Here is a 72,089-nt window from a genome sequence, read left to right on the forward strand (position 1 = left end):
AATATATTTAATGTTGTCATGTAATGGCTAGACATTATACTGGTAAGAATACTGTATGCAGTCATCATAGCATTACGTCGTCAGGCCTTAGCACAACAGGACAAAGTGACAGCATTTTGATTAAATGTCCTGGTTCTTTATTACGTGCATCCTAATCTTCTATCTGTATCATATCACAATGTGCTCTTTTGAAAACAAACTTGGTTGAGTTTAGAAAAAAAGATCAACATAAGGGAAGTATAGTAAGATTATAGTAAGAAGTATTGTTCTACCTACAGCATAACATAACCTACTGTTATTATAACAATTTCATTCATGTTCAGTACTAACACAACTTCAGTTAGAAAACGGTTAGAAAAATTAACAGAGACACTTTAAGCTGAATTATATGTCATATCTTTGAAGTAATATAATTCAAAATAACACAGGCTTTCAGCACATTAACTGCACAAAACATTTAACATTCTTGTACTGTAAGATTTTCCTTTAAGCACCTAAACCAGTTCGAAATGTTTATTGAAAAACTTCAGTTGTAAGTTTTTTGTAGACAATTAACTGTCATAGCTGTACTAACATTTATCCTCATAACCTGGACTATTAAAAGTTAAAAATGTCCAACATGTCTATACTGAATATATGTCTATATGCAAGCCTTTCATTATAAAAAACCATTTGTCTTCAGGAGAGATTTCAAATCTACTAAAATTATTATATTTTTCTTGTCATTTACAATATGCAACTGGACAGTGCTGGATGATCACCAGAGGAATGATTAACATACGTAAATTTACTGAAATGTCTCTATATGTTCTTTACAGAGAAGAGCAAAAAAGTAGTCAATAAATTACTTGCATATGTATTTTTATTTAGAAACTCCATTGTCTATTTTGTTCTAATAATTACCATTACATTGTTAAATACTTGCATGCATTTTATATTTTTTTTTTTTCTAAAAGAGTAAATATTATATATTAAGGCACTGGGAAGTAGTAGATTTCATTTCGTAGCTATTGTGACAGGCAGTCTTAAAAGTGAAGAATTATCAACACAAACTGCAAAGATATTTCTCACTTTTTAATATATCACTATACTGACTCAGAAACATTCCGAAACAGGTTTCTCTTTTTTTCTTTTCCGCTTGTTTGTCTCCCTCTCACACATGCTCTCAGTTTTGTTTTTGTTTTTGTTTGATTCCTCCTTGCTGACCACTATTAGCTCTAGACAGGAACAGCCTCTTCCAAAGTCAATTCTCATTTCTCTTTATGGATCTGACAGCAGGAGGTGCTGTATAAACAGTGTGACTGACACCCTGCTTGCACCTCTCCTCCCCCTTCCCGCATAGCCTGGTAGCTTGGTCTATCTGACGCAGCCATTCTTAACTCTGGGGCCTGAGATCACTTTTAAATCCGAGGTTCCTAGCTGCCTGTTTAATTTCTATAATACTTTCCCTGGAAAAACTCTATGTCTACTATGTTTATAAAGTACTCACCTAATCCTTACAAATATGTACATTCTTACACGTATAAATAAACTTAAGTAACTGTGCTGAACAAGATCAGTGGGTTTTTATTTATATTTCCTAAAGCAAAACACCTGATTAATCAAAATTAAATAATCTTATTTCCCCCAAACTATCAAACAGTATATTCAGGATCTGGTTTCTACTATTTTTTCACATTAAAATGTGTGTTTGGTCTATTTATTTAACGGCACTCATATAGTAATTAAAATATCGAGGTTTTCAAATATTATACATTTACTTAATTTTTCATAATGCACCGACAGTTATACTTAAAAGTGTTTTATTTATTTATTCAAAAAATGTTTCAACTAAATAATTATTTAAATTAGTTTTATGGGAAGATCTATGAGACCATTAAAAACTGCATGTGCAGAACAAGCAATGAAAAACGTTTGCTTTAGAGAATTTCCACATAAGGAACACCACGGCTAGGCACAGTATGCAGCAGGAAAAGATGAGACATATGACATCCCACACCAAAAGAGAGACACTATTAACTCCTTTATTGTTGGCTTTGCGATTATAGGAGAAGCATTTCATTCTCCTAACAGGCACTGCAGCTTATGCAGTATGTCACACTTCTTTATGACGCAGTGCCAATCAGTGGTTTTATACAACCAGTACATTTGAAAATGAAAACAAAAAAGCAGACTTTTAAAGAGTGGGACAACTCACCTGTTTGCAACAGTTTGCAGACTTTACTCGGTGGTGCAGGGCCAATAGCACTCCTTGGATAGAAATCTCTGCTCCTGAGAGGCTGAAACCTTCTCTCTTAAAGACCCAAACAGGTCCACACAAAGGTGTGATGGAATTTTGCAGGCATCTGTCAAGCAGAGGAGCTATGCAAAGAAAAGAAGAAAAAGGGAAAAAAAAGAAAATGCATTCTTTTGACCCAACTGAAATATACAGCCTCTAACACAGCCTCAGCATCAGAACTAACTCTTAATATCTATTATTTATATCTGACCTGGGTTAAGTCTTGGAAAAGCAACTCCTGCATTTCTAGTGGCCACCATGAAGGACGTATTTATATTAAGACACCCCCCATGAAAGACTCATAAGCTTTGTGAGCACACCTGAATAGTTCTGAAGTGTGCCTAACTAGCTGCACGGAGTGTCATGGTGTGCACTGATTGCCTTATCTTCTCATTTATCACAGATGAGTTGGAACCAACCTTGCTGAAATCTACTTGCATTGTCCTGATAAAATTGCAAGATCCATGTTGTTTCTGTATACAGTTTCTTGTTGAGGAGCTTACATATACCTACCGTATTATAAATGGTAACATTCATAAAATAGAATCAACACTCTCATAAGCCATTTCATTATAACCTTCTCATTGCCGCTACTCAAAAAAACAACTTCTAACAAATAAAAATGCTCAGTGTAGCTGTTTAATAACAAGAAAAGGTCAAATGAAAAGATAGATAAAATTGATTCGTGGTGATGGTCTCAACAAGATCTTTTTCTTGCTGTCCTTAGATTTCAAAATACTGTCAAGGTTGAAAGCATTTTCTCGAAGGGACCTATGTGTGACAAATAAGGAATGATTATTTTGGCTTCAGGCATTACTGAGATGCATGTGCTTTGCAGATATTTTCGTGTAACGCATACATGGGCTTTTCTTATATGACAAAATAAAATAGCATTAAGTAGCATTTCAGGCTTTTACCTGATATTCTATAAGGCAAGGGAAAGGAAGGGAAGGGGAAGGGGAAGGGAAAAGGGAAAGGGGATAAGAAGAGGAACGGGAAGGGGAAGGGGAAGGGGAAGGGGAAGGGGAAGGGGAAGGGGAAGGGGAAGGGGAAGGGGAAGGGGAGTAAAAGCAAAAAACCACCAAAATCTGTTTTTTACTAGTAATATACAAGAAAATAAAATATAAAAAAATATATAAAGCACATTTGTGAACAATGCAAATAAAATCATATACATAATTTTCCCATCTAGCCAATCTATGGTCATAAAGGCTATTATTTGCCATATAGAGGTAAATGGTGGATTTCCTAGTACATAAATACTAACAAAGAACTACAGAATTTGTCAGAGAAAATACCAGGGATGACTTACACTTTCCATATTTTATTGAGAATAGGAGACAAACATTGCATTCAGACATGACAAATATTTAGCCTCGATAGCTGTTCACTCAGCTGTGAGAACAAACAGAGTCTGAACTAAAACCTTAGTTAGGAAACTTTCATATGTGAGTTATTTTATAACTGGAGACTTTCGGACAAATACAGAAGAACATATCATAAAGTTAAATCCATCTTCAGAGATAAAGAAATAGGTAAACATGCAACAGACAGTACTTTGCCTCTACTAAGGTCAGTGTATTTTATGAATTATTTAAGCACATGGTTAAGCAAAACCGTGTGTTTAATTTTGTGAAAGGCATTACTTTTTAAAAAAATCAAGTTAAAATCCAAGTCTTCTTACGTCCACAATTTCATTACCTAATCTTGTCATCTAGTCAGTAATTTTATTCATTCTCACATAAAAAATCCTGAGAGCTTCCATATAGTACCTTCTCCAGCAGATATTCTTGCACCTACTTCCATCCTGCATAATTAGCATAAAATGCCTTTTCTGAATTAGTTGGCAAAGTCATTAAGATTTAGTTACTTAAATCCCATTGAAGATCCAACATTGCTATGATATTTACAAGACTTTACAATCTCAGTTCAGCAAAATACTCAAATAGAAGAATAAATAAAAGCACTACAAAAGTTCTTTTTAGATCTAAAGGACTATCTACATGGATAATAAAACCCCTTTAAGTAATCTCTTAAATAAAAACCTATCACATAATTCTTCCAAAGTAATTTAGAATTGTGTGTAAGTCACCCATGTACTTTCTCTCCGTTACAGAAGTGGAAAACCGTATCCAGAAGCTTGTATCAATGACAAATGGGAAGAGAGAGAAGCAATGCAAGAAGACATGTGGAAAGATACATACACCAGTTCAACGCTCTGCAGGGACTTAAGAAAAGGAGTCGAAACCCTGTCCATACTTAAATTCATAATAAAAATCCCTTTTATCTAAAGGAGGAGCAGACTTCACAAAAAAAAGGCTGACAAGGAGTCACTGAACAAGGTTAATTAATATGCATATTAATCTACTCTTATGGATTATCCTAAAAAGTAATACTGGAAAACTTTTTCAAAATACGCCAGTCTTTGGAGTAAAGACTCCAAACCAGAATGCATACTATATAGCATTAAATATTTGCTTTTAAACCCCAGTTTTTCAGGATATGGCCATGAACATTGATCATGAGCAAAAATTATTTCAAGCTGACAATCAGTGAATTAATACTTTTCCAGACTATTCTAATAATGCACTTAATCCCTAACACTGGAGATACATATAAAATCAAGAAGATTTGATCAGGTAACAAATGAGGTCTGACCAGGAACACCGACAGAAGTGAATTTACTTCGTGACTAAGCTAGCAGTATCAGAATTAAATCTATGTTTCATGTTATGTGATGAGGACTGGTTATAGTCATACTTCAAATACAATAAAAGGATGAAAATCTGATCCTAGTGAAGTCTCTGGAAGTTTTACAAATAAGCAAAATAAGTTTTTTTACTCAGTCCTTTTAACTTAGTTACCATTAGAAAATGACTGCAAACAGAAATAAAAATAAACACAAGTAGTGTTGCTTTTCTGAGTGTGCAAGCAGACTGAAACACAGCTATGAGAAAATGTGCTTATACTAGAATTGGATTTTACATTTGAACACGAATTATAATTCTATAAATTATTCTACCACAAATAATTTTAACAGCAGTGTAATGTGGCCGTGCTGATTCACCTTCTTTGAAGGCAGTGACCTTCAGGACCAGAGAGGGGGCAGTTCCAGGACCTGCTGGGACAGCTCGGAAGTGAAAAGATCCAAAGTGTCACCTCTTTCAGACATGCCCAACACCCAAGTTAGTCTGTCACACTGCGCATCAGACCCAAATAATTATCTATAAGCAATAATCATTTCCATAAATTTCACTTGCTTCTATCCATAATGGTATTTGCTTCATTCCACACTTAACCTTTTTGTTTCCAGACTTACAGTCTCAAACAGCTTGTATTCTTTCATTTTTTTCACATTCTTTTGAATTCCTTTTTAAAATTACAGAAATCAATAGCATTTGTTTATTAATCATTCACTGAAGTATGAAACCATGTGTCAGTGGAAAGGGAAAGGAATAAAGGTAGAAGAGCAAGGCAGTCATTTCAGAAGATTATACTTTTACTCAAATGTTCTGTAAGTTTATTGCTCTAAGTATCTGCTTGGTGATTCCAGAAGATATCCCTAGCACTCTAGATAAAAAAATTCACTGTTGCTCAAAAATTATTCCTAGCTTAGGAACATTTATGACCTTAGCAATGTTTATGTTGTTCTCATTTGGAACTAATGTAGGTATGCAAAAATAGTAATTTTCAATGAACAGCTAGCTACTTCCAGACTTACAGCTATTTTGGCAACTTATCTACAAAAAAAAAAAAGATGCTATTAGTCTGAAATGATACCCTTTTGAAAATGAAAAGGGTATCAATAATGAAGCAAAAATGTCTCCCAACTCCACCAGAGTGCTTTGATATTATGGCTTTGTACAGACCAGAGTCTACAAAGCAAGGTGAAAAGAATCTATAGGCAAAATTTCCCAAAGATTTGCAAGTCTATTGTCAAGGGCTGCATAGTCCATTCAACATTGCAGCTGATGAAACAGCACAAACATTGAGCTATGAAGCAGGACTAGGAAGGTCAGTAATAGTGTGTTAACCGTAGAAAAAGAAGGCAAAGATTAACCCTTGGAAGAAAGCGCATGAGCTAACTAGTAAGGTTTAGAAACAACTTATCATGATGCAAGTCTCTTAGGAGGTTAGACATTTTCTTGTGAGGTACTCGTCAAATTCCTGAGAGGGAGCGATGACAAATGAGCCCTTGATCAGAAAGTGAAATAAATTTTAAAGGAAGGAAAATTCCCTTCAAGGAATGCTGAGCAAAGGAAGTTAGTCAGAAGTTCTGGAAAATATTTTAAATTATAGACATTTCTTTATAATTTTCTTTAATAATTTTTATGCAGAATTTAAAATACTGCATTAGAACCCACCTGCATCTTTTCTTTGTTAATGAAATAAATTTTCCCATTGCAGCAGTCTTAGCTGCTAGATAGTCAGCCATGGATAAAAGGAGAGTACCCGAGGATCTTTGCTCCTCAGCTAAGATGAACAGTGTAAATATACCTTTATTGCTTTTATTCTCTCCCTCATTGATTTTTTGACTTTATATCACATGACGAACATCGAATTTCCTTGAAGAAAATAATTGTTTTACAGTGTAATTTTACACTCCTCTGAAGAACAGAGATGAGAAATTTTCCCCAAAACAAAACCCAGAGATTTTAAATTGATGGATATATAATGGCATGAAGCCACTGTGGCAAACAGGAGAGAAAAATCTGCTTTTTTCTTTATCCTGTCTTTAAACTTGCTGAAAATGATAAGAGTGCAGTGTTGATCAAATGGAGTGCCAGAAAGCATGAAATCCAAAGCCCGGTAGGATATCCACAAAAAGTAAGCAGAATATTTCTAAAGGAATGGGGGAATCACCCTCTGGCAAGTTGCAATCATCACAAGAGGACTGCCAAAGAAATAAAAACAAATACCCCAAAATTCAGTTTGTTAACTTTCTTCTTTCTTAAACTCATGACATTATGGAGGCATAAACATTAGTATTATGCCAAGTTCTCTTCTACATCAGTTTCTCTTAGCAAATAACCTACAAAACAGTAAAAGTATTTTTTTAATAAATAACAGTAGCAGAATAACAGGAAAGAAATCATTAACATTTTTTCTACTCTGGGAAAAAAAACCACCTTGCAATATGACAAAATACTAGAAATTCTTTTTACGCTTCCTCAGGACAAGGCTTTTCCTGAAGGTACTTTCAATATGTACTGTACAGTGCATATATATTACACAGAGGGCATGAGATTGTGCTGGCGTACGCTGTACTTCACTGTTTCTTATTTTTAACAAACACCATGCAACTCTTTGTCCAGGGCAACTGGCATGTACTATCCAAAATTGTGGTTTGTGTAGAGAAACTGAATGATGGAGAACATGCTGTTTCCTATGTTGTTTAAATTATGTCAGTGTGTTTTTACTCAAACAAAAACTAATCTAACAGCTGCTGTGTACTTTTGTTTACATGCTATATGTCAAATCGTATTGTCCCCAAGGTACTTATGAGAGATGCTTTAGCAGTCATTTTCTTAAATACTGATGCCTATCCGAATTTGGATTTTTCCACCATTGAACAGAATGACAAGCACACGATTGCTGTACTTAAAGCAATCTTTCACAGCTGCTTTGCTTTTTCAGTGATCCCATTAAATTGACGGCATATGCCTGTGGGGTCCACAATGTTACAATACTGCAGAACAAGATGTTGATAGTACAATACAAATTTGTACAACAGAACTTGGCTTTATTGTGGGAACTATTTCCTAGGTCATCCTTCCTTTTCTTTTTAACCTGAGCAAAATTTAATTTAAAAACTTATCTATCCCCGTGACCTTTACTGAACACCTGGTTATATTAATTGTTTAAAGGTGCAAACTCTAACACTCAGTGGTTAGTAGACACGAAAACCTATGAAGTCTCCTCAGTTCCTAAAATGAGCATGAGTCATGTCTTTTCTTGAACTGAACGAAGTAGCTGTGCATTAAATATGCTGGCACATCTTCTGCTTGAGCAAGTGGACCGAAATGGTGTGAATTGTTAATGCCTTGCTGCTTTGGTTCACGGCTTGTGATTGATCATTTGTAACTATATCTACTCCTTGTTCCATGAAATCAAGTATGGAGTAATGGGTTCATCAGATTTTTGGGTTAAATTGAGAGTGAAGAGGTACTGTGTGTGGAAATAAGAGTTGCCATGTTCGGGGCTGGCCTTGTAACAGCATGGAATCTAAAGGCGATATTCAAAACCACTTCACTCATCATACGCTTACTGATTCTGAATAGGGTCCATTTGCAGGGGACATTTGGTAGTTTTCCAATACACTTTATGCCTCTTTCTCCACTTCTACCACCCTGGACATCTTTCTTTTTTTTTTTTTTTTTTAATCTTTTAAATGAGAATAGCTTATAACAGGTCAGCACTGAAAATTAATAGATATAAATAACTTGCTATGTGAAAGTAAAAACAAACTTGGACTGAAATGACTGTCCTTCTATTAATTAATGATACCACCCAAGTCATTTGCATGACTCAGGCTATAAAGAACAAAGTTTTACTCAATATTCGGAATTATAATCTCATATTTTGTAGAAAATTCGTTTTCCAGGCAGAAAGAAAGAGTTACAATGGCCTTAATTTTACTCCTCAGTCCATTCATGTGCCGGAATGACACATATTTCCAGACACTACAACACGGCTTGTGACTTTGCAAACAGCAGTGTGTGGGACCACAGCAAATAGAAGCCAACAGCAACCAGAAGTGACAACTTGCGATGGCCTGCAGGAGAGTAATCACATTACAGTATAGAAAGGTAATGTGTGTCAGTATCAAACTTGCTGCAAAGCTCACAATGTTCTGTTTGCGCAACAGAAGCCTCACTATACTTACTGGGGTAATTTATTGTTATTGGTGAAATTTCACCAATTCAGAATAAAACACACCGACTTGTTTCCATTGTTTTAAAACAATTTAGAGAAGCTATTTAATTACACGCGAATTTTTAACTTGGAATGAATGAATCGCTCTAGTCACATGAAACTTACAACCAGGTTTTCCTTCAGCTCTTGTGCTGATCAGAGACAAAACTAAAATCTGGACAATTTAAGACCAAAAGAGAAATACAGAGTAATAATTGACTACTATTGTTCCTCATTTAGTAGTAAAGAGTGAAATGGATGGAAATTAAATGGAAAGGAAGTTGAAAGGAGTGTACTGCGTGTATACATCTCTGTATATGTGTGATGATTATAGCCACATTAAGACAAAATGAGAGACAGAGTATTTAGTTCAATTTAATCCAATCTAGGTCATATAAGATTTTAAATCTTTATTCTTTGTTTAATATTTATCCTGATGAATGTAAATATAGTGCAAGTCTACAGCAATCTAGTCAATGGACAAGTTTTTCATTAAAAGTTTTGGAGACTTCTATCCATGCCACATTGGAAGAATATAGGAAGCAATCATCACTGAAGAAGTTGCTTTTTTCAGAACTCATTTGGAAAGTTCTTTATTTTTTCTTTCTTTTCTCCTCCTGTCTTTATGTTAGCACTAGTGAAACCTTGCTGAGGTGAAGTTTCTACATTTCAGTATTTAATCAGGCTCTTTTTTAACTAGCCAGATTCACGATGGCTTTGTTGGCTTATAATTGTTGTTGGGAAGATTTCCCACACTTACGCAAGATGCTGTGCCACCATTTGGAAGAGGTCTATCAAACCTACGGAAATCTTTTATGAAAACCAATAATTTTCCTGGATATTTCTTTTTTTTAATAGTGACTAACTTGCAGATGCTCATCTCTATTTTTAAAATATTCAATGCTGAAGCAGTTACAGAAACATGTCCAGATGAAATTGCAGCAACCAGCCAATGAACGGCCAAGACTTTCTCAGCCACAGTATGCTCAGAATTCTTCAAAACGGTTGGCTCTGATGCATTACTGCAGTCCACCTGGTAAGTTCACAGGATCACAGAATGGTTGAGGTTGGAAGGGAGCTCTTGAGTTTATCTAGTCCAGCTCCCTCCTCAAAGAAGAGTCAAGCCAGAGCAGATTGTTCAGGGGTTCTCCAGTGGCAGTTTGAATGTCTCCAAGCATGAGACTCCATAACACCTCTGGGCAAACTGTTCAGTGTTTTACCATCTTCACAGTAAATTTTTTTGTCTTATGTTTAAGTGGAATTTCCTATACTTCAATTTGTGCCCACTGCTTCTTGACCACTAATTGAATATTACTGAGAAGAATCAGGATCCATCTTCTTTACTACCTCCACCCTCCAGCTGCAGGACTTAGCGTTTCCCCTTGCTGAACTTTATGGGATTCCTGTCTGCCTGTTTATACATTCTTTCTCCAGCAGTTCTTCTAATGTGCAAAAGTTCTTTAAGACTTATAAGAAGAAGAAAAGGAATTGCCTCTTTCAATAACCATATAATTTATGCAGAAGGTAGAGAAAGGTCCTGGAGAAAATAAGGGTTAACCTTCATAACTATGAAATTAATTTCATTCAGGCAAACGGCTCACTCCTAATGGACTACAGATTAAAAATATATGACCTATGAAAGGATATATTCAGATTTCGTAGCAAGCAACTCAAGATATTACTCTAAGAAAATATTATTTAAAAACCAAAGATGCTGTTCTCCATTCAGTCAGATATACATCCTGCCAGAGTGAAGGAAGAAAAATTCATCTCATCATTTTTTCCACTCTAATTTACCGAGTCAAGTAAAAATAATTTATATAATAAATTGATTATAATTTATAATGGAACTTAATGCTGTTTCAGTGCTCTGTGGTTACAACCCATGGTGTCAGCAGGTACATATTTGCCAGACCAATTCAAACATCTTTTTTATTTTCCCTGCTCATACTGTGCCTTCTCCACTAAACAGAATAAGGGATGTACAAGGGGCTACATTCTGTATGTCAAATAAATTCAGTAGGCTCAGTTGTGCTTTCCAGTGGAGTTTTAGAACTTCACACAGGCGAGTGGAACTGAGGACCGAGCATTTAGTTTTATTTAAGTACCAAATTTTGATGTAAAATTTATAATCCTTCTATTATTCTATATAGTATATAGAATAATACATTGTACACACAACATATTAGTAGACATTTACTGTAATAATAATATTCTGTACATACTAATATACAGTTTATACTATATTATATTGCATTACAATATATTATATTACATATATTATTATAAATTGGGCTGAATAGACCAATTAATTAGCTGTATCTGTTGATGCCAATTCTTACAGGTCTAACAAATCAATGAGCATACTCCCTTAAGAAGAGGCAATAGAGGTATAAAAGGAGAAAAACACTATGGAGCACACAGTACCTGATAGTAGGCGCAGAGCCAATTTTTATATCTCTATAGGAAAAGTAATGATACGTGCTCCACAGAGATGTGCTTCTAAATTTGGATTTGTGATCCTAGCTAGGTTAAGAATAAAAACACTTCTCTACCTATGGGATCAATGCCAGTTTCCTTTCCCTGGATCTGTCAAACAAGATATGTCCGCTAAATTCCATCTCTGAGGATACAAATATTAGTGCAGAAAATAAATATCTGGGTTGATTCTTAGACAGGTCATCTAAGTGACATCAAAGATACTTTTCTCGCAGTACAGGATTTCACAATGAAGGCAGGGCTGAGTGTTTCATCGTGACTGAGTTATATTTAAACACTCGTTTTGAAGGAAATATTTTAGGAACTAACTTATATACAAATGCTGCAAGTGCAGATTACATGAGGCATACAAAGGTTTAATCCATATCTTATTATCCAATGTGCCACTGATGTCATCGGTACCATAAATTGAAAGTGCCACCAAAGAGATAAATTTTTCCATCACACAGAGTAGGAAGGCTCTGAATATATCAGTGGGTTCTTTTTTCAGCAGTACTGACAGGGTATATGTCCAGTTTCTCCTCAGACAGTTTTGGGGAATATTTAGCTGAGGCTATTATGCTCTTCCTGTTACAACTCTTGTCATGAGCATTCTCTATATTCTGTTTAATAATAAAGAATTTTTATTTTTTTAATATCTTTGATTTGAAAGTAGCTGTAAACTTTGAAATAACAAGAAAATGCTCATAACGAAGAGAGCTTTCTCTCTTCCTAAAAGGTGGCCAGGAAATGCTGTCTGGCTTGTGAGGAAAGTCAAAAACCCCTGAATACTCTACTCCTACCTGGGATGAAATCTGATTTGCTTCTCTGAAAGTCATTGGGACAAGAAGAGAAGTGAGCGACTGCTTACATAGACTTTTGTTGAGGCACACAACCCAAATAATTTAAGACTCTTTTTAATGTTCTACAAATGCTACGTCTTCCTCAGACACCTCTCCCACCATAGAAGGATTATTTATAGATACAGGCACCTCTTAAACTTACTTATTTAAAACCTTGTGTGAAAAATATTTGGTCTGAATAACAAAGATACTCAGAAATAAGGAAAAAAAAGTTGTATTAATATATACTTAAATGCCTAATTAAATTTATAGTATTTATAGTACAAAGATATAGATTTTTTTTTAGAAAACAGACCTAAGAAAAGCTCAAAGAAATAATTCTGAGCCTTCTTAAACAAGAGTTGGAATGACGTCTTATTTATAGACCAAGTACAAGGATAGAAGAGATAAACTGTGTATGTGCTATCCCACTCAAACTGTAAGAAAAACCTCTCAGAATAAAGTACTCACAGAAAAAAGACACGCAATCACTGAAATACGGATGAAAAGTTATGTAAATATTAAAATGCTAGAATTACATAATAGTTTTATTCATGAGCTATTCATTTGCTGACTGTTTGCCATTTTTAGTTCAATTTAAGGCCACCATCCTACACATATTAAAAACATAAGTCTAGATTTGCTTTTCAGTTCTAAGTCCTCAATGTAGTAAACAGAAAGCCTGTCCTACAAATGCTACTTACCACTTATGAGATTGCCGATTTTTCCTCCACATACATTGCATTAGTATCTCACTGGAGAAGTAAGATTCATCCTCAGTGTGCAATCATCTGAAAACTTTAAAAAAAGAACGCTCTTACTGCAAATAATTAATAATAATTAATTATATATAAATATAATATAATATATATAAAAATAATTAATAATTAATAATAATTAATCTTCAACAAATACTTTAAGAAAAAAAAAAAGCCCCACCATAGTATATATATGCTCTAAACAGCTACAAATTAAATATTTACCACCTCGAGAACAAATGCCTTTGCAATGTAGTCTATATCCCACATAAAATGCAGAATGTAGAGCTGTTGATCCTTTGATTTCCGGTAATGACTATACACATTGGCAAGTACAGCATTCTACATATGCAAAATTATTAGAAATGCAAGAAATCAAATATTCCAAGTTATCCTTGGAAAAAAACAGTAATTGCGGGTGCAACAAAACGTTATGTTTTTTACCAACTGAAATAGTATGAAACGAAAAAGAAAAAAATTAGTTGCTGTGAAAAATGAATCTACTTCTATCAGATGCTGTACACATACATGTAACAGGAAGCTCTGCTTCAAAGAGCTTACAAAGTAAGATACAGAAGGAAAACTATTGTTAATTCTAATTAGTTTAGCTGCACAAAAAGATGAATATGCTGCGTAAAATTTTTTAATGTGTATTCATAGACCATATAGGGTCATGGTAGAAGAACAATATAATGTAACAATGTCTTAAAAGTTACTCAGTGACTTCAGGAAAAGACTCCTTAGCAGTGGAAAGTGTACAGCCTACTAGTGCACACTTGAGTTACACTGGGTGCTGCAGAAGAGAAAGAGGGTCTTGACTTTTACACTTACACTTTTATGCTAACTGCATATTTTGAGTATAGCATGCACGCTGTGAATGCTTTCAGTAAAAAGATATGGTAAACTCTAGAAATATCACAACTGCTTAATTTAACCTCTGATTCCCATTAAACATAAATGCTTTTCTATTACTTAAAATGTTTAATTCGAAATAACTTTTTATTCTGCTAGCAAAGATAGAAACTCTCCTTTAGAAATGTTTAGAACAACACACCCCAAACATAATAACATTTTGGCTTGTTGTATACAATCACAATAGGGGATATCACAAGCCATTTCTTGTGCCCACAGGCAAATTCTAAATTATACTTATTGTCCATGTCCACATTGTGCGGATTTTTGCTAGTCATGCATTACAGCTATTGTTTTAGAGAGAATCCTCCCACTATTAGGATTTTATGCTGAACCAGGTTTTCAGATTGAATAACATAAAGTCATAAACCTCAGTCAATTTAAAACACGTATTTCTTGATAGCATCCTTTTAAATACTACTTCCTTGCTACACATACTTCAAAATTATTGATTATTGAATATTTGGCCTACCTTTCTCCAGTTCATACTGAAATCATAATACTTGAGGATATATAAAATAGCTGGTTTTATATTGTGCAATACTATTCAGTGAATGCAAATTTTATGAAAGAGGTGAATCATCACTATAGGAGTTATGTGATTAAAGCAGAAACTGCCACTGAAATGATGCTACTGAAATTACCTGTCATTCTCTGGAAGAAAGTCTAAGATAGATAGCACACAAGTTACTTTTTGATGACAGAAATGGCAATACTTTGACCAGGAGAAATTCATTGTTCATGGAACTGTTGAAAAGAAAAGGCAGAGGAAAATATTAATGACATTATTCACTCGTCATGCCTATTTCAGGTCAGTCAGGTGAATATCCTAAGCTGTCTTTTTCAAGCTGCTCATAGAGAAAACAGAGCCAAAGTACAAAGAAAAATGTTATCAGTCTTGCAAATTTTAAAAGGAACGTGTCCTGTTTTAAAAATCCCGCATTCAACTGCAATAACACATGTTAAAGTGTGAAAAACACATCTCCTGCCTCAACAGAATCCATATTCCACAACTGACATTGCACACCAAACTTAGGAGAGATGCTGCCTTTCCAAAGAAATACAATTTAAAATAAGACAGAGAGAAAACACCATCAATACAGCTTTGTGTTGCCTTGGCTTTGGGTTTTTTTTCCTTTTTTTTTACTTTCAATAGTAATTACAATACCTTTCATGCTGTTCTAACATGCACAAACATGGAAATCTCTTGAAGGCGTTTCATATCACTTAGGATTGCTAAAATACAACACGTTTCCTCTCCCCTTGTCCATTTTTTGCATATATTTGCCGTACTTGGACCCAAATGATAGATTTCTGACCCAGTTCTAACCTAACTCAGAACACTTTTTCTGGCAAGAGAGAAAAGAAGATAGGAAAACATGCAAATATATTACAATTTCTTACAATGGAGTGAAGATCCTCCAATAGTCGTAGTTTCTGATTCTTTAAAACTAAGGTTCTTTAAGTTTCTCGGCAGTTGCCTAACTGAAAATTCCCATCTCAAGTGGATTTGGGAGAACCAGGTTCAAGTCTGATCAGAACCAAACAGAACGTGGACCTGTACTTGGGTCTCCCCTATCAAATTCTAGTCTCATATCTCTGTCTTTAAAAATATTTGGAAAGATCTTAGCTTGGTAAGAATACTTCAGACATTTCCTAAACTTTGGCAGGACAGAAAAACTGTTTCGTACTAGTTCAAATACAAAACAAATAGAAAAAAAATCACTATTCATCTTGTCTTTTCTTTCAAATATTCTAAACATACTTATAATTCCTTCTAGTTTTAATTGCATAAGAATAGGCATTTTCAGCATGAAAAAAAATACTTCCTTTCAACGAATTATGAATCTTATTTGATAGACATCAGTATGTTGATTGCTGTATGGCAGATGTGCAGTTCTTCCATCAGAAGCCTGAACTGTGACTAAATGGAGATGGGAGGAAGACTGTGAAGATGGTACAGTCTGGTAAATCTGCCTTTTTGACAACTGAAACAGAGACAGAAATCATTCAGTGTGTCCTTTTTTCTCATTCATTCACTGATATGAATCTAGCATAGCTGAAGTGAGAATGCTATCACTTTTGTCAGGGTTTCAGAACAAAAAGAATCAAACATCCTTCAGTTGCACTTGACCTTCCTGCCAAGCTACCACCAGCGTTTGGTGAATTCACATCACTCTTTGCACAGCTCATCCACTTTTTCATTAATTGTTAAAAGTGTGAAAAGAAATAATTACTGGCTACAGAGAAACAAACACACTTTTCACACAGTAGCAACAATCTGCTGAGCATTTTCCTTATTACACATAGAAAAAACACCACATTTCAATTGCTTTTTTAAATCATGCTAAGTGAATGGCTAAAGGAGGGAATAACGTCCCATTCAAATAACAAACAATATTTGTATTCAAGCAAAAGGAAAATGCTCTGCTTCTGATATATTTGTGATTTGACTATACCATGAGTGGGGTTGTCCCAGATGAGGGCAGTATGCTAGGAAATTACCAACATATGCACCGTATGTACCATATGCTGCCTTTATTCTTCCACTTTTCTTTAGACATCCACTCAAAGACAGGGTATTGGACTATTGGACTACAGTTTGACACAGTATTGCAATTTTTATGGTCATTTGTTTTTGTTTTCAATTTATAAGCAAGAAATAAGTTTTCTTTTTAAATCACTAGTCTGGACGAAATACCATTTTGAAGATTTTAAAATATTTTTACTTGATACTTACTGCTGCATTAATACCTGAGACACTGATTTTCAATCTATTTTAAATGTGTTGACCTTTATATATTCATCTTTCAGTGGAGGATCAGATGCTTGCATAAAATTCAAATGTGAATTGTGTATAAACATGCAACTTTTCCTTTGGCTTTTGTTCTCTTTCTTCTGCACCAAGTGGTACATACATGCGAGATTTTTCCCAACAGTTTTTCTCTCTTGGACTCAGTTGTTTCTTTCCACTCCCATGCGACCTTTTTTCTTGTGCTGGGAAAAGTGTTTAGGTGTGTGTGTAGTGAATCAGATTCCAGAAACTATTTCAGATTAAAATTGACTGTTTTAACTAGTTTATTTTTGGCATATGACATCTCCCCTATGTGGTTCACTGAATGATGGAACAAAACCCTGGTGCTGTCAAGGGAGCTGCAGAAGTCCTACAATGACAGGGCACAAGTGGCGGAGGCTCCTTTCAGCAACAGTGCTGGAATATGCTGACTTGAAATGTACTCAAAACTATGTCCTTCATCACTTCAGGACACAAGCAGTTGACACATCTATAAGGCCTCATGATATCAGTTTAATAACTAATGTCCTAGGTCAAGACATCCCCATGGAAAAAAAACAAAGATTGATTAGTACTGTCTCAAACTACAGATTTTGTGTGATGTTCAAAAATTATTGCTGAACTTTTTTGCACTGATGTACAGACAAGTTTGATCTATGTGTTTTGATTATCCTCATCATGGTGAAAGTATCCTGAATGTTCTAGTGAGACAACAGGTTCTAAGAACATTTATTACAAAAGTGTTTGTTATTATTCACATTTGCATCCAATTTTGTGATATATATTAGCACCAATGCTGACAGTAATAAAGCTAGCTTTATATTACAAAGTACGGGATATTTATCACAGGCAACATTAAAAAAATGACAGACATATGACCTTCCATTAGTGGAGCCAGATATAGTTCTCCTGGTTATTATTTTAGTGTATGAACATTGTAATTGTTCTACAGACCTAAAAAAACTTGGATTTCACAATTCAGAGAAGGCTGAATGCTAATATTCCAGGCATTCAAAATTTGTTACATGTAGTGGAAATCTTTGTGAAGTATTCCATGTTGTGAATTAGCCCTAGGTTTGAAGAGTATTTAAAATTTAATTTTAGAAATTTATTTCAAATATGTCACAGAGTAATAATAGAAAGGAGGTGATATGAATTATATATGCCATACTTGTTTTGGGATAAATAGATATACCCTTCTGGAATTATCTGAAAACAAAAACAGCGTATCAATTCTTCTAAAACCTACCAAATTGCCAAGTATTAAAATGCCTTATACAGGAAAAAAGATTCTTGTATACACTGTAACTATAACAGATGTTGTTATATGTAACTTTACCTATGGAATATTTATAATTAAATAACTACCGGAATAAAAATTAACTGCATTTTCAAACATACAACTCGCACCTCAGATAATCTTAGAAATAATGTTCTTTAGTAATAAATACTCAGATAAAGTACTGTTAGCACATACAAAACTAGGAGAAAAATAGGCATAATCAGAAGCAAGGTGGCTACGAGGCAAAGACAAGCAGATTAAAGAGCGGGGGAGATTTCAGGAAAGAGGGAGCACAGAAGTAAAATTCCCCTTATCTAATCTGAACATACATATAACCCCAGCTTTGTTGCATTCCAAGGCTTTGCAATTTAAGGGACTTTTTTGGTTGTTTTTTTTTTAATGAGTAATCTATAGTTATCCAAAAGCAATAAAACCACTGTAACAATGAAGGTACTTTGGAGATGCATTCATTCAAACATGCTAATAAACAAAGGTTACCTTTTCAGTTTGATTTTGTGATGCAATAGTCTCACAGTTATCCTGCCCTGTGCAGTTCTTAAACACTGAAATTCTGTCAGAGGTGTCCTCAACAGTTTTCTACATGCAGTTGGAAATGACAGGCTTGGCTTTCTCTTGCATGACAACATTATGAAGACCGGGCCATTCACTGTCCAAGATACTTTCTTCATTAATGACAGATGGTCTGAAAGCAAAAAAGAAAAGAAAAAGTAAAATCAATATTTGGCTTCAAAATTAAAACTGGACACATCATGTTCCCTTCTCTCTATTATCTTAAAAATACACACTGGCCTGTCTCCACTTAGATGCTGGTATTTTCTGAAATACTACCACCAGCTTCCTCCTAACCGTGACATAAGCTGTAGCAAGCTGTCTGCAGTGATAGCCTGCATAAATCATCATTCCTGAAGGGAACAGATGTTCAGGGTATGAAAGAGTAATACCACAATTTAGTCATAATTAAAATTCACCTTAGCATGCCTCTATCAGTGAGCAGAGAGGAACATTTCACTTCTCACCTACAAAAATGAAATGCCTCTCATTTCTTCTGCTTCAGGAAAATTAAGCCTGAACCTTTTGTACATTTTTGGAGTTCCATATCTGACACTGCATCATATAAATGACATTTTTATTTCACTCCAACTCTTAGTTTTTTTCTTTTTCCAAACACTAGAATATGACCTCTAAATAGCGCACTGCCTCTGCACAAAATGCACTTAAAATTAAATCTTCAAAGGAGAATGTTGTACATTGCATGCAGAAATATTATCAGTAGCTATCTAGTTACAGATCAAAACTGTGCTAACAAACATACTCATTGTACTGACAATTCAGTCTGAGATGGATATATTTAGAAACTTAAGGGCTGAAGGCTTCTAAAAACTATTTAGTAATCTAAGATCACTAAAATCAGTGGGAGCTAAAGGATTAATTCAGTTAAAAATTTGATCCTTAGCCTTGTAACTGCCATTAAGGTTAATGGAATGTGTCTATACACATAATTTGGAAAATGTAAGCCTCATACTCCTATTATTACAGTTGGATTATATTAGATGCATAACAGTTCCGAAAAATCGATTTCAAATCAATTTCACAAATCTGTACATCGTGAGGCTATTTTATCATGAAATATAAAGCATGTGTTGATTATGTTAATAAATATGTCTCTAAACACACTAAAGTGTAAGTGGCTGAGACACATTGTAATTCAGAATGTAACCAATGTGACTTCTCAACAAGCCCGTGAATTTCAAATTTACATTTGAAAAATTGTGGTTTGTTTTCTTCCACAAGGATGCATCTACATTAGCATTCTAGTTCAAAGACTTCAGTTTTTAAGTGAAGAACCTATAGCTTCCACTTAATGTATTTTGAGTCGTACGACAGAGCAGTTTCAAAGTATGCAAACTGATATCACCCTTTGGGTGAAACTAAACCAATGGAGCCACTCCCAGAGGTCTACCTAAAGCCCTTCCATAAGTCCACTGCACAGACAAGAGTTAGCCCAGAGTAAAATCTCTTAAAATGTGTATAGTGGGGACATTAACTTCCTTTGTACTGCTTCATTCCCCGGACCTGTTTCTCTGGGTTAACACAGAGGTAGCTTCATTTTCCGGCTCCCTTCTCCAGAGCTCTTCCTGTTACTTGTAGAATTCAAGAATTTTCCCTTATCTTTACTTTTGAAACAGCACAATGTGCACTTGCAGTTATCAGGAAGGTGTTCTGTGCTTGCTGTGAAAACCAATTGGCATGCGCACTTGGGGTGAAATTGTAAGAAATATTCTGCTAAAACTCTAAACTTTCCCATTGCCACTGATCAGGTTCCAGCATCAAAGGACTTAGCTAACGCCAGCTGTAACAAGTAGACTCTTAGGCTCGAAATAGCGTTTTACATAGTATATTTAAAACTCGAATGCCGGGTCAGATACAGATGGGTGAACAGCATTAGTTCTTACTTGCCACAGCTAAAAGTAACAATGTTAGATTAGGAAATGCAGGGGGACTTCACTGAATGGCATTAACAATTCTGCGTGTTTCACAGCTCTCATTATTAAACAATGGAGAAATGTTTATTTATTGATTTTTTTTCATCTAGAAAGCATGAAAGTTTTACAAAACCCATTTTAGAAACGGGACCCCTGAAAAGTTGTACAGGATCTCACAGAAGAGCTTGAAAAATCTGCTCTCTAAAAGGACATGCTCAAATACTAGCCACTTATCAGCACAGTTACTTTTTACTTCACGAACAAGAACAGTTTATGAAGACATTTTTCTAATTGGTTTTTATGCTAATAACTCCCCTTTGTGTGGAAAGATTATTTTGGTTGACTGTGTGAGACACCCTGTGCACTCAGTGTATAGGATGGCTTGGCTCTTCCTTGGTCCCTCCATCAATACAGGTTCCTAGTCCTATGAGACTGTAGTAATGAGGAAGATGCATCTCAGAATTCATATGATCTTGAATCCCACCTTCACATGACTCATCCATGAATTCCACTTCGGATCACAAGAAAACAGTGATCTTGTAATAAAGAGGTGGCTGCAAGATCAGTTTAACTACTGGCTGAAAAACACCTCTACTAACATTGGAAAACAGATCTTAAGATCTCAAGGAAGCAACACCAGTGAGTAAAAAGATGGACTGACTATCATCTGGAAATTTTTGAAAATGGTATGCTTTCAGAGAAGTTGCAGAAGGTGGTTCAGCCTTGGAAGAAGGGTCTCTAACATGCATTGACAAATCTGGTCTAAGTCTGTCCCATGATTTAGTTTGGTAGGGTATTCATTTATATAGTTATTTGACATATATTATGTGGTATTTCCCATATAAGCAAGCATTAAAAGTTGGCTGGGTAACAGCAAAAGGATATTTTTCAGTTTAGATATGCTACAGTAAGTGTAGTTTGGTTTCCTCCTGAGCAGAGTGGTAGTTGGAAAAGAAGTGGCAGCTGATTTAGATTATAACGAAAGATGACATAAGGTGAAACTTAGAGATCACTTGGAATTGAATGATAAGAGCAAGTAGATGCCTAAAGGCAAATTTAGGAAGATTATAGCTGCCTAAGCCCAAGAATGTGATAAAGAAAAATTTTTCCCACCCTTTAAGGTTACATCCACAGTACCCCTTAAGGCTGGCTGGAGAACTGCTCTGAAGGTCAAGCTTGTCTGTATTCTATAGTATAAGCCTGCAAGGAAGCTTCAAGCACAGTAGGAATAAACCCTCTAGGAATCTGCGTGGCCAAAAATGCTAAGCACGACCATTTGTTCCCAGCCTTGGCTGAACAAGATGTCAATGAGGTTGTTATGTGCACAGAGGGCAGGCGCTACATGGTAATGAACATACTTCTGCCAGTTCAGAGCAGCGTAGACATAAAATTAGACACTTGAGTGTCTTTGTGTCCCCTTATTTTCAACAATAAATTACTCTTGCCACCTGAAATTGCCTGTACATTGATGCTGCTGTGCATTCTTAAGCGACCACGATCCTACATGATTTGAGAAGTTTGGCAGCTACCAATCTTTTGGGACTCGCAAACCAGGAATCTCCAAAGCAAAATTCCCTCATTGAGAGGATGCTTCAGATATACTAAGTGTGGAGGCTAACAGTGGTAGCACTGAGTTTATCACAAATTAAACCAGATTTGAGCATTTAAATCAAAAAACAACTTGAGGAATGGTAGTAAAGTCTCATTTATAGAAGTGGCCAAGTGTTTATATTTCCTGGATAGAGGAAGGTCACATTGTATAATCTTCTCAGTCTGACAGGCTCAGTTCCATTATTTTACAGTTCCCAGGACAGTGGTTGTAATCTCCAGTATGCGGGCTGGATTGAGATCTCTCTCTTGTTGCTATTGGACTGTGCGGCAATAATGCAAAATTCCTGGGGGAAGAAAGAAAGAATAGCCACAGGAATCTGACTTTACAGATCATTGATAATAAAAGTACTTATTTGGAACTAGGGTAAGGATTTCATAATCCCAGTTTTACACAATGTCTAAACAAGGTGTTTAAGCAGAGGCATGAGATGAGATTTCCGCTTCATTCCTTCTTCAGGATTTCTTAGCACCTGTTGGAAATGCTGCTTCTCTTGAACCTGCTCTATGCTTCACACTGATGCTATAACTGTTACACATAACAGAAGTGATTTGATGGGAGACTGGAAAGAAGCTTCTAACCCTTCTAAAAATATTTTGAGGTCTTTATGTGCCTAGGATATGTGACAGAAATAGAGCAAATATGGACAATGGAATGTAGAAGATTGCTAAGGTCTGGAGGGAGAGAGGTTATACTCTATTAAACTAACAACTACAATAAGAAAAAAGAGACAAGCTGTTTGACACATAAATCCTCCTTGCATTGCTTAAACGCTTAGATCATCTACAAGGACCTACTACTATTACTACAAAACAAGTGGATTTCATTCACTTTCAGAGTTGGGAATAAAATGCATCATCACTATGCAAAAGGAGAGGTTGAGACACCATGGAGAGAAGGCAGCTAAGAGAAGGTCTAACCGTAATCTTCAACTACGTATAGGAAAGACAGAGAAAGAGATTTCTCAAAAGGGCAGAGTAAAAGGACATGAGGAAACAGTCACAGCTGCAGCACGGGAAAATTCAATTAAATATAAGGAAAAAAATGATAAAAATTAAGCAGTGGAATGGCTTGCCCAAAGAGGCTGGGAATTTCCACCTTTGGAAATTTTGAAAACTTGGCTGGATAATGCCCCAAGCAACCTGTCCTACCTTTGAAATTAGCCCTATGTGAGAAGATTGGACTCGATGACCTCCAGAGGTCCCTTTCAAGTCAAATTATGCTGTTATCTTCAGTAATCTGCCACGGTGTAGCAGCTAGTTGTACACACTACTGCCAGCCATAATGTACCCTTATTTATTAACCACTAAGTTAACACTAAGTGCTTGATACCATAAATTTACAAATCTTAACCTAGTTTTTTATAAGCATCATTTACATAAACTCTTATGGCAGAATTTATCATATATTTCAAAAATGAAATTATATACTTGGTATTATACTTAATGCTAGCGGTTGAAATTATTTAAACAAGATCAGCAATATTAATCAATAGTTTAGTACAGAAAGTGAAGATTAACTCAGCAAATTGAAATTACACTGAGAACTGTAGATAAGCAGAATATCTTACCCAACTGGAAGAAACCCCTCCAAAACATACAGTAACACCGCTACTGCTAGTTAAAGTGTCTGTAAATCTTTAAACATCTCAAGATAGAAGAATTACATTTCAAATTTCATATGCCAAGGAATACCTTCCTCCAGCAAAAGAATTCTTAATGATATGATGACATAGAGGTTCACTATTAAGAATGAAGAATGTCATTTGCAGAATAACAAATATAAACTCACAGAGCACCTAAAATTTCATTTGACATTCCCTATCCAAGAACTGACTATACTGTTCATGATCTGAGTCCAGGTTTGTGTGTTACACACATTTCCTGTTACATTTAACTTATTTCAAAATTCAGTTTTCTTATTCTCCGAACACCTATCCCCTTCATTCACAATTGCTTTATACTCTCATTGTTGAAACAAGATTTACAGAGTTGTAAGAAACTTTGTTCAAATGATAACAAAAAGCAATAAACTTATAGGTTTAAAGAGACTAACACATGCTATTACAAATATATTGATATTGTATGCTATATATTATATTATGCAAATGTGCTCAGACACACCTTGCTTTAACTTCTTTCCCTCTCCTCACCTTGATAGAAATAAATACCAATCAATGCCTCAAACAACCTTCATAACCTCGTGAATCCAAAACTTATTGTCTGAAAAAAATATTTTAATCTATTAAAAACAGGACATATTTTTTTCAGTTCCTCTTTTTAAGAATCTGAAAACTGAGTCATATGTTTTAAAGGGTACAGAACAGTTACAGAGACATGGATCTGAAACATATCTTATATATTAATACAATAAAGGGTTAATATAATAAATATGAAACTCCCTAATATATACTTATGAAATAGGAAGAAAGGCCCGAGTTTCCTAAAATTTAAACACTCTAGTGGTAACAAATAACGTTGCATTCAGTTATGTCCTCTGTTCAAATTACAGATGCCTCTGTATTTGGGAAACAGATTATGCCCAGGTCACATTCCTGTGCTTAACTAAGTTTACAGTCACTCCCTTTTCTTTAAATACTTGAGAGTTCTTTGTTTCTGCATGTTCTGAAGTGTCATCATTTATGGCCACAGGCAGAATGGCTATATTTAACTAATAATGACAGCAGTTGTCATTAGATTTTAGACTCACTAACACTAGTCTGACATATTATTTGAAGTATGTCTTAATTCTAAATTTGATTAAAATTACAAACATCCCATCTTCTCTGCCAATCAACATATTTCATCCCCTTGTCTTGAACTTTTCTATGAACTCTTCGGGAAAATAGGTCACGGTATTAGTGCCCATTCGAACTAAAGAAGGCCTCCAAAATGTGAAAAGACTTTTAAATGCTTTTCACAAAACACAAATAAAAATTTAGGTCAATCAATGAATGATGAATGTTTTTCACTATGTTTTGTGTGATAGGAATCTGAAATCTAGAATTTGCAAAAATCATATTGTATTTTCTGTTAAATAATGAAGTTACATTTTACTTTAGGAAATAATTCAGAATATGTAAATGATTAACAATTCAAACTGCTAATATTAGTATAGCAAAACAGAGAGTCAATACTAAAAATTAATCAAAAATTCCTATAATCATACTTGAGCAGTCCAGAAGCAATGAAAATTGTTTCAAGAAATCAAAAATCTGGTGTTGGTACAGTTTAAAAGAAATAATTAACACTTGTTCATGTCATTTCATATGAATTCTTCCCTTATTTACACTCAAGTAAACCTGAAATTATTTGGGGAATTAAAAAGGTGTAAATGCCAAAAGGAATAAATAAGATAAGCCCTGAAGAGACTGCAGCAACAATGCAGTATGATAAAAACAGATAGAGACTGGGCGAAAGGTTAAGACTCTGGTTCTGCACCTCAGGACAAAATTCAACTGATTGGTTGATGGTTTACAATGCAAATGATTTTCTTCCATTTGGCAGAGAGAAGAGAGAGAATGCCTCTTACTCACCAGTGCTCTATATTTATCTTCCCCATTCCTCTCAAATTTTTCTCTTGAACTTACATTCAGTGGATCTAGAATGATAATGACTAGAAGACTGCATGTCTCCTCCTGGACTGGGATGAATTTCTCTGTTCTGCATGGCTGGCAATGAATTTTGATTTTAGTCTTTTTTTATATTGGGGTCAGAGATTTATAAATTATTTTAAACTGATTCTTACTGCAATCTACAGGTTAGTGGGGATACAGATCTCAGTGTTTGAAGAATTTTTGAAGAATTTTTCATTTTAACCCTTCTGCTTAGTGCAAATAAAGGAACTAAGACAAAGGTTCTATAGGCCAAGATCCTTACCTGTTTTTATGTGAAAGGTATGAACAAAGTTTCCTTAAAACTCCTGGTTCTTTGTACACATATAAGGATTTCTGAGAATTTACCTTGGATTTGTCTTCCAGGATACTGCTGGGCAGGTGTTAGGACAAGTTCAACTACTGATTAAACCAAAGCCAAAGGAAGTCGTAGAGTTCGCTACGCGAGAAATCTAAGGAGGAAAAGACACGGCATATTCAAGTTGGGATCTTACCATTAGATTCCTGTATAAAAAACACTAAAGACTTCAAGGCCATTGAGTGGCTAAAAGAGAGACTTCAATATTGTGAAGGGTTCCAAAATAGCTCAGAAACGGTCATACTTCAGATTTTGAAACGGTACCCACAACAGTAAAGGGCTATAAAAATCTGTAATAATAATGTGAATCTAAATTTTCCATTGTAAAATAATAAAACTAATTTTCTGTCAGAAACCCTTAAGACAAAATATAGTCTAGGTTTTACTGGCATCCCTCTCAAAGACCAGGTTTTTGTCATTCTCACTTTCAGGATATGATCAAGCTATTTTCTAAGTATTGAATTCTATTTTGATATATGATGATTCGAGAGGAAACTTCTATAGCTTGCAACAAATCTCTGTTGTATATCTTGAGATCTTCAACCACTGTTATAAGAAGGATAAACTCAAAATACATGATGAGATACATATTTCTGCATATTTTTATGAAGAGTTATTATAGCATATTCCTTTTTCAGATCAAAATTCCAGTACAAATGCATTGAAATAATAACATATAATCCAGTAAATACCGGAAATTTTGTAATAAAATGTATTAACTTCAAGTTCAGAGGAGATGCATTTTTTATGAAAAATAAAATGTGACAGCTTTCATTTTTATGTGTTGATCAGAAAAAGCCCTATATTATTTAGAATGCTGCTTAGAATTGAAACCTTTCCAAATCAGTCAATAATTAGAATGGTAAGAATCCATCATTTCACTGATACTTACTCCTTGTAGAAAAGATGTCCTATTTTAATTGTATTCACATACATTCTTGTCAATTGGAACCTGTCTTGGTAAATTACTTCATTTTGTGGATCACATGATATCTAAGTGTTATTAAATGAAAAAATCTTTAACTCTTCATTTAAATACAGACCTGAAATGCAGCATTAAGAACACTAAACATTGATTACTTTTTCTAGTGGCCTCCTTGTCACAGTGCATTAATAAAAGACACAAAATCTTATACATTATTTTTAGTTTTACTTTTAGCACACAGTACTGGAAACATACACATCCTACGAATATAACTCTAAATGAAAAAGTACAGACATTTTGGCTGAGTAGTAAAAAAGCGAACATTTATCTACTAATTGTTTCCATATCTACAATTCTTTTACTATCGGGATCCACAGAATGAGAGCTGGAGGTAGGTCATAAACAATACTCTGCACCCAGTAATACGATGTATTAATCGGACGAAGCGCCTATGTGATCAGCAAAGCGGACCACGCTCCATGCAAGAAATCCTTGTCAGTATGACTTACAAAAAATCTGTGAGCATGGCACATCAACAACAGCATTTTGGCCAAAATGCTGTCTTTAGGAAATGATTCAGTTTAAGATCAGCACAGCTAAACTAGGTGTCTACTTGTAAATTGTCTATATGTGAGCTAGACATCTTAGTTTCCATTATAATCAATGGAGCTCTAGTAAGTATAGTCGTATATCTGTATAAATGCTTAGTTTCACTACGGCTCCTGCAGAAATCACTGATGTCACTTTCAGTAGTACAGTGAATTAGACCTGAGTGTAATTGGTTTTGGATTGCAGTCTAAGTCCACAATTGATTGGTCAGCCAAAACTCCTTTGTCTCCAACTTAGTAACTCTGAAGCAAGATCAAGGTGAATGGCAAACACAGAAACTGAAAAGTTACTGAATGGAACATGAAGTTTAGAAGAAGTCATGTTTTCCACAATAGCATGACTGATATGAAGGAGTGATTTTGCTTTTTATGAAGGAGTGATAGCAAATTGATTATTTTACGGGCAAGGTTGCTAATGTCACTGGAATTAAATTCAGTAGAAAGACATTAGTATCAGTTTAAGAAATTGGTAACTAAGGAAATAAAAATGAAGGAGTACACTGGAGAGACACGTGAAACAATTGCAAAGAGATGTAGGGTTACAATGAAAGTTGACAGGAGAAACTGGAGGTATTACAAAGAATAAATAAGAACATCCAATATATTTTAAAATTCAGTAACTGCTAAATATGTAAGTGGCTGCAAACAAACACTGAAGTACATGGTCTCCCATATATTTCCAACAGTTAATTAAATACAACCATTGACCATCACCATGTGTAAATTACATGGAAGAACAACATACTACAGACATTAAGTCTTTGGTACAGTTCTGCAACACACTAGTTCCACAATAGTCCCCCAAAACATGTTTTAAATGCTTGAGACTTGATACTTTTTTGTTTGCTAAACTTACGTTGGAATGGCACCTTATAACTGATGTCACGTGTATTTATTATAAACGTTGAATTAAATTAAAAGAAGCAATGGCTTTCAGTTTTTATCCCAGATCACACAATTTGACAACTTACGTTTGAATTCTTATTCATTGAATTCAAATCTCAACTTCAATTTCGATATGCCAGAAAGATGAGAAGATGAATAAATCTAAATAAACCAAGATACCACCATCACTGGGAATTATATTTTATCCTGGTATTTACACCACTTGAACCAAGGAAAGTATATGCAAGATAACACAATTCTGACAGACTTTGTGATTTATACAGTACTTGAAATACAGATTTCCACAAAGGTGCTGAACTTGCAAATATTTATGTGTAACCACACATGTAGTAAGTCTTTCGGTGGGATTGCTTGTACATATTTGCAGGGTTGGGGCTTTACAGTATATCACTGATCTTCCATTCCCATGCAAAAAGGATTTGCTACTGACATTTGACCTTGTTAGCTATGCGTTAAGGACTCAAATGCAGCAATCAGTCTGTTTATACTGACAAGTCATATTACTTTATGCTCTCTTCCCAGTTGTGGGCTAGAAAAAGAAAATATAAAATACGTACCGTCTATCTCTTTGTCTTTATACATCTCTAAAATCTATCTTCAATATATTGTCTCTTTTTTAAAATGTATATATTGTTCATCCATACTATTTATAAATACAAAAATATAAGCAAAAAAGTACTACGGAATGTTATACAAGAATTTATGAATGTTTTTAACATCGGTTCTGATTTTTGAGCACATGAAATTCTACACTGTTAACTGTCATTTTCCAGTTTCATTAAACTTGTAATCAGGGGTGTAAAAAGGCCTGTTTTCTGGTATTGGTGGCTTTTCTACTTATAGCAGTGACTTTTTCCTGTTATACTTACCCTTTTAATGGACACACAATATGTTACTCTGTGCCCAAGCTCACCTACTCTTTCTTTTCTCAAAAGACAAGGCACATCTGCCACCTGCTCTAGTCTGTGTCCCAGCAACAACTGTCGAGCAGCAAAAAGATTGATTATCAGTCAAAAACCATTCAACAACACCAGATTTTGGTAGGTTAAGCTTGCTGATCCAGCAAGAGATGGTGTGAAATTTTCAGTAATGTGTGCCAACATTTTGGTGCTAAAAGAACAGCAGTGCATGTCACAATGAAACACAGCCAAAGATATGCAGACAAAGCACAGAAGTTTTTGTTTTGAACTTGGCTTGCAAGAGGCAAATGAGAGAAAGAAAAAAAGACTCGCTTAATGAATTTGAAAATCTATCATAACACCCAAGTCATACGCATGGAGAAACTATACTAAGAGTATCAGTGACGACTTTGTAACAAATTATAGTCATACCCAGATAAAAATACCCCAGATAAAAATTAATAGGATCCTTTCAACGATCCGTACAGTATGAATTGCAGTTTTATCATACATTTTTGCAAGAATAAATACAAAGATCTGTGCCTTTTACTGAACGTATCAGCCAGTCATTATAGCCATTCCAGTGAATGGATCACCTGTATCATAAGCAGAATAATTTTTATGTTATAAATAAAAGCTTATCATATATCATTTTGATTATGTAAGACACTGACTTACTAACATAAGTTTCATTCATTAATACTTTCATGAATATGTAAACATACCTTTAATTACAGGGCTTATATTATAAAAGCTCTAATAATTAATATTAGACTTTTATGCCTATAGAGCGAGCTATGAAGTAGTCATTTTCCTAAGCAAATAGCCAGTAATGAGTACTATATAGATATGTTCTTGAAATGTATCTGTACTAAGTAATATCAGCCTCTAAAAGAATTAGTGAAAGACCATTTGCATATTTTGAAATTCAGAATTAAATATTTAGCACTAAGGTATGTCTCTTAATACTTCCCAAGATAACAAATCCTATTTAAAAACTATGTAGAAAAATAAACCCCAAGGCTTGTTTCTAAAGAAAGTACATAAGAAAAAATGCCTAAAAGTGCAAAGAAATATATATACAAAATATATGCAACATATATATATAATACGCACACAAGTTAAATGATTTGTATTTTGTTTTTCTTCTTTGCTATCCCTAACTTGTTTTTAAAAAAATCACGTTTTAATACTACAAAATTATACAAATTGGAATGTTTCACATAATGTTAAACAATTTATCTTATTTGCATTTCTCATTGGAATTGTACACTGGAATTGTAGATTCCTACCTACACATAGACTATCCCAATAATAATTTTCCTTTTTATTATACATTAGCTAATATCAGTTAGAAGTTCTTTATCACAAACACCAGTTGAATTAATAGTTTAATAGAATACCCAACTGGTACCTTGGATTTGATACTGAACCCTACTTAAGCTCATGTTACAAAATGTTACCACAAATTCACTGCAGGAATCTCACAATGTACTTCATAGTCTTAATATATGACAGAGAGAATCACTTGTGTTCACACTTGAACTGTAAAGGATTCAGAAATATTTTCCCCCCTTGTAAAAAATAAAACATAATTACCAGATTGGTAAATGAATGAAAAGGTAGGAAGAAAAATTTTAATAATGGTCTTATCAAACAATCTAAAATTAATAAAGCGTAGTAAAGTAGATACTCTATAGTCCTGTATTATACTTTCAAAAAATTTAAACAATGACATTAATGACTTCAGTCTTACATTCTGGATTATTTTTCCTGTGAAATAAGCCTAATTAATTATGTCTGTTTGATGTCACTGAAACTAAACAGTAAATTCAATAATCTCTTTACATTTTCACCATTTAACCTCCTGCAGGCTCCCTAATGTCTATTCAGATCTATATTAAATTAAGTACCAATGCTAATGAAGGGCAATAAACGTGGCTGTCAGTAGATTTTTCTTTCATTAAGCACATTATCCTCTTACTGAGCTGTAAATGAGTAAACATTAGTTTTGTTAAACCATGCAAAAAGACGGGACGAAAATCATTTTTAATTGCACCCCTTAAGCCATTTGCTGGGGATTCTCAGTTTTGTTTTTGTTTTTTTACCTTTTGTTTTTTTGAATGGATATAAAAAGGTCTCTCCAGTTGAAATATAAACGTCGGCATCATGGGGTATGTCTTTAGGTTCTAGTGCTTCAGTGTCGTCTGCCAAGAACACTCATCGTGCAGCCATGTTCAGATTCAGCTTTTCAGAGCACTCCTCCAGCAGCTAAATGAATGCAAGAGGTAAGGAATACTGATTACAAACATATTTATTTTATGATCAATATTTAGTCATAAAAAAATAAAACTGGAAATAAAAAATCCATTCTCAATTAATTTACCAATCATAGTAACTGCACTATGAGTCCCTTACTATTTTAGTGATTATTACTAGAAATCATAGGATAACAAGCTGAGAAAAACACACATCCTTAAAAAGATTGGTTTAAAAGTATTGTGCTCTTGCCTTTTAATGTCAAATAACATTGTACGTTATGCTGTAACTTATTTCACTTAGTGTTTATAAGAATTTTTAACAAGTCACACATATTAGGAATAGTATAGAAAGGAAGAAAAGTTTAATGTAAGCTTAAAAAAGGCTTTACATTAAGGTTTGAAGCATAAGTTATAAATAAACTTCATGCATGAAAGAAAGGTTCTATTAGAGGTTACTGGCTTAATTAAGGACACAGAAACTTTAGCAATGATCTTTATTGTGCCATTTTTGTAAGCTATGACTTTGATTACATTTGGCTGCTGTTTAATAACTTTGGATACTTCAAATGCCCTTTGGATATGCTGGAGTGTTGAAATAGAGAGCACAGTTAATTCCATTGAAAAAATTGAGTTTAGGATATTAAAGAAATAATCCAAGATAATATTTTTTATATATCTCTCTATATAATATTATATTTAGATATTATTTTATAATAATTGTGTGAAGACAGTCTGAAGGTATGGTTATTAAAATTCTACACAGTATAAGAATCTAGTTCACAGCACCAAAGTTATAAATGTAGAAAATACAGAGAAACTGGGCTGTTATGAGCAAAATAGACTTACTCTGTCCCAAACTGAGTTTAGTCAGAACTTCTAGAATACTTGGAAAGCAGTTGCTTAATTCCACTACAAAGTCTTTTTATGCAATATCAAGAATTTCATAAGAAAGCAAATCACCCAATTTTAAAAGTATTTTTCAAAATCTGTCAGCACAAATAAATATAGAAAAAAAAATTTGTTGATTCTGAGAAAACTTGTAATTAAAGAGGCCTTTCAGTGCATACTGTGTAGATTATTGCTTCTAGTTTAAAAAGTAAGAACTGATGACTGTCTTTTCTCAGGCAAAATTTCAATCAAATTGACAGCAATTATGCCTGTACAGTGACTGCAGAGTGGGGCTTATTGTTAATTGTTTCTGTTTCCCAGATAGCAAAATATATTCAATGCAGCTGCCAGAATAAAATTAAATAAACTAATACTCAATTGAAAAAAATCATAATACTATTTTTAAATGTTCTTACCACAGACAATTTCTGAATAATACCACAGTAAGATTGTTTAAAAAAAAAAAAAGGCGGGTGGGGGGAAGCAGACTTATAACAAAATGTCATACTTCAGCAAGCACATTTGTGACATACGGTCTCCATCCTAGTCTGCAACAAGAGGTTTCCATGCAGAACTCAAAACTGCTTTGAGGCCTAAGATTTTAATTCCTGTCCTATGAAAAGCCTTGGAAATTTTTCCATTCATTTCAATTATCACTGAACTGATACTTCACTTAAACCATAATGACATGTAGGTAATCTCACATATTTTACAGTTTCCACATTTCTTGAATGACAAAATGACCACATAAGAATCCTAGCTGGTTTGTATTCTTTTTAGCATTTCTAAAGCAAGTCATACTATTAAATCAGCGAAGGTACTTCAGTGTTGAGTACTAAACCATGTAAATAAGAAAGCCAGAATGTGGCCCCCTTAAAAAGTAACTATGTATTTTCTTTTGGGTTTTACAGTTTAAGACTTTCACACACCAGGGGACAAGTATATTAAAATATATGTCTTATCATACAAAATTAGGAATTACGAATACTTTAATGTTTTGGATAAAGCACTTTCAGAAACCCTTTACAAAAAAGAAATTTAAGAGACGTTTGTATCCTATTTGAGATCATGTCTGCACACAAATGAGGGGATACCATGACAACTATAATCAATTAGGTTTGTCTCAGTTTGCAATAGTTTACCTACTCAAAATAGAAGACACTAACAAGAAAAAGCTTTTGATGAGGCAATATGAATTAAAGACAATAAAATACACTTTTGTTCACCAGGTCTTCGCTTTAATCACCTTTATGGTACATTGCAAAATCCAATTGTTTTCTTGGATTTTCCAGACAGACAGAATCAATTAATTTTGGATTAATTATGGAGAATCATATTCTTCTTTACAGAGGGTAAACTTGATAGATATTACCTATCCATTGTTAAGTCTATCAAAAATTTGTAAAGTAAACTGGAATGCCAAGTTTATTGGCATTTTATTTGTCTTTCAGAAATGTTTGATAAAATCAATACAATTTTAAAAAGGATATACTCTGAGAAATTTTTAGGCCAAGGAATCTTAACAAAAATTAGGAAGGTCTTTTTTAGAATATCAACTGAATCGCCATTACAATGTGACTGAACTGCAGCAGTCATGATTAAAAGCAACAGAGAAGAGCTTTGATTACCTTAGTTGACCTGTGGGAACACTTTCAGCTCTGTTTCTCTTGGATGGTGATATAAGACAGAAATTGTCTGTACTGCTTGATTTGTGGCTGTCTATATGTCTGATACTCCATCACAGCTCTGAACTGATTTTGTTTGATGTGTAGAACAATCTTGAAGTCTTGACCTTCTTGATACCATTGCTGATTGCAGGCGAATGTTACGGGCAAATAGAAGCTGTCGAGAGCTTTCCTTCCCTTCAATATTTTTAACAGCTATTTTTGCATAGGGAGGGAGACATTTTCTGAAACAGAAAAATGATGAATATAGTTAAAATTTTATCTTTTTGCTCTGGTCTTTCAACTACTTTTACTTAGTAATGATAGACTGTAAGGAGTTCAGAAAAGCCTACAACAACTTAGTTAAAGTTGGAAAATACCTTATGAAACTGTGTTAATAGTTTCATCCTGATTCTTATTTCTGCAAACTATAAAATTATTTCAGAATTCAGCTCAATTAATCCTTGCACAAGCTAGGATCAGAATGTATAAAGTGCTACAGGATGGGATTATGGCGAAGTACAGTAGGTATTTCAGCTATACTATATTGCAGTAGGACTGAGTCCGTGATAGCCTTCCTTCATACAAAATGAACATTAAATTATCTCATAAAGCTAAAAAAAAAGGTTTTATTTGCATAAAAACATTAAAAATAATGAGAACAAAAGCCTCCAACTTTCAATTTGAGGCTACTATTAATGGCGCACAATTACCTTATACCATAGGCCAAAAGTCTAGATGGAATATTCACCCATATGAAGATCCCACAATCTAATTTTATCCAGTATTTGGAAGATCCAAATCAGCACTAGTCTAACTGTGCCAACAGGAGTATCAAAGATCAAGAAGAAGCAAGAAAGGAATCAGATGAGATCAAGCCCTCATTCTTCTTTCATATTCAAATAATTCTTAAGTGTCAGAATATTCCCATTATAAATTACAAAAATAATGTCACAACAAATGTGAACTTCAAAATTTGTCTATATGGATTGCAGTATATTTACCTAGGAAACCCTTAAAATAATATACTATCACAGGAATACCAAATATTGGAGTGCAATCAAAGAGAAGTCTTTTTAGTATTATGAGTCTGAACACATTATGCTGTGTTTTGAATTCTTACTAGCGATAGCAAGAGCATATTATTTTTATAAGTCCTATTTTTCTTGTAGACCATTTTGTTACCCACTTCAAGAGGAGAAAGAAACTACAGAACCAGAAACAAATCTCTTTAAACAATAAAAATCTATTAATTGCCATTATTTATTCTGTGGATAACTTCCTTCTTTAGCAGATAACATCTTTACTTACTACTCATGAACTATTTTGATGGAATCTTAACACTACTGTTAGTATTAGCTAGGAATTATCTTGTTTACATGTCAAGTAAACCATTATGTAAGTGGCCTGGTGTAGCAAAGGGCTACTACTTTTCAACAATGTACAATACCTATGAAACCTCCTGTCAGTAAATTACACTACGCAAGGAAAATACCTACAGGACTAATATTGTTATTGTTCCCCAGTCTTTGTCCAGCTTTTTCTTAAAATTTCCCCCATCATAACAGCTATTTATATGTGCAGTGTATGTAAACCTTAGGGTAGTTGTGCATACACTCCTATTCCTTAACTGAGGTCGTTTCAAACAGAAAATGCAAGCATGCAATTACCAAGACTAATCTTACTCTTGCACCACTAAGCTGTTTTATACTTCGATAAAACTCAAATTTAGATGTAACCCTGATGTCCTACCCTTCTGGAGGTTAAACACCATAAAATGAAAGTCCTGATATGTGGAAAGCTCACAAAAGAGCCAATGTGAAATGGCTTTCAATAGTCAGGAAAAACAGCTTGGTACTCCACAATAAAACAAAATTTCTTCTTAGCCAATGGTAAATTTTGCTAGCTGCTACCACCAAGATGTGGTGATCTTATTTTTATGGCACAAATAATGATGCCCAGATACAAAAAGAAAAGATTTTGAAACCAGAAATTTAAATGGGAAAAGAAATGAAAAAACCTAAACCCCTAAAGAGGTCTAAGAACTTTTTTCTCATTTAAAAGCAATTAAACTGCTGCTTATTCATGGCCAAAGCACTGAAGACTTTCTGTAACTGTTACAAAAGGAACTTTTACTTTCAATTAGTTCTACATACTGAAATTGTTCAGCTACGTCAAATCAAAATTCTTATTCTTTTGCTCTAGTGCAATTTTCTAATTATGCATTATTGTCAAAAGCATATTTCTTCTTTAAATAGAAAACAACAGTGTACTAAAGAAAAGTAAATAGTCCATACAGTTTTCTAAGACATAAATCTTCACATGGCTAATATTTTTTTCCGTAAGTGAAAAATATAGTTACTTTAACAGACGTTGGTTTAGTAACAGCTATACAGGTCAAAGTTATCACACAGTTTTGGTTTTGAATTCAACAGCAGGATAATGACAGTTGCCAAGGATTTGTACTTGCTGTCGCTTACTACTAGTGTTGCCTGTCAAATTGTCTCTTTTTCTTATACAGAAGCCATGGAATTTTTTATGGATAGCAATTACTTACAATATACAATGAAGTACATCAGATGTAACAACCACCCTTTAGCCCTTCATTATTTGGTCGTCTCTTTGTTATATCTAGTCATCCATTTTCACCTAAATTATTTATTTATACTGCATATTTGACAAGCATGTATTCTTTGCTTTATTTTTTCAGTAGCTGTTCAAAAGATATAGTGATTTATTTTAATATTCTCCTAGTTAAATTTACATATTTAAATTTACCTTTTTATTTTTATACTTGCACTTTGTGTTCGATTTATCAAGAAAAGTATTACCTGCACAGCGAACGCATTTTGTTTATCTACCATAGGTATTAAAAATTAAAATAATGGCAATATCAGATCTTAACCACAATGGTGGGGTTAAGCAAATCTTATATTTATTCATTATTTGTTCGCATTGTTAAAGTATTTTTCTCCAGCCGTCATACATGTTTCATGTTTGTTTGCACTTACATTATTATTGCACTACAGGCATGTATGCTCCAGATAACCATATTAATATATCTTTATATTGATATATGACAACATGATGTTTCATGTATGTCCTGAAACATTTTCTGATACAGGCCTGCATTAACATAATCATAAGACTTGTGAAAATTCTAAATTTAATTTTATTATACAGGAAACCCACAGTACATATCATTTACATGATAAAAATCAAAGCCTAATAGTTGAGTAAATTTAATATGTTTGGCAAGCTGCCTTCAAAAGAAAACACCCAACAAAGGGCAGATTTACACATATAATCTGTATCACTTTAGGAAGGACCTTTTTCAACAAATAATGCTGCAAACCTCACACCTGCCAAGTAAACTAAACTGTTCTCAACTCAAACAGCAGTTGGAAAGAAAAAGTGATGATCGTTTTCCTCTTATTAGGAAAGCCGTTTTCTCCTAATACTCTCTCCAGTAACAGTCTATCACAAGTTTACAGTCTATTCTAAATATCTACACCCTAAGTAATAACCTAACAAGTACAGGCTGTGTGTGAAACTCATGTCCCACTAAAATTGTTGGGAATTTTGCCAAAGGCTTGAATGAAAATTTTATCCTGGATCTCTAAGTTGATGAATAGAAAGAAACTGCTTCTCCTTTCTCTGTCACTTCCCCACTGAAACACTGGCATCCCACAGGCCTCTGGCCATGAAAGATTTTTCCCCAGTACCCCAAAGAGAAGAAAAGAAATGATACTGCTTAGTTAGGCAACTGGTGCCTAAAGCAGAAGAAAATGTTTAAACAATCTTTTTGAATATCACAATAATCTGACAGCATTTACTATCTCAACTTACTTAGCCAAGAAACTAGACAGCACCCAATACGCCTCTTGTGTCTCACCCCAAATGCCAGAGAAATGGTATTTTCTTTCAACGCCCGGAACAGACAAAATCTACTCAATGCCTGAGGAATGAAGCTGCCACACTCCGGAAAAGAAGTCAGCATGAAAAATGAGAACATACATTTCCTTGACCAAAATAAGAGCTTACAAAGAAACTGGTAATTGAGTCATCATAGCACAGCTTTTCTAGTTAGGTAGGTAACAAGGAAAATAAAAAACTGTAAGAGTTTGAAACTTAGGTGTTACTTATACTTGCAGAGTTAAAGTGGCTACCATCTGCTCCCACCCCTTTCTGTGAAACAGAGAAAAAAGGGTAGCAGCACCTTGGGACCTTAAATGGCTGCAAGGGCCCTGATTGCATCCCCCTCCCGGGGATATGGCTGCTGGGCTCAGGGCCAGCTTAGCGATAGCGCAGCTGAGGGCTGCCCCTCCTTCCCTCTGGTGACGGTGGGGAGCTGCCAGACAGCTCTGCAGGGTGGCCTCAGCCAAGGCTGGTCCCCTTCTGTGGGAGCTGCCGTTAAGCCGAAGCTCTGGTGCTCAGCCTTGCCTGAGGTGCGGCCCCACCCAGGCGGCAGCCATGCCGGTCGCCATGCCCGGCCGTGGGCCCTGCTGACCTGCACTCAGGCTCCAGCCCACGGGCTGACATCTTGGCTTGGCCTGGCCACCGCTGGCTGCGTCTGACCCTGACACCAGACCTGGTCCTGTCCCCGGGTCACTGACTCGTGTTCCGGGCTCGTCACCCCGGCCTTGCCCGATGACTGGGTCTGGCTGCCCCGGCTGGGCCCTGCCCGGCACTGCCCCTGCCCTCAGCCCGGCTCTGGGGCCCGGCCCCGGCTCCCCGGTCCGCAGGGAGCAGCCGGTCCTCGCTGCGCTCTGGCGAGGGCTTTCAGGACACAATGGGATCTCTTCCCTTCAATAAATACATGCAGTACCTTGTCATTTCTAATCATTCTTTTATTCTCTTTGGTACAAAAATATCATCAAGCCTCCTGACTGAAATCAATTATTAACACCATGACTCGGCGTTCCAGTTAGCCGTCTGACTGCAGAGGAAGAACTGGTATCTAAAGAGCTGAGGAAATGTGAGAAGACAAATTTATTTTACGGATTCCAGGACCATTAAGTCAGCTGCAGATGGATCCAGAATGAAGGATTCACTAAAAGGACTAAAATTTTAAATAAAGGCAAAAAGTTGAAAATCAACCTATCTGTAGGGTTCTGAGATATTTTTCCCCTTGCTTGGTGAAACTGAGAGTATACTATACAGAGAAAGTATAAAAATATTTTAAATGTTTTACTTCATCTTTAGTCTGAGACTGATGCTAACAAAATATTTATTCAATTATATTCTTACAACTTATCACACTGCAGCAAATTAAACATCTTTGACAAATGACATGAGTGAAAAGTTGCCATGGCTTTACTCATACATTTTTTGCTAATGTAGGTTGTGCATCCATGTGGCATGAAGACATTTGCAAAGTTAAGAGCTCCTCATATTTTTGAGACGATGCACATGCCATATGGCATTTTTCCTGAGCGCTTATTGGACTTCTGTTGCTTGCCATTTCCTGTTCAGAACTACAAAACATTGTAACAAAAATGAAAGCATAAGCTTTTTGTTAATAGCTAAGACTGATGATTAAATAGTGATTAGAAAATCAAACCAATCTTGTATCATAATTTCCTCTACAGCTTGTGAGAACATGGTGGGGTTTAGACAGTTTAATTTGGATGCATGCATACTTTGCATATTGCTCCTTTCTGGAGTAGCAAAATTTGTAATTGGAAGTGAAATGTGGAGGCTGTAAATAGAGGAAGAAAATACATTCTCTGTGGACTTAGATTAATCTGATTATCTGTATATATAATAAAATCAGAAACACCTGAAATAAAGTCATACAGATTTTCAATAAAATGACTTCTTCTCTTCTTGTCTTCTCCCTGCTGCCCTTTATCTCTACCGCTATTTATAATGGAACAACTATTGTGTTTCAGAAGTTGTTTCTACAAAGACATCACCAAGAACTCAGGAGCTTTGGAATTATTTTATTCCTTTTAACAGGAAGGGTTCTTTTTTTTAATTTAGGGAAAACAAGTACGTGACTGACCTTGAGATAAAAAGACCTGAATCGGGCTCAGAATTTATATAAACCTAAAATGGATCACTGACTTTCGGACATAAATACAGTCTAATATTTTACCTATCTTTCATTGAGACAGACTGGTAGTCAGTTGAGAAACCCTTAAATTATACTTTCTTATGCATGAGATCTGCCACCTGATGAGCAAGTTACCCGTGAGAAGGAATCTTCCATTTTCAGTGTTACTGCAAAAGCTACGCTGACAAAAACTTACAAAGTAAGATCTTGAAGAGTGCTTCCTTTAATGCTGTATAAAGGTCAGCATTTGAATATATGTTTTATTTCGATGAAAAGAAACAACGTACAATTTACACAGTCAGCTGTACTATATTTCAGAGACAAGAGTTTATGGGTGGATACCTGTAACAGTTTAGCAATCACAGCTCCCAGCAAAACTAACAGTAGCAGTAAACGCTAAGGCAATTCTGAAGCTGGCCTTTACAGTTTCAGAGCCGATTCCTGCAAATACTTACACACTTTACTATAAAGCACGTTGATGTGTCTATTACTTCAATGGAAATAGAAGTGTATATGCTTCTTTGCAGGATTGAAGACTTGTTGTCCATTTTTTAATCAAATGTTTGTGTTTGAAGTATATATTATCAGTTTCACTGTCTACAAAACACAAACATACCACCATGTCCTACAAATGACCATGACAAACTTTAAACATTCCAGCCACTGAGAACAGCTACAAAACCTTTTAATCATACAAACAGATCCACTTGACTAGTTACGTAAAATATGTTGCTGTTTCATTGCCCTCCCAAATTTCTTGAATTACTCTTTATTCTAGATCTTTTGTTAAACGGATTTACTAATTTTTTTGGTGCTAGGATTTTTTTTAATGATATGTCTGTACAATGCCTAGCACAATGAGCCCTGAACTTGCCTGAAATATCAATGGACAACAACCCCCCCTCCATCCAAATCGACATTAAGGTAACAATAAGGTAATAATGTAGAACCAAGTAATTCTGTGAGGCATAAAAAGCCAACTATATTGCTGAAACATAATTTTAATGTTAAACTAGATGAATCTCAATGCCAGTTACAAAAATCAGAAAGAAATGCAATGTTTATTCAGTAACATTTCTTTCCATTTGACCTGACTGATCTTCTGTGATGGACTACTATTTCTTTGGTATGTAGCTTAACCTTCAAACATTCGTTGGTGATATGCATTGTCTCAAAACAACTTTATTTACCATGTGCCTGATTTGTAAATTTTACTCAGTCTAGCTCAATGGAATTAGACGATAAAGTAATATGACGTAATGGCTAGGTGACATCATAAATGGGCAGATTTGCTCCCCTCTTCCATCCCTTCCCCTTGTCCTGGAGAAATTCTCCAGCCACCTTCTTTGTGCTGGCGCTGACACATTACAAATCTGTTCAGTGGAGCTAAATCAGCAGAAAATTATAATTTTTTTGTTAGAAATAGATTTTTGCTCATTTATCTCTACAATTCATTTCACTGTGTGGTCATATGAATGGCAGTGTTGATGCAAGGGCTGCAGGAGTACATGACTGAAGTGGGTGAAAAAGCAATGGCAGAATAATTTTACCACTTTCGGTGGCAACTAGTCATTAGATCAGCATAACTCTAGCTTCAAACTACACCTTTCAGTTCAAACTGAAAAGACAGCAGCAGTTTTGCTTAAGCTAAAACTGAAAAATATATGTAATACAGGAATATATAATGAAATGGTATTTGAAGTACAGCAACTATAGTCTTTCTTGTAATGCTAAAAGGCGTTTTACAACTTGTCGCCATGCTTGGAAAGTACTTTAGTCTTTAAAAGAATCCACACAATGGAAAAATGTTAATCAAAAGTATGATGAATTATAAACCATATCTCTAAAGAAAATAGCCCAATGCTCCCCTTCAACAAACACGTGGAAACATATCCAACTGTCTTGGAAAAAGCCAATTAAAATAAAACAAATAATCTAAATACTAGAACTAAATATTTCATTTTATAATTATCTTTCTCAAGAGGCTGATTTTAACATAAACTGTGAAATACTGTCAATCTGTCATGTTTGCAAGCTTTATAGACACCACAGTTGCTGCATTGCCTTTGGTATATTGCAGTTTGCGTTAGCAAGTAACCAACGTGACATTTAACATGCCTGTTTCTGATAAAGGTTTTCAAACATCTGAATATTTGGTTTAAGTATATCAGAATAAAGATCAAGGAATATCAACAAAATTAGTCTTATTCAGTCTTTTCCCTACAGGAATTTAAAAAAGAAGAAATACGACATAACATGTGGCTTTACACACATGGTTAGCAGTGTGTGACTCTGCAGAATGTGAACATATGTACAAGAAGGACAGGAAGAAAAGAGGTCCTTTTGTTTGAAAAATACACATGCAATCCAGGCATAACTGCGATTTTAATATTGAGAGAGCAGATGGGTATTAAAACTGTTCTGTGCTCTCTGACAGACATCAAAAACGGAAAGCCATAAAATGGCACTCTTCTGGAGTTGGAGAGGGATATTGAGAACAATGTGTATCACAGAGAAGTATTCCTTTCTTAGAATCACGTGGAGCATGATGCAATTCTTTATTCATTAATTCTACTGAGCCTACATGACAGAACTGGGATTGAAAATGAGAATATATGAAAACATTTACTATATAACGTACTGGCATATAACTGGGGGGCGGGGGGGGAGTTGATTTTTATGTATGGATAATTTAAATTTGAATAAAGTTGGACCTTGACTACATACAGCATAAATAAGATCCATTAAAATGACCGTGAGGCCTCAGCAGTAAGGACATGGTAGTACTAGCCTAGTCATGCCACCTTTTTCATTTGCAGGCAATCAGGGTGGGAATAGGCCTTTGATAGCATGGCAATGTCACAAAAGAAGTCCCATTGTGATGAAAATGGAGATTAGAATATGCCACCCTGACAAAGTGTAACCAAGTAATGTTTCTTTATTGATGAACAAGACCTTTAATTTCAAACAATAGTGTGCTAGTGACTATATATGGTTGGCCCAGGGAATAATTTTATATATATATGAAAAATCCACACCTCAGGATTTAACACCTGAAGGACTTCTCTGCACTAGTAGTGCTTTTTGTTCCACCACTGGCTACTGTCAGAAGGCTAAGTATGCATTTAACCCTGTTTGGCTGCTCTTGAGTTCTTCTGCTCATAGACCAAACCAAATTAAGACAGTAGCTTGTTGTTAGGCTTGCCACCATGAGAAAATACTCTATTCCCCATTCTTTCTTAGTAACACAGCAATTTCGGAAGATAAAATATCATGTTAATCATGTGATTTTTCAAATGCAGTTTGTTTAAATTACGAAGTTTGCAAAGTTGAGCACTGAAAATCAAGATAAAAATACAAATTTGCACATGCAGTTTTTATTTGGCTTTCAGTACATGGATTCTGATAGACTTAGTGATGTAATCATTTGTTTTTATGATTCCTCCAATTCTCTCACTTCACTGAGACAGAAACGTGCAGGGGAATGCAGAAAAAGAGAGAATTGTCTCATAGCTAAGGTCTGCTGCCCTGGATAACTTGGATATCATTCTTGCCTTTGTCTTAAAATTCTAAAGTGATATTGAGTAAGTCATATGAACCAAACTTTCCCAGGAATAAGAAACAGTAGCAACATTTTCTAGATACCCGATTTGGAGTATCTGTGATCTGTTTTTGCAGGTTTTCCACTAACTGTAAAGGAAGTCTCTGCTCTGAATGTCAGAGATGCATTATAAAGATAAGTACTGTAAGTTATAGGAGTTTCATATTCCAAAACAGAACACCAGCATTCATTGTTACTTTGACACTTCAGTCTTTGTGCCTCCTTTCTCACTGTCTGAAAAGCAACTGGTGATATCCTTTGAACTTTCAAGACCAATGATATAAGAGTGCCATGAAGACTTATTAATTAATGTACAGAACCAAGTAAGATTCTGTAACATCTGTTTACTATTGATGACTGCATCTTCAGAAAAAAATCTGAATAAAGGTCCATATTTCAAACAAACAAGTCGTATGAACACTCCTCATTTTTGCTAGAGGCCGGGGTCACCTGGGAACAGAAGTACAATGCAAATAACTGATAGGTCACAATGCATATATACCAAGCGCATGAAAAAAGATGAGAATATCTGGTTCTCGGTTCAGTGAAGTACACGGGTTTTAATATTGTTTTAATGCTCAAACATTAAGTAAATATTTATAGAAAAAAGTTGGACAGGCATAGATACAAATCCAGTGTAAATGTGGCAGGCTACAAAAGAGAGACTAACAATTTGTCACGGGGCACAAGAGTAAATGCCATGCTGATCTGTGTTAGCAAAGCGAGGAAAGGTATAAGTATCTTTGTCTTTCCCTCAGTTAATCTATGCCTGGTTTAGACTGATTGACAGTACACTTTAAAGACAAAAACTAAGTCATGAAATCTTTCAAATTATCATATTTGACTGAATTTTCATCCACTGATTTTACTCCACCTGCAGCACACTAGACAAGGTAATAATTTATGATAATTATATGAAAATATACAATTAATATTCATCACCTCTCATTTCTCATCACTTTAGATGATCAGTAATGCAGAGTAAAAATGCTGTCAGATTTCTAATTGCTTTGTAATGGGCCTGAAATAGGGAAATCGTTAAAGACAAACAATCTGTCACTTGTCTGTTACCTTAACTATCTATCACTTAAAAAAACCCTCATTAAGTACATTGCTAATGAACGACAAAAGACTGTACTCAGTGTGCCCAGATGTACCTTTTTAAACAATATTGTAAATTGCTTAAATAATTCCCAAGACGTTTTCAATCATTTTTGTGGAAATTTAATGGAAAACATATATTTTCAGTGCATGTTACATCTCATTTGTTCACATCATTATGACATTTAGTCTATCATATCCACATCTCCCGGGAGACAAAACTTTGTTTTTCTTTTTACTGTTGACAAATCTGACCCAATTAAAATGAATTCTGGAAGAACTTAACATTCAGATCTCTGACACCTTTCTCTTAAAAAATGAAAAAAAAAAAATCCATTAATCAGTTTTAAATAATCCTATCTCTTCCAAGGATTTGTATTACCTAGATTGAAAAACAAGTCCAACATTGTTCAAAGTTGAACAAGTTATTTTATCTTTCACAGACAAAACAATTGTTCCCAAGAGACAGAACTCAGAATTTTCACTTGCACCACTCTTTTGAGTCAGCTGTCTGCTGTAGCTCTGACATTTGAAAAAATTCTCACTTTACTGACTTAAACAGTCAGAATGAAAACAGTACACCAGAAGAAGTATCAGTGAGACCCCATAGTGAAATATTGTATTATTAATTGCCACATTAATTAATTAGTTGCTCTTATTAATTGCCACATTAAAAAGTTGGAAAAATGAAGAAAGAACAACTGCAGAAGCCATTTAAAACAAAATATCTACCTGTGCATGACTTCAACATGCATAATCTCATAAATTTATCAAAAACATAAATATTCAGTGCTTGTTTATGTTGGTATATATCAGATGCTAAAACACTACAGTTTAAGGCAAAAGGTCTAAAAAGACTTGATGGCTGGAAATAGAAGCCAGGCAAATTCAAGTTTAGAATTAGGGACAATTTCAAACAGATTAGCTGCTGAAGCAGCCTTCTCACAAGTGAGGAATTTTTCATCTTTTAATATTGATAGTCAGACAGAACATACTGGACTCAGAAAGGTCCTGTAATACATAAAAATTCAGAAAGCAGAGAAGGCTGTGCTTTCAGAAAACTATTAATTAATAAATAAACAAGTGAGCTAACAGACTTATTCAGGTGTAGTGCTTTCTATCAAGAACAGCACTACAGTGTATGCTGACATTTAATAAACATAAGTGCTGTCCAATATAGGGACATATTTGTGCAGATTGGAATTATAGGAATTATACTAAATAACTTTGCCTTTCCAATGTAACAAGGCATTTTTTGCAAAAATTGTAATTTCTTAAACATTCTGAATATTCTAGATGCTGAGTAATCTTAGAAAGACTCCTGATTTTTATATAACTTGTGCATCACATTTCTGTACACATATATAGGAATGTAAAATTAATACAAACAAAATAATCCAAAAGAAGCTTTACTACTGTATTGGGTTTGCATGGTGCGGGGAGAAGCTACAGGGGTGGCTTCTGTGAGAAGCTGCCGGAAGCTTCCCCCATGTCCGATAGAGCCAATGACAGCTGGCTCCAAGATGGACCCGCTGATGGCCAAGGCAGAGCCTGTCAGTGACAGTGGTAGCGCTGCTGGGGTATTTAAGAAGGGGAAAAACCCCGAAACTGTGCAACAGAAGCCAGAGAGAGGAGTGAGAATATGTGAGAGAAACAGCTCTACAGACACTAAGGTCAATGAAGAAGGATGGGGAGGAGGTGCTCCAGGTGCTGGAGTTGCAGCCCGTGGTGAAGACCATAGTGAGGGCAGGCTGTCCCACTGCAGCCCATGGAGTTCCATGATGGAGCAGATATCCACCCGCAGTCCATCAAGGCTGTGACCCCATGGGAAGCCCATGTTGGAGCAGGCTCCTGGCAGGACCTGTAGCACACACTGGAGCAGGTTTGCTGGCAGGACTTGTGACCCTGTGGGGGACCCACACTGGAGCACTCTGTTCCTGAAGGACTACGCCACGTGGAAAGGACCCACACTGGAGCAGTTTGTGGAAAACTGTCTCTCATGGGAGGGAGCCCATGCTGGAGCAGGGCAGAGTGTGAAGAGTCCTCCCTCTGAGAAGGAAGAAGCGGCAGAGACAAAGTGTGATGAACTGACTGCAACCCCCATTCCCCATCCCCCTGAGCCGCTGGCGGGGAGGAGGTGGAAAACTTGGGAGTAAAGTTAAGTCCGGGAAGAAGGGAGAGGTAGGGGGAGGTACTTTTAAGATTTGGGTATATTTCTCATTATCCTACTCTGATTTGATTGGTAATGAATTAATATTTTTTTTTCCCCTCAAGTTGAGTCCGTTTTGCCCATGACATAATCGGTGAATGATCTCTCCCTGTCCTTATCTTGACCCATGAGCCTTTCATCATATCTTCTCTCCCCTGTCCAGCTGAGGAAGGGGATTGATAGAGCAGCTTTGGTGGGCACCTGGTGTCCACCCAGGGTCAGCCCATCATAACTACTCTGAACAACACTTTGAAAAATACCGGTTGTCTTGAGAAGTAAAATATGCAGTTAGAAGTGAAAAAGTCTGGATGTTTCGGCTGTTTCTTGAAAGAATAAAATAACAAAGGGCTGGTCCCTCATTGGTACTCATCTTTTATTGTACTAATATGCGACACAGTAGTCCAGTTAATTCCTTAAATAATTATTTTCCTATACTTCTGTGATAACACAGCACAATACTATGTGACAGTTTTAAATAAATTATTAAAATCTTAAGTATTTTCACAAAAAATGTTTTAAACCCCCAACCTATATATGAATTATCTTACATTAAACAAGAGAAGAAAACTTTTAAGCATATTTAGGTGTCCAGCTCCAGTGAAATTAACAGCAACTATACATACTAAAATAATGATTTGTTTAAGATACTTCAGCAACTAATGAATCCTGATTTCTTAACAGACTTTGGTCCTATACTTCCCATTCTGGAACAACAGTTCCAGATCTTTTCCATGACTTCACTGTCTGTCTCCACACATCCTAGACTTGCCACATCACTTACCTACTTTTGTTTTGCTGTCAGAAGGGGAAAAGCAGCAAATCCTATGGCTAGTTTGAACTATATGCTGATTTACCAGCCAGTAGCTGCCGAAAGCAATAGGTAGCATTTGAGTTCAGTTTCTTTTGCCCTGCTCTTTCTCCCCTACATACCCATTTGATTTTAACAAATATTGAACTAACTTAATTTTGATACCTCTAGTGATGAAAGATTATCAAATTGGCTCAAGACTGATCAACAGCTTCAAAAGTCATTCCGACCAGACACAGTATGATGCGCTAAGACTAAACCAAACATAACACTGTGATTTCTGAAACTGGATAGATTAAAAGAGAAACCAAGACACAAAGATTATAATAACAGACAAGGCCAGATAATCCTGCAGTGATTTCATTTAATATTTTATGCAATTTTCAGTCCATGAACACCAAACCATTATATTAAACAGCCTGTTTTATTTTACTTTGGCGTGACTGCTGAACATGCATAGAAAAGAATGAGTGTTTCACCTCCAAAATTGTTCCACTGACTTCAGAGATAACGTCTTAATATTTATTGTTAATTTTATATTGAACAACTGATTACAAATAATTATACTATTGGATACAAACACTCACAATCTCTCAAGTAACTCTGTGTTTAAACTACATTACGAGCTGGCTTCAGGCACCAAACCTATAACGAGTTAAAATGAAAAAACTCTATATGCAACATTTAAGAATTTTGGGCATAAAGGATAAAAATGGATATTGTAATTGTATCCAGTCTGTAAGAGGATATTAACCATTCGTGGTAAAAACACAGGTGTAGTAACCAACCTCCAAGACACCACCACATCTTTTACAATTTTCCTTTTAATTTTACCCTCCTTCACAACAAGAGTACCTGTTCACATATCAGTGCCAATCAATGGCTGAGGGGAGCGTATTAAATACCATGGGCCATTCCAAGTTATATGTGGGCTGATTACGAGCCAAAATGAAGAAGGTAGCTCATGCAGTCATACTGAAACCTTTCCCTGAGAGGTAAATTTTAATTTTAAAAGGGACTACGTAAATTAGCCCACACTCGGTACATCTCATCTATAATTCAATTATTTCAGTGAAATATAGAATTACTCACACTGGTACTACAGAAGTTAACACCATATTGACAGAGGGAGGTGGACTGTTCCATGACTCATAAATGTACTGCCCAACTGCAAGGACAAGTCTCTCTCCCTTTTGACAACCCATGTTAGAAATTTGACCTCACCTACAAAACTGCAGAAAAGGGCAAAATACTAACCTACTGACTATTTTGTAGCGACATTGATGACCAGGACAGACAAAAATCAGACTGACGCACAGGCCTTGAGTAGTTTTGTAGATTAGATGCTTTTCTCACCTACCCAGAAAGTCTCTTGCTTCTCTACTATCCATGTTAAAATTTAAATAAATCCTCCACATTTATTGTTCAGCCTTGATTGTCCCACACCCATCCTGCACTGGTTGTTAATGGAAACAATGCACCAGGAACAATAGTCCCAGTTCTTCCCACCAATGTCTCTATAGCCTGACCGCTGCTCGACTTAAACAGTTCAAAGGGTATGAAAAATGACAAAAAGTTGCTTTAATTCTAATGTGTTGCATAAAAATATTGCCAAAGGAAGTTTGCTACACATTTAAAGGTATAGCGTGAACTGAGATTGTCTGGACTAATATTTAGGGATTTTGCTAACTAGGATTCACAGAATCCTAGACTTATAGAATGCCAGGTTGGAAGGGACCTGAAGAACCACCTGGTCCAACCTTTCTTGGCAAAAGCACAGTCCAGACAAGATGGCCCAGCACCCCATCCAGCTGAATCTTAAAAATTTGACAAAGATTACAAAAGCTGAAGTGCACAGCACCAACCTAAGCTTTTATTTATAAGAGGAAAAGTCTTTACATCATTAAAATTCTGCTTCCTGAGCTTTATTTTTTTCCTTAAGAGGATGTTCTTCCTTCCCCTTTAGGACAAGTACTTTCTAGAAAAAAAAAAACCAAAACATCATCTCATTCCGCTCATAAGGTCGGGACAACTTGTCCGGGAGATGAGGAGGACAGTCCCCGTTATGCCCTTGGTTTTCTCCCCAGACACACGCTGCCCGGGCAGAGGGAACCCGACGGCGTGTGCCCACCATACCGGCAGATCCCCGGGGTGCCGCCGGGCCCGCCGAGCGCTGAGGGCGCGGGGGACGGGCCCGCCGTTCCTCGGTGCCGGAGCTAATCTTTGCCTCCGGGGCGGGAGGGGAGAGGCCTGCAACGAGGGAAGCCAAAATGGACTCGGTGCGCCTCGAGTCTTCCCGCACCCGTGGGTGGGAGCCCCTGAGGGGAGAGGGAGCATCGGGCGGTCCAGGCTTCCGCGCAACGAGGGAGAGAGAGCAAGGTGGACCCCGGCGCCTCCTCGCAGCTGGAGACGGACTCCCTGAGAGGAAAGTGGGGGTGAAAAGACGTTCCCGCTCGCCCCGGCCCGGGAACAAGCGCTGGAGGGCGGCGTGGGCCGTTACTTACGGAGCCCGGCGGCGGTCCCGCAGCTCCGGAGCGCCGCCGGTCGCCATGGAGACGGCGTCGGGCCTCGGCCGCGGCTCCGCTTCCTGCCGGTGCCAACGCCGCTACTGCCCGGGCGGAAACAGGCAAGGCGGCCCCGTCAGCCACGCGTGCCGCTACCCGCCCCCGCCCGCCACGCCGCGCGGAGGGGCTGTTTCCCGCCGGACGAGTTATGCGGCGAACCGACCGCCTCCATCGACGGGCCGGCGGTGCGGGGCAGGTGGGTGCTGGCCGTGGGGTCTTGCTGCTGAGGTGGGTCGGCGGCCTGGTGCTGCCGTCCGTTGGCACTAACGGCTGTGGCGAGGGGGCGATCCTTGTGCCGCAGTCCCCGTGCTGAGGCGGCAGTGGGGGTGGGAAGCTTCCGGCGGCCGCGGCCGGGCTCCGAGCGGCCGGGCTCCGAGCGGCCGCCCTGCCCTCCTTCCGCGGGTCCTGCCGGCCTTCCCCCGCCGCCGAGCACCGTGTCCGCCGGTGCTGCGGGGTGGCTCCGCAGCGGCGCTTCGTCCTGGGCGGTGGTGGGGAAGCGGCGCTATCGTTTTTGCGTGTTTTTTTTTTTTAAATTCTGGTGGGTTCCTTAAGGAGAAAGGGGCCTTCGTGGGGAAAGGTGTGGGGCGGGCACGCGTGGGTGCGAGGGGCTCCCCCAGGGGAAGAAGGGGGGCCGCCCGGCGGTCGGGCGCACCCTCTGTGCGGTTAGTGCTCTGACAAGTTTTAAAAACATACTTTTTCTTCCTCCACGAAAAAAGGATTTATTCTGAAGCATGGCGGTAGTCGCCAGAAACCAGGTTCAGTGCTGAAACTGAAAAAAAAATAAATTTCTTTTTCATTCTTGCAACAATAAAAAAAAGACTTGCGAAACTCGTAAACTTACAAAAGTCCTCCTTATTGAGTGTCAGGGTGCTTTCTTGTCAGAAAGTCCTTGATAAATCAGCTACTACAAGTTTGGGATTTCAGTATACCTAAGAAATTGCTTGAAGCTCAAGCATTACTGTGCTCTTCCTGGGATTTAATTCTCCTGTATATTTTTTTCCTTCTGAGCTTGATGACAGAGGGCCAAAAATAAAAAGCACCCGAGTAGTTAGGTTTACTTAGGGACCCCTGCTAACTTTATATGGTTTTGTTCACCTTTTTTTTGCCTTTATATGCTCTTCTACTTTAATATTAAAAAACTTACGCCTTCTTACCCAGGAGGATGAAGGAGGATCTATACTGTGAATATCACTGTGCAAAACCCAAGCCATACCTTTTTTTCTTGCATGTATCTCATTCCAGAATGGACAAAAACTTCTGTGTACTTAACTTTTTTCATATATTAAGCACAGTATTGCTTCAAAATAAAAAGTGTATGTATAACATGTTTAGGTTCAATATAGTTCAGGCAGTTAAAACACAAAATGATTTTAAAGGAGTATGAACAGCTTCTGAAACGTGATATACTAAGGAACTGGGACAAGAAACAGCATAACTTCAATCACTTTGCATATGACAATCTGTGGGATGGAATGGACACGTGAATTAAGCTGGGGTTTTTGCTCTTATATAGGAATGTAAGTGTGCTTAGGGCTACAGTCTGTTTCACAGTCCCATAGTTTGTCACATTTCCTCATTTTTGCTTTTTTTAACTGTTTCTCTTTCAAGCTGTAGTTATATTTATTTAATTTTCTTACACAGTGCTAAGAAAGTAATTTCCAAGCCAGTCGGACTATGGCCTTTGAAAGGATAACACAAAAGGACTGGTACCAAATCCTGGGTGCAAAGCCATCGGACAGTCCGGCAGAACTAAAACGGAAGTACCAAAAACTTGCTTTATTAGTAAGTATGTTTTTGTTATTTAAGATGTGCTAAAATAAATTTTATAAACCGATACGATAATTGCATGTTTTGTTTTTATATTTTTGTATAAATATAATTAATTAGAGTATGTTTATAATATCAGTTCACTGAGGCTGGTTTGAGTTTGAAATAAGCATCTCGAGTTTATGAGTTATCGTTATGTTTTGCAAAGAGGAGTTGTAGTGTTCAGGCTCCAAAACACTGATATGTCTCCCAGCTTTGCTAAATGTTTGTGCATGAATTTAGCCAAATACTTGTTCATCAAGTGCTGGATAATCAGGCACACAAGTTAAAAAAGGACATTGTTTGTAGCACATAGTTGTGAAATTTGCTCATTGATACTTGTAGTATTTACTACGATGTGTGCAGTTACAGTGTGCTGAATGCAACCCTTGCATATATAAAGAGCAAAAAGTTCTTCCTGATAGGCTGCAGTAATGGAATAGAAAACGTGTAGGAAGAAAATATGTTAATATCAATTTTATTTGAAAATTTCTGGTGCATTTTTATGGGGTTATGTTTTTGGTTGTGCATTAAGACTTGATGTTCTGTGAATTCTCTTAATTTTTCTTGTACTCTGGTATATGTTTATAAGAATCTCAGAGCTTTACCAGATCACTTTGTATGATTCTTGGTTCTTCTATTTTACTCCTTCCCCTGAATTCAGACTTTTTGCTCAAAAGATGCTTTGGCCTGGCTTTCAGAGGAAAATGGGGTGTTGGGTTTTTTTTTTACTGTTGACTGTTTTCAGCCAAATTTAATAGACAAATAGAATTCCCAAGGTAACTAAATTCCTAAGTTTCTTGAAAACTGCAAACCTTATAGAGAAGAAGGAAGAACATGAGCAGAACTCAGTTTTTATATATTCCTTTAGGTAGCTACTAGCTAGACTGTCAGTATTGGCAAGGCATTAGAGAGCACATGCACGGCTAATCATGCTTGGCTTGAGGGGGCAGAATGAATGTGATAACAAGTTGGGATTTTTAAGTGAGATAAAGAGAATGCTAGTCACCAGGAGACTTGAGTTTTATTAGAGTTGAAATAAATTCATGGGACGGTTTGAGGGGGAGGTTGGTTGTTTGGACCTTTTGTTGTTTTTTTTAAAATAAATTTAAAAACTTTAATTTAAAAAATTTTAAATTTAAAAAAATAAATTTTAAAAAATAAATTTAAAAAATGTCTAGCCCTGTGAAAACTGTTTTAAAGGTCATTTCACCAGTATGTTCCAAATTTACACATTTTGATACTCTTCAGTTGAATTTGCTAAGCAGTCCTGCTGTACTCCTCCTCAGTGCTTCCTGCTAACTTATTTCTTTGTCTGAAACTCTTCCATGTAGTTAGAGTCTTAAGTTTCAACAGTTTACAAGAAGTTTGCATGCAGATACAGGACATAAATCCTTTGGTGAACACTTTGGAAACCAAGCTTCTTAGTTCGCTGTTCATAGAAATAGTTGTTTTCTTGGACCTCCTAGTGTTTTTGTTTTGCTGAGTTACTAGTAAAATGTGAAAAAATATTAATAATGATCTAGTTGTCCTTAATGAAAACAATAGGGAGACCACAGTGTAAAATACCTTTTCTGTTCAGATAAAGGGCTACTTAAACTGAATACTGGGGTGAATTAGTATATTTCTTTCACTATGTAATCCATGTATAATAATGGCATTAAAATCATATGTAAAGTATTGTTCAGGGCTGTTTGCCACAGAACTGAAATTATGTAGTACCTTTCCTGTATGATTTTTTTTTTTAAATGAAACTGACCCTTTGTGTTATAGTGCTGTACTTTAATTATTTTGAAGTGTATGAAGTGAGAATTGTTGGAGTTTACAACTGTCTGTTTACATCTATAACTGTAGGGTTTGAATATGAAAATATTATTTTAATATACAAGCTTTTCATTAGAACCTGTATATTTCCAAACTAATTGGTTAGTGCTTTTTATTTGAAAACTCAGTGAGAAATCTTAGAGAAAATGAAGATACTTTTTTTTTTTTTCCTTTTGCTGCTTGGTTCAGAATTCTTTTGCTATCTGTGATGGATCTCTCTGACTAAAAAGCCACACTGTTGTTTACTTGTAGGTGTTTTCTCCAAGACAGATCTGCTGCATGTCTGTTGTTGTTACCATATGTCCTGTCTCTATTCATCTTTTTCTTTTAGCAGGGCTGTTACAGACTCAACTTCTTTGTCCGCTTACTGATACGCCATCTAATACAGTCAGTCTAAAGTCCATAAAACCATGGTGGTAATAGAACAATAATTATTTTTATGTAACTTAAAAAATTTATTGGCTATAGGAATGACTGGAGACTATGCTACATACCTTTGCTAATAGGTGTTCCTATAGTATAGTTACAGTGCGAAAGTCATTGCCACAGATGATGTTGGGTCCAAGGATTCCATGGTTGAAAAAGTTGTTAGATGTTCATGAAAGAAAAGACTACCACAGCACTTTAACACAAAAAATTACTCTCTGATTTTTTACTTTCTGATTCAGAAATCCATGAGTTATGGACTTCTGAATGTTGGTGGAGTACATAAGGGAGTCATTGTATGTTTGTCCTGTCCTGTTGTTATTCCTGAGGCTTCCACTGTTCATTGTTAGTAAAAAGCATAGCACTGGCTGGACCTCTTGTCTTACCTGTTGTGCCCTGTTGATAGGAAGTAACTCCCTTGCTCCCCAGGTAAAGCTTGTGCTTAGAGCTCTTAGTAGCTTCACAGCTCGGACAAAGTGCTCAGTTTGGTTTTCTAAAGCTGTTGCTGGAGATAGTGGTGGCAGAAGTAGTGGCAGTATTGGTGTGGGCAGAGAACAGGTCTACCTGCAGGTGATTTTATGTACTGTGGTGGTAGTCAACTACCTGAGGAACTCCAGTTTAGAAGCTGGAATAGCAAATGACCACAGCTGTGTATTCCCTATTAAAACATTTCATGATAAATTATGTGGTCAATACAGAAAATTTTCTGGTTTATGTGTAGCAGCAGAAGTTAACCTCCAGAAGCGTGATACTGTGCTAATTACCTTAAAATCCTAAAGTTTATAAACCAACTTGCATCTCGAATACAAATTGCAATTGATATGTTATTCTGAGTATTCTGATCATAGGTGTTCATTAGCATCACGCATAATAGATGGTGGAATTTATTTTTAAAAAAAATTTTGCTGTTAAAATAAAAATGACAAATGTCTGAGTCCAAGCCTTCTTCAAATGATCCCCAGTGCTTCATGTTGAGCATTTGCTTTTTGCCATCTGCTATTTTCTATTTGTCAACACATGTATGCTTAGCATCTTGAACGAACAGGCAGATGTAAATTTCCAAAGCTAAAAAGAGTTGGAGATCTTGCCATATGTCATCCAAAAGATAACTATATTTGTAGTTAAATCTCAGGACTGACCTTAATAATAAAAAGTAGTATGTAATGAAAAATGGTTGAATTGTAGGTTTGTAAGAATGAATTTATAAGGCCAAATTAGCTTAAAACAATAATTTTTTAAAATTTAGCTTGTTTTTGTCAATTCTAACAAATTGATGATAAAAAAACATTATTAATCCATAACAAATAAAACTGTGCATATGCACCCTACTAGAGTGAATACATTTACTTACCGGTTTGTCATATTTTGCTTTGCTGTACTTACTGTTTTCATCTGGTCAGGTCACAACATATGTCTAAGTGAATTATTTTACTACACATAATCTCAATTCCATCTTTAAGAGTAGTATTGATACAGAAACTATGACAGGTTTGGCCTAAAAGCGGTGATGTTTTTTTAGTCAGGTTTTTTTTTTTTCTCACCTTCTAAGTATTTAAGTAAACTTTGTATTTATAAAATTTCCTTGCAACTTAATGGAACTTAAATTTATTTCTTTTAAATTCTTGTGTGCTTAGGTGACTCAGATACCTGGATCATGTTGATACTTTATTCTTGTAACAATCAACAGCAGATGAAGGTGGCAAGCTTCTGGGCACAAGACATGTGTGACGCTGGCAATTTTATAAATAGCTTATTTTTAAAGCAAAATCAAACTTTTGGCTCATGCTCTGGTGTCTTCTCTAGCACAGAGCTCAGACAGTAATTCTGAAAGGGAAAAAAAAGAAATACGAAATATGTATTTTGTAACCAGCATAGCTCAATGCAAAGATTCCTTGATTGGCTGTTGTAAGTTGGTGCTAAAGTGCTTTCTGAAGCACAAAAGATTTGTGGTTTCCATACTCTAAAGGAATCGCAACAAATTTTAAGAATTCATATGTTGTCTTAGTGGTAGGAGTTTGGTCTTTAATCTTCTGTCTTTGGAACATGCTGATGGTTTTGAGATATTTGGGATACATATAGTCTTTTTACCCACAGTTACACACACAGTAGTTTCAGCAAGATTTCTTAAATGAATAAACAGGTTTTATGCTCTATTCTTAGTTTTTCAAGGTATTCATACAGCTTCTAGGAAGGACAGTGCTTATGTTCTGTTTCTTAATGTGTATAACAGAGGATGAAATTAGAGTAACAAAAATAGCATATTCATGAAAAAAATTACCCATCTTATTATTGGCACAATTACATTTCCTTTTGGTCTAATACTTTGTGGTCAAAGAATGAGTTGCTAGATTGTTTTCAAATTTTCATGTAGCTGCTCTATATCTGAAAACTGCTTTTTACAGGGAATGAAGTCCCCAAACGCGTAAGCTTTGTCTAGCTGAAAATCAGGTGTTGGTTCCTGTTGATGCTGATGATATTATAGGATACCTTTCAACTGGAAAAAAAATTACTGTGCAGGAAAATTATATGCTGCTGTTACAATGTGTGCCCTAATCTTAAAGAAAATCCATGTAATTTGAACAGGGAGTATGCAGGAAGCTCTTATTTTTAATATGGTAAGGAAATAAAATGTGCCATTTAACACATAGTGTTACAAAGATTATCTTTTTATCACAAGGGGGTGGAAAATTTGAAATCAGAAAGCATCAGGCATAGGTGGGTGACTCGGCAACAATAAAAAATGATGCTAGTAGAAATTTAATTTAATGCAGCAAAATAACTTAAAGAAGAGATTGTTCTGTTGAGCTTCTGTAGAGGAAAGGTATTTGTCTTTCTGGAGAGGAAAAAAAAAAATCTGTTGCATCTTATCAGATTTATGTACACAAGAAATGCAGAGTGTATGGAAAGTGAAAGATCTGCTTCCATGATTGTTGTGTTAAAGTTTGTTGCAAAATGAATTCGGTGTTACTCCTGAAAGCATTTGCCTACTGAGGAACTACTTTTCATGCTGAATTTAAATTAAGAATTTGAATTTCTAAAATGAAAACACTTTGGGCTTTGTATCAGAAGTCTCATAATAATGCTTTTCATAATGAAAGTTATGCAGTGTGTGTGTTGCTTTTCTTAATAGCTTTTCCAGTTTTTTTATTTTTTGTTTGAATAGCAGCATCCTTCGTAGAGATACTTAACAGATCATCATGCTTATCTAACTCTAGTTTTGGCTGACTTGTAGAAAAGGGATTTTGTAATTTGACAGTGTGAACAGAAGTTGTTCAGTGCAGCCTGGTTGTAGCTTGACTGAAGTTAATATAATTGCAACAGAGAGGAAGATAAGCCACTAAGTTTAATACACAGGACTGTTGTTGTGACAGTCTGTGTAGTTCTATTTTGAGCTGTTCTTTACATCTGATTTACTTCTTACAACTTAAAGATATGCCCACTTGTGTTTTAGTAAAGTTGGGACTTGAAAAATTGGTTATTAGCTTATATAGTATATAATGAATCTCAGTGCTAAAAAAGTCACTAGTTCAAACAGCTCGATTAGCTGGATCATGGTCACGCTGATGTTCCTGCTGCTGTTCAAGCTATGAGAGCTTTTGTTCAATTTATCCACCTGTTTTTTTGTGGTGGTTGTTGTTTTGGTTTTTTTCTTACACCAGAAGAGTTCATTATGATGTTCAATAGTAAGTCTGAAGAACAAGTGTTTGCCCTGGCAATGATCATATTGCAGTAATGGGAACTTCTATCAACCTGAATGGTATCACAAATTCATTGAGTCAAAATGGTACTTAAAAGCCAAACATTCTGGAGACACATGCTCCTGCCACGTGCAGTCATACAGGCTGCTGCATCCGAGCCAAAGCTCCTGCTCGCTCAGTCGGAACTATGTGAAGATGTAATGCTGGTGGCAGTTGGTCCTTGGGCCTTACATTCTCTTGTTAGGGTAACTGGCCAATGGGAGCATGGGTTTTACATAATTAGGCATCTGGCTAATCAAATGAAATGCAGTGATTAACTAATTAGTGCTCTGATTGGTCAACAACCAGATGGAAGGTGTACTCTGAATGCATCCTGTCCAAGAACAGGCTGAGAAAGGTATCCTGACTTGCAGAAGGGAGGGCAGGAAGAGAGGTCATGGATGTAGGTGAAGAGAAAAAGTATTAGGAAAACGGGTATATGACAATATTGGCACGTAGTCTGCAGTCCTGTTTTATTAAAGGTGGATGTCCTCCATATCTCAGTTTATATAGAATGATGTCTTGCTTCTTATTACTTTGTAATGTGTAATTTTTTTACATTGATTTTTTAAAATGTAGGTGAGTTTTAACAAGTGGACGGTGTGAACATCCCTATAGCAGAAAGTTATTTTTAACTGTTATAGAATATGAGAAAACCCATAGTATCACAAAATAAGCCAGCAAGAAAATAATATATTGCTTATCCAGGTAGTTCAGCCAGTTGTGAAAGTGATGTTAGTTTGGAAAGTTATCTCTAAATTTAATCTGTTTACTGACTAGGTTATTGTTCATAGTTTATTTGTTATGATGAGCAGCTTCAGATACTTCATCCTCTGTAGTTTTAAAGTACATACATAAGAAGAAAATCTTAATCACGAGCTTAATTAAATTCCATAAAGACGTTGCTTTACTTAATATCTGCAAGTGTTCTTTCAGCACTTTTGAAGATGCATTGAAGTAGTTTTATATTGCATGGTGTGCTTTTCATCTCATTTCTGAAGTGAGACGTCTGAAATAAAAATCATGTAGCGAAAGATATGAATTAAAGCACGAAGAAGGAAGCTAAAAAGACAAGCGTAATGTTTTCACATATGTAAATGGTCTGATTATTCTGACGTTTGAGCAGCCACAGTCAAGAGTACCTTGAGTTGTTCATCATTTTCAAATTGGACTATTTATTTAAGTGTCTACTTCTGAAATCTTAAGCACGGGGTCAATTATTTAAAGAAGATATAATCCCAGAACATGAGTTTGAAGGATAAGAAATGTTAAGGGTAGAATCAATCATCTTGCAATAACTGTGTTCTTATAAGGATCTCTTATTGCTGTTAAATGAAATTGACTGCATCTGTGTTGAATCTGAAATAGTTACTAGATTTTTTAAAAATACCGTAGTATGATGTAGTACCTTAAAAGGTTTGGTGTTTTGGGGACTTGTGTATTTATTTGTTTTAGATGTAAAGAAATTATCCGTGTAATTTTGGTTTATGTTTAAAATACATACTATAACTATCATGGAAATTGACAAAAGCAACACATGCCTTCTTTCCTTCATCTTTAGACACTTTAGAGACAGAAAATCGTGATCTGAATGACATAAGAACTGTCCCACCCTCCATGTTTTATCTTTTTCTTGCCTCAGTTGATCGTGAATGCTTTCTCAGCTCCCATTGAGCCCAGATGCTCAGTGAAGGTGAGCTAATTTGAACTGATTTAATGCAGAAGCAAATTCTTATACCTGAAGGAGTTTCCTGTAGGACACTTTGTAGATAGCTTGTATTATTATAGTAAGAAAGTTCAGCTTTTTTGTTGTAGTCTGACAGTCATTTGGATAAACTATCTGTCATATAATTTTCAGTATGTTAAAAGTAATACTTTAAGGCCAAAAAGTCAATAGTCGTGTATTTTTAAAACTTGAGCTTTCGTTGTTTTTCTCAATAAATTATCAATAACGAAAAAATTCAGTCTGTGTTGGGTTTATGACCTAAGAATCACGGAATCTTCCATGGTTGGAAAGGACCTTTGAGATCATCGAGTCCAACCATACACACACAAAAACCCCCTACAATCTCTGCCACTAGAGCATGCCCTGAAGTGCCACATCTAGATGTTTCTTAAACACCTCTAGGGATGGTGACTCAACCCCCTCCCTGGGCAGGCCGTTCCAGTGCCTGACCACTCTTTCAGTAAAGTAATTCTTCCTAATATCTAATCTAAACCTCCCCTGCTGCAACTTCACACCATTTCCTCTGCTCCTGTCATTATTCACCTGGGAGAAGAGGCCAACACCCACCTCTCTCCAGCCTCCTTTCAGGTAGTTGTAGAGGGCAATGAGGTCTCCCCTCAGCCTCCTCTTCTCCAAGCTAAACATGCCCAGCTCCCTCAGCCTCTCCTCATATGACCTGGTCTCCAGACCCCTCACCAGCCTCGTAGCTCTCCTCTGGACACGCTCCAGCACTTCAGTGTCCCTCTTGTACAGCAGGGTCATGGTCAAAGAAGGTAAAGATGAATGAGTTTTCTGAGTAGCATCTTAGCTGAACATTTTTCTTTTCTTGACAAAAACATTAAATAGTAACTAATTAGGTGTTTGAGAAGAAGCTGAACAAGAGTTCCTCATTTAAGAGGTACTTATCTTCTGTCAGAGCATGCCAGCAATCCAGCATTAGTTCCTACTGCTATGGGAGAGCAATGCGAAGTACAGGCTTGATAGAATTCTCTCAGTATAACTATGGCTTCTGTAAACGTTGCTATTGAAATTTAAGTAATGAAAACACTGGATTATTCCTCTACAGTTGCTGATCTCTCCTAGGTGATAACTTTACCTTTTCATTTACATCCCCTTGATCAAAATGGGAAAGCTCTGTAAAGCTAAGACCATCTATATAGAGTGATAATTAAATATCAATGGCAAAAAGATCAATAATAAATTCTGTTAAGTGAGCAGAGCATGCTATTGTTGCATGATTTCCTTGAGTCATCTGGAAGGTATGTCCTTTTAGTAGTTATGAGGAGACATTGTCAAAGTTGTTTCCTTAAAGCAAAGGGAGAAATTTGCCAACTGTGACCAACCTAAAATTAGAAGTTAATACCAAACAAGTGATAAATCCAGATATGAATGTATCCTTTAAGCCATCAGTGAGAATAAATCCAATCCAGACTAGATGCAAAGTTTATATGATTCTGTGGATTATGTCTGGAATTGTTTTGTCACTATGGCTATGAAATTTTGAAATAACTGAATGCTGGTGTGTTTTGGGGGTTGGATTGTTTGTTTTAAATACTGGTGTGATATCCATGAAATGGAGTGTTTGTGCAGTAGTCATCGCATACTTCAGGGCTTCTGATTTTAAGGGTTGAAGCTTCTCAAGATGCTGTAGGCTTATTTGGATTGCCTAAGAGATGAAAGTACTGTCTGTACAATAGGCTGTGGTGCTTCTGGTTGTTTTTTTGTTGGTTTTGATACAGCGTAACATGTTTATTAATGTATCTCTCAAGTTAAGCTGCCTCATATAAGGTAGGTGGTTTCTTCCTGGGTTTTGCACTCAAATTTTTTCTAAACTGAGTGCTAAATTCTGTTAATGTTTAGCTTTTCATGCCCTTTTTCAAAGTTATAATTCAACTGGGGGCTTAGTCTGTTGTTTTGGGATCATGAATGGCTTCAAATACTGTAGAGATTCTGTATATATATTGCTCCTAGAGATAAGGAAATCTGAAAGAAATATTTTAAAGAAAACAAAAAGCCCCAAACACCTGCAACTTTTGAAGTGTTGTGCATGTGTTACAGTTATGGTCGCTAATAAATAATTTTTTAAAAGTAGTCCTCTATTCCTCAAGGCCTGCTTTCTACAGTGACTTCTGCAGCTGAAGTGCCTTAGGGTTTTTGATTATTTTGCATTATGCTTAAATCTGACCTCTTAAAGGTGTCTGTCTGTTTTTAGGTATTCCAAATGAATTTGACAAGTAATGGTGTGCTTTGCTTTGGAATGCTGGTTTAGTGACAGTCATCTGGGGCTGGGGGAGACAACGCAAAAACCTGTGCTTTGTGCTCAGCAGTTCTTAGGAAGCTGTGGAGTATCAAAGCAGTTGACTTTCTGAGCCTGCAGAAAGGTGTTGATCTTGCCAGTGGCGGTGCCAGCTGAAGACTCCTGCCCCGAACTGTCTGTCCCTGCCCTTCTGCCAGATGTTACTCAGCCAGGAAATAGCATCCTGTGAGTTTTCCTTCATCCACTACCGTACATGGCAGCTGGAAAAGTTCATGCCCGTTTTTTCAGTAGTTTAAGCAGCCCCGGTTGTTTGGGTTTTGTTGTGTGTTTTGGTTTTTAATAATGCAATACAGGATTCTGGATTTTGCTTTCACATGGAAGTAGCATTTGCCTCAACTAGTTTCCTAACCCTTTGTGTAACTGGCATTATTGTATGACTAGGGACACATTAACTTTTGCCTAAACAACCAAACAGCATTTAATGTGACATTTAATAGCGTAAATTGTGAGCACAGGGGCCAAAAATTTAAAAGGAGCTTTTAAAATTCCCTTTATGTTTTTCTTTTTAACTTTATACTCCTGTAAGTTTTAAAATATTTTGTTCCTTCCTTCTTTCCTTTGCTCGTTTTTGGCCACTTTTTGTTGCTTTATCTTGTCTTGGTGTGCAGTGTGGTTTCCAAAAGGCTTTTTTAAGTAGCCTTTGAGGCTCTTGGGTGGCTCTTCAGAGGAAAATAAGGAGCCATGGAAGCAGAAGAAAACGAAAGGGAAGCTTTTTCTAAAGATATACTGTCTGGTAACCGTAGGTTCTGTTTTCTCTCCTCATTTTCATACCTTCGTTAGCCAAATTAACCTTTGCTTCTATTTATACAACAACAGTTGATTTTCTTTTTTATTACTAAAACCCAAAACTTTTACATTTAATTTCAGCATTAAATTTGTTCAAGAGCTGAAAAGGATAAGAAGCGTGAATATTTAATATGGAAGTTGTGTACTTGCTGTTTTGTTGGGACGCTTCTTAGTCTAATGGTGCTGGATCTTCCCGGAGACTGGGGAACAGGGGGGAAAGGACTAAGAATTCATTACTGAGGCTTCTTAAGGCGGACTGACTATTGCTGCTGCAGAAATGTAGCCCATTTCCCTTGGTAATGCAATAGGTTATTTTTCTCATCCTGAGAAAGTTTTCAAACAAGAATCTGCCATTACTTGTTTTTGCAGGGGGAGCTGGAGTGCTTTAAAGGAGCAGGTTCATGGAGTGTTCCCTTGAACAGAGTGGGCACCTGCTGGCAGTAGCTGAGAGTAATACGAGAGTGTAAGGTCAAAATAGTAGTATCATATAATACTACAGTACCACGATAAATGAATTGCATTAGAAAAGGATTCCAGTCATACTTGATATAATCTTTAGACTTTAATAATTTACTGCAGAGAATAAAGTCTTTTTCATTAGAAATCACATCTTGCTCTAAGACCAGCTCTGCGATCACAGGACTTTTACAATTAGCGTCAAATTGAAAGTGACTATTTCCACGGAAGCTGAAATTTACTTCCATAAAAGTATAGTCAGAATTACAGCGGCAATCCTGCTGATAGTGGGGTTAAATACATAAAACAAGTATGCAAAAGGTGGAGATTTTGGCAGCAGACACAAAATATAGAGAAGGAAAAGCGTATCTCTTCAGATTTTTCAGATGGCGCTCAGCTCAGATTTGTGCCCAACTTGACGAAAGATTAAGATTTTTCCAGTGAATAATAGAACCATTCAAAACTCCGGTCAGAAGTTAAGGTTATAAACCTGTGCGATTTAAATGTGAAAGAAGACGTTGTGGTGAAAATCTTGGCTTAATCAGAGAGAAGATTGAGGAAGTGTGTGTTTAAAAAAGTCCCAGATGAAAATCAATGAGTTTATGACAGTGTAATTCAATTTTTTGAATTCCACTTTAGAGTAATTTTCAAGAATTTGCAGCATTGGATTGATAATATCATCCTCTGTTTTTACTGTGACAGTTATGTGGGCTGCATAACTGTTGCGTATTGCTGTGTACATTTAATCCTAATTTTTCCTTTTTCTGACTATTTTTAAAATGGCAAGTTGGGCAGTCTGTAGGTGTTTTCTTCAAAAATTGTTCATTCAATGATGAATAACTAAAATGTTACGGAAAAATTCCTTTTTCTTCCTATGTACTGCCTTGATGACGGTTTGCTGCAAATACCTTGGGTTACAGCAAATATTTGCTTATAGTAAGAGCTATAGCAGCCATAATATTAGCAGAAGTATTCCTGTTCTGATGGTTCTTATTTGTCTGAAGTTGGAGATCTGCTGTGCTGGATGTTGCGTGCGGCAGTGGTTATCTCTGGCCTGAAGGTATGGAAAAGATAATTAATGTGTGTAAAACATGTGAGCAGTTGAATATTGTGCGGGAAGCTCGGATTGATACCTGCATAACAGTTTCTGCTTATGGCAGACTGCAAGGAGGAAAAAGGGAGAAGAATGGACTGTTTTCCAGCTAGTTGATCAATGAGTGATGTTAGAAGAACATCATAGAATGCATAAGGTGTAAGAGATTAGAAGGAAAATGAAACTGTCTTTTTTTTTTATTTTTCCTCAAATGAGGAACATTTCCTGTGAATAAGAATCATTCTGGAGATGGACAGTGGAGGCTGGAATCAGTGTCAAAGCAGATAACAAGATCAGGTGGGAGAAGGCTAAAGTTGTTAAAAAGCTTAAAGATCGTTTGTGTTTGGGGAAAAAAAGGAAGAGCTGGATTCAAGTAATGAATCAAGAAGATAAATTCCTTGCTCGTTTTTCCAGCTGTCTTTGGACGGACATCCTTTGGGAAAGTTTAAATCTCTATATGAAAAGATTGAATGTCACAAGGAACTCTTCGCTTTCTGTTTCTCCTCTTTGCAAGTGGAAAAAGCAGGCTGCTTCCATGTTCCCCGCTAACTTCTGCCAACTGAGTGAACACGTTGAAAAGGTTGATTGTGGGCTAGGAAGGCAAGTTTAAGACCTGGAATCATTCTTTTCAGGGAAGTGAACAAGTTTCACGTTTCAGAGAGAGTGCTTTGTGGCAAAATCACCGATATGAGAAAAGCACCTTCAAAGTAGTATTGTTTTGTGCTGTTTTAACATAAGACCACACCTCTTTTCTTCTTTTTCTCCCCCCTCCCTTTTCCAAATATTTGCTGTGTGAAGCTTTTCAATTCTGATTTGTGCTAGTTACTTAACAGGGGATAGATCACAAAAATGTAAACAAGTGTGGAACCTGATCTAGTGAACGTACTTACTTCATTATGTGAGTATCCTAATGAAGTGCGTTCCTGATATTTTTGCCAATGAAATGTGAGTCCCGTATTTAGCCCACCGAACATACGTCTTGCCTGTTGCAGTCTTTATGTACAGGAAAGGATATGATCACATCCGTTGAATTTAGAAAGCCCATAGGGGAGGAAATGTGAAGCAGATATTTAAAAACAATAAACTTTTTAATTTGCTTTGGTCTTCGTTTTTCATCATGCCGCTGTAGTGCAGAGAAACAATGAAATGTTTTTGATGTAACCTTCTAGTAAGCATTAGGTGGCAGTAGTGCGTTGTAGTTGGCAGCTGCTTTGTCGTTTGGTTTTTATCTTCTGCAATCTTCAGTGTAATAAATGGAGAAAACATGTATTTTATTTCTTATAGTTTTTGTAAAATGCTGATTTATGGTGGTTCTGACTGTGACTGGAAGGGCAGCCGTTGTTTGGACTCTTGTATACATGGGTGGGATAAGCATGCTGTAGTTTCTGTACAATATTCATGACTTATTTTCTGATACACAGTATCTAACAGTAATAATATTAATTGTAAATATTCTGATGAGAAATGTGCTGTTAATGGCTAAGGGAGTTTAGTTTTGCAGCCTTCGCTTTTTCATAAGCTGTTACCATTTCTAAATTTAATATAGCCTGTTAGATGAAATTTGTTTTTATGCTTGTGTTTACTCTTTTTTTCTTAGATAAAAAACAAACTTACTCTCAAGAGAATGTTGGTAGGAACATAATTAACCTTTCAGCATAGCGGTGTTATTGTCACTCCAGATCTGAGACAAGTGCGGTTACCTTGTGACCCTTTTGAAGGGTTTGTTCCCTTCATCCTTGGTTCTCACAGGTAATGGATCTCAAGGAGTTCGGAACCTGTGTTGCATTGTATTAATTGGGCAGGATGATCAATTAATAGAGGAAGAGCAAGAAAGTGTTGACAGAACATGCTATCTAATTAGTACCTGATGAACCATGTCGGCCACAGAGCCCAGAGTGTGATGTTGCTTCAGGACGGCTCCTGTAAAAGACCTTTATATGCAAAATAGGCCTGTAGAAAAGCTAAAAAAGAATATTTCAGCATAGTTCCAGTGAAGGAAATCTTTATTGCTGAAAAACTTCACTTTCTACTGTGAAGTTGGGGAAAGCTAGGGATACTTAATAGAAGCATCTATCAAAGCATCAAGCCTGTGTTTTGTACAAGCCTTGCTCTTATAGATGATGTAGCCTTTCACTGGTTTAGGTCTTCTTTTTTTTATGTAAGAGGTTATCTACAGGTTATGAAAATAGGTGAAATAGTTTTATTTAAAAAAAAAAAAAAGCTATATAGTTTTTCTTCTGCTTTTTGGAGCAGTAAGAAGGAAATGCTAGAGCAGTTGGATTTCCTGATGGCTCATGTGATAAATAGCGAGCAAAATCATTGTAAGTTAAGAGTAGGTAGTATCACAGTGCTTTGAGGTTCCACCCTAACTGTTTTTCTATTACATATTAGTTTGTAATAGTTTTTCTGTTGAAAATTAAGTAATTTTGAATTGAAAAGCACTTTGAGTCCAGCAGGGTAGTACTGCCAGAACTATTTGGTTGCTGATAATTAGGGTATTTTCCATTCATTTGTATAAATATATTGGTAGTTAATTCCGAAATTCTCCCTCCTTCCATGATAGGAGAAAAGTTTAATGTTTACATGTTTAAAACAAACATTTTTTTTTCAAAATGAATTCATTTTCTCCTGCAGTTTAAGGTTCATTGTTTTACTGAAATAAACAAGGTCTTGATTTATTAAATAAAACTATTCTAAAACATATTTTTGTAAAATACTCAAGTGGTTTTTTAAATCCTGCCCTAATTTAATGAGTTCAGCTGGTGAAGTTGGAAAATGGCTTCTTTCTGTGACCTTTCAGGGAGTGCCACAGGGTGGGGGCCAAGTGCATGTTTGTCACCTTTTTTCTTGACCCGCACAGGTGGCTAAAGCAAGTGCTTTTCTTAAATTTAGTTATGAAAAAAAAAATATATCAAATTCCAGTTTAATAAACAATTTTGTAGTTAAGTCTGTGTTCTGATTTAAATCCAACACAGAGTGGGCTCTGCAAGCAAAAAGAGAGTTCAGCCCTAAAGCGTAACAGCTAGTCTCCATAGATTCTAATCTGTGCATCGTGCTGCCCGTAACCAGAGTAAATGATCATTTGGAGTCGGTGTGCTTGATTGCTCAAATATAGATGTTATATACATGCGTGGGTAATACCAAATACGTGTGTTAATGCTATTACATGCTGATAGGGATTTGTGGCTTAAAGTATTCAATGTGACAATGTATGTAAAATTAGCAAAAGTGTTAACTTTAAATGTAGTTATATAGCTCCTGGAGTGTTGTAATTGCATTATATGGTTCCTTTTTTGTGCTGCGTTCAACAGGGAGACTATTCAGCTTTATTTTTGGTGGTGTATCAACTGATCTGGAACTTTCAGTATCTGCCATGTAACTTGATTAAAAATATTGCCACAAGCCTTATAATGACATAGTATAGAACTGGAAATGTGCAGTTTTGTTGGGGTGTGGGGTGGTGAGGGGAACACACTCTCCTATACCGTGCAGAGCTTAGCTATAGTATGTTAGATACCGAAGTTTAATATCTTGGATAGTTCTCAACATAAATTTATTGAGCCCTGAGACCAATAGAAGCAAAATGCCTGGTTTTGTGATAATTATCGTGAGGTGTGGGGCCTTGATCAGCAACTCATTAAATTGCCCGAGGACAGAGATTTCAGGAAAGGCACCCTTTATTAAAAACCTAAAGTCAGTATGAACTTCGCAACGGACACGAGGTTTTTCCACTGGCTATTAGACGACTCTCTCACATTCACAGTCTGCGGTAAGAGACTCTGAGATAAGCAGTTCTGGATCAAAGCAACAAAACTCTTCTACTTCCAAACGCAATTTTAGAAAGAGGAGGGATGCTGCGCTGAGCTTAGTTGTCCAAACTTGATTCCAAAGCTATGGGAATATGAAGATTGAACACTGGCTTTTGGGGGGCAGGGGGAAAGAGTACAAATACAAAGAGTGTCAGCCTACCATATTATTTTGATTCTTGAAATGATTTAGAAGAGTTGTTGAATTCTTAGATATTTATAGACGTGGCTTAATATTGTGGTCACATGGCCAGATTTAAGGAATCTTGTTTTAAGAATTGTAATTTCTTTCTAATAAAAATGTGCCCACGTGGTCTGTAGATAACTAGAGAAATGGATGCAATTATATGACCCAATCCAGCCCTTGTTTAGAAGTTAGTTTCTCCAGATTTCTGTGAGCATTTGGTCAGATCTACACAGATCTGGTTGTTGGTTTAAATCTAGCCAAGGCTGGTGGTGTCTTAATTGCTACCACAGAGCAACCATTTGGCCTGTGCGAGATGAATGTTGTCAAGGTACCTTCTGCAAGGCGGACATTCATCCACTGGGAATGTATCAAGAAAGTTTTCATTAATTGGTCCCTTTGTTGGCATTTGTGGCAGAGCGGCCAAAAACTGAGTATGAACAGACACTCTGTGTCAGAGGGTGAGATTTATTGGCAAGTCCCAGTAAAAACTGGTCTTTACTACATATATTGTAAGCAGGGGCAAAGGACTTTCCTCCTAAGAACAGCCTGGCATTAAAATTACTCAGATTTTTTTTGTTTTCCTTTTTTTCTTTTTTTTTTCTTTTTTTTTTTTTTAAAGGCGGGGAAATGTAACAAGAATTCAGGCTACAATCAGGAATTAAATAGGAAATAGCTGGTTAATATTTTTCTTCTTAATGTTGACTGTCTTGCAGCTTCCTTTTAATACGATGTGAAGTGTTATGATGAGCTCTGTAGTCTACAGACAAATTTGCATGGACCTATGAATACTTCTGTCAGATAAGAACACTTGACAGTTTTTATCCTGACCTTGTTAGCTTAACCTGTAGATAATAACAATTACTGTTGATAATGTATAAATGTTGTGTAATGCATGTGAAATGTTTTTAAACGTAGTTTCCAATTTTGATATTTTTATGTTGATGTTAACTCCTGCATTTTGTTCTTAAAAGGATGCACTTCCTTAGGTTGCAAGGGACATACTGGTAACGATTTGTGCGTTTTGTCTTAGTGCAACGTGTTTGTTGCTAAACTTTGTATAGACCAAGACTGTTTGTATTAGGCTTTCTGTTCTGCTTGCTTATGCCTTTGTCTCTAAAGGATTTTAATTTGTATTACAAGGTGGAATAAATAAAATAATAGTTTAGGGTTATTAACCAAATGAACTGTCACGCATTGACTTCAAAGAATTCTGATTCTGAAATTTGAATATATTGCCTTTTCACCATTGAGCTTTTGATAGAAGAATAAATAGATTGAACCTCCCAAATACTGATAATGTGGTTTTTAAAGGTGCTTAGTATTAATCTGTGCAATTCCAGTAAGGAGTCAAAGTCTCATTCTGTTGGATTCCTAGCTATGAGCCTGGCCATATTATTTGAAAATAATGGCTTGGGTTTCTCTCTCCTTCCAGCTGCTTCCAATGTTCCGTGCCCCCCGCCCCATTCTTTTTCTTTTCTGAGCAGCGTAGTATCCAACTCTTCTGTCTGCTTGCTGTCATTCACCTCACTCTCCTATCAGGGAAATGGATCATTGATGTGTGCTGCCGTTATCTCATACTATCTGATGTCTATCCATGACGACTTTCACTTTTGCGATGTTAATCCAACCGACTCTTTGCATCCCAGTTTTGTGACTTTTACCTTTTCTGTTTGCAATTTTAATTCAATTCCGTCATTCACCAAAAGTGGTATCTTCACCAGATATGGAGCAGTGCTCTATTTGTAAAGTTTGGGTTGCTCTTCCCTGACCATTACCGAGCGTCTTTTACCTCTGCTTATTTTAAAGATCTTTTTACAAATTCCAGGAAGTATTGTAGTTGTTGTGGAGGTCATGAACACTGTGGCTTACTGTTACTTTTACTGTGAAAAAAAAAATAAATAAAAAGAAATTCATACTTGGCTGGAAATCTTATTTCTAGCTGCATTACATGCAAAAATACTGTCGGGCTATAAAACTGTCATAGCTACTGCTATATGCCTAACATGGGGAAAGGGAGAAGGATGCTAAGAGATACTAAGTTAATTTTAGATGTTAATATTCTATCATGACTCTTACTTACAGCTTAGATTTAGTCATTAGATGTAGTTCCTACAAAAGCACAAGTACTTGAATGCGTGTAAGTAATCCCCTGTTAAAATTTTACAATTCGATTGGGCACATTTCTAGCTTGAAATGTATGCCTTATTCTCAAATATAGGCACACATCCCCTATTGAAATAAAGCAGGAATTCAAGACTTGTCTAAACTTGTCAAATTAATTTAGCAAGGTGATTGCATGGCACTGTAGGTAATTGCAGAGTTAAAAGTCTTTAATAAATCTGATAGTTTAGAAATTTCCTGTGCTGTAACTGTTGGTGGTTGCTTTATGATTCGTGATAATAATTGCAGAATAGTCTAACTTTTTAATGTTTCAGCTCTAATGGTTTCATCATTGTTCTGTCTCTGTCTTCACTATTTAGTTCTAGAACCTTGGTAATGGTTTCCCTTACAACAAAAAAAACCTAAAAGGTGTATAACAAAAATTAAAAAGGCTGAAAATATTTGTGTAAAATTATTGTCTTGGGGGAGAAGGTCAAGATTTAAGGCAGCCACATCTGGTTCGTCTTTTTTCTATTGCCTTTTTATTTGCTGTTGAAGATTTCTCCAAATATTTAACAATTTTGCATGACATATTGGAAAGTAGGAAAGAAAGCCATAGAAAGTGGAGACTAGTCCTTATTTCAACTGTGGAAAAAATTTAGCAGCTGATCTACTTCATTTTCCTGTCAAAAAAAAATAGAAAGTTTACATTTTAAACAGGCTTATTTAAAAGTGGTATAATTTTAGGGGGAAGAAGTTCTTTACAATTATCTGTGAAATACACAGTAGTAAATGAAAGCCCTTTTTCATAACTTGAATAAGAATTTGGAAGTGGTACGTTTTGTAAGGAAAAAAGCCTCCTGTTTTGATGAATGGAATTGGGGATGTGGTGCATCTTTGGTGAATACCCCTTACACACAAGGCAAAATGACCACGGTAAAGTATTAAGTAATAAATGAGAAGGAATAGCACTTTTTTTAACCTTTTCTA

General features: G+C 36.1%; 1 protein-coding gene and 1 long non-coding RNA gene across 4 annotated transcripts in view; one reads left to right on the plus strand and one right to left on the minus strand.

Annotated features, from left to right (window-relative positions):
- Positions 1-18,916: 18,916 nt before the first annotated feature.
- LOC134514754 (uncharacterized) lies at positions 18,917-34,628 on the minus strand. The gene is made up of 3 exons (XR_010070797.1): positions 34,459-34,628; positions 31,790-31,952; positions 18,917-18,962 (listed from the first exon to the last, which is right to left on the minus strand). It is a non-coding gene; the product is annotated as an uncharacterized LOC134514754 (long non-coding RNA).
- Positions 34,629-50,825: 16,197 nt separating this feature from the next.
- The window catches only part of DNAJC24 (DnaJ heat shock protein family (Hsp40) member C24), a 39,087-nt gene continuing 17,823 nt past the window's right edge, over positions 50,826-72,089 (plus strand). The window contains exons 1-2 of one of the 3 annotated variants that reach the window (XM_063332941.1): positions 50,826-51,031; positions 52,477-52,617. In XM_063332941.1, coding sequence (XP_063189011.1) covers positions 52,510-52,617 — 108 coding nt within the window. In that variant the 5' untranslated portion in view covers positions 50,826-51,031; positions 52,477-52,509. Of the gene's footprint in view, positions 51,064-52,476; positions 52,618-72,089 lie in introns of all 3 variants that reach the window. The other 2 variants (XM_063332943.1, XM_063332942.1) reach the window with 2 other exon arrangements.

Source organism: Chroicocephalus ridibundus, chromosome 4, assembly GCF_963924245.1.
Source record: "Chroicocephalus ridibundus chromosome 4, bChrRid1.1, whole genome shotgun sequence".
NCBI lineage: Eukaryota > Metazoa > Chordata > Aves > Charadriiformes > Laridae > Chroicocephalus > Chroicocephalus ridibundus.